Raw genomic sequence first — 62835 nt, 5'->3', positions numbered from 1 at the left:
GTATCTTTCTGGAGTGATTACGCTAATAGCGTAGCTTACGCTAATGGCGTGTTCTTCACAAGTGCTCCAGATTTCACGCTCCAGGTGCGCCATTGGCGTACCCTTCTGACCTTGGGCTTTTCTTCCTCACGCTAATAGCGTAGACTACGCTAATGGCGTGGTTTCCTTGAATTTTGACTTTTCTTGCTCCTTGCTTGTATTTTCCTGCACAACTAGGGTATAATAAGGCTCAAAAGCATAAATGACATATTAACACAATATTTGGAGTTTCCCATAGAGAATCTTGCAAAACAAGTCACTAAAATGCCTAAACTCCTATATGAAATATATCACTTTTAAACACTTATCAAACTCTCCCCAACTTGGCTTTTTGTTTGTCCTCAAACAAATCAATTGAAAAGGAAAATAACAAGGCTTTGGACAAGGTTTTCAACATGGTGTCAATCAATTCAAAACAAAAATAAACAAATGGTGATTCAAATAAGATCGCGTGGACAAGCATGAAGTCCTCCGATACTATAGGTACAAACTAAGAATGCGAAATATGTCCTAAGCACAAACTATACATCATAAACTTCAAAACATAAACATAACTATCTATGAACCACACCTAACACACTTCTTTAAAAGTAAATGCAATGATATGATAACAATAAGTGAGGTAATGAACACACATCCAACAATCATGCTAACATCCTATTTAAGTTAGGTGTCCATCCAAATATCGTCTCAAAAAGCATAAAAACATGGATCAAAAGGTCTTGCAAGGGTTATAACTTGGCCGGGCTACAAAAGAAATGTCATGTGTGGGGCAATTGATCAGAAAGCCTATCAAAGAGGAACATTCTTTGTAATACAACTTGAAATTCAAAATCTTCCCTACCAATAATTGCAACCTTTGATGATTAACAATCAAACCAATAACCTTGACAACTTATTCTATTTTTGATTTTTTCTTTCTTTTTCTTCTTTTTCTTTTCTTTTCTTTTCTTTTTCAAATGTACAACTTTTTCTTTGATTCAATGTTGTCAGGTTATTTTACAACTTCACCAGAACTTAACATATAATGCCTCCTTTTTCTCCCCAACTTGAATACAACAAAACTCTAATTGAATGTTCCCCTATCCTAAGGCAAGGGAAAAAGTACAAAAAGGTTAAGGGTTCAACAAAGTAAAATTATCAAAGTCCTATAAGATTCAACCATGAACTGGATTTTTGAAAAATTTCAGGCAAATTCAACAAGCATTGTGCTTATGAATATTGACAGTTCATGTTTGAGGACTTGATTCATTTGGCTCAGATTGGGGTATCAGATACTCGCTCTTCTCACAGGTAGGCTTTATGTGGTCAAGTAGGTTACTCTCAATTCAAAAAGTGCCTTGATCCTTTCCATGCTTTCAAACAGTTCAAAATAATTATCAGATTTAACATAACTAAAACAAGTTAGACGGTGATTATCGGTCTCCAGCATATATATACAACAGTTTGAAGTTACCTCACATTTAGGTTAAGTACTAAGTGGTTCAAAAATATTTATGTTTATGAAAAGAATTAAATGATAAATGTTTTGTGCAAAGTACAAGTTTCAAATTCTTATTAAAAACCTAGAATAACAGGAAACCAATACCTTGGCCTTACGCTTTCTCACAAGTAATATCATTATCACTCACCTGCTTTTGCTCAAACATGGCTCCATGGAGCACTTTAAAATTTATTGTTCATGAGCAATTTTCTTTTGAGAAACACAAGCAAGATGTACAACAAAAATTTCATCCAAAGCATAAGTTAAAATCCACAAAGCTAAATTATTAAACCACAATAATATAAAGTACTAAAGTATCAGGTCGAGCACTAAAAACCACAATGCTCGAAGAGTACAAAAACAACCAAATTAAATAAGTTCCAACATGAAATAAAGAAACATAAGTTCGAAAGCAAAATGAAAAACATCACTAAAAAGCCATGATCTCATCACTGATCATCATCAGCATCATCATCCATATCCAGATCCACGTCCACATCCAAATCATCATCTTCACCTCCAGCATCAGCATCAGGTGTAGCCTCTTCATCCATAGCATCTGCCACCCCCACATAAGGACCTGGTCTGCCCTCAGGCCAGTGAACAAAGCTCTGGTACTGGTCAGGTGTCATAACCGGGTAATCAGCATTCCCCGGATGCATGTGAGCATTGTAGAGGTCCTGATGAATGCCCATGTTGCTCCTATAGATTGCCTCATTCTGATCTATCAAGAAGCTGTTCTGGTCCCTCACATACTGGTTATGCATTTGTTGCTCCAGCATGAAAGTTTGAAAAGCTGAAAAATCAAAGGAACCAGGGCCCTCAGATGGGCCACCCTCATCATCAGAATATGGCCGCTGCTGTCTCTTCTCCCAGGTGCGGATAGAAGTATCATTAATGGTCCCCTCAATATCTTCATCAAAGGGTCCAGTAATGGGTACTCCATGGGCCTTAAGCAAGGCCATGATAAGTCTGGGATAGAATAGTGCAACCTTCTTAGCACCAGTGGCAACCTTTAATGCCACAGCCTTCAGCTCATTGGCTATTATGCGAGCAATATCAACCTTGACTTTCTTCATAATACACCAGATGAGTGGTAGGACAGCTTTTGAGGCATCGGATGTATGGGCTTGGGGTAAAGCATTGTGGACAAGAAATTGGAACACTAAGCAGGCCTTAGCATTCATCTCTTTTGTGAGGGCATGCCTGATCTCTCCCTTATCATTCTTCACAAAGAACCTACCATTGTTCATAATGTCCCGCTCAATTTGCTCATAGGTCCAATTTCCTTGAGCATTTCTCTTAGCATAAGTACACAAAGGAGGGTCAGTTGGATCTTCTGAAGGTGGAAGGACTAAGGGATTGCCTAAGAATTAATTGATTGAATCCCTATCAAAAGGGATTTGCTTCCCTCTCACATATGAAGTCCAAGAAAAGGCATCAGCCAGGGTAGTGGGTGAGGCATCAGGTGTAGCATTGCAATAGAACTCCTTTACTAAATCAGTGTTAATCTCAGTTGTAGGGTAAAGGAGTTTATGCCACTTACGATCGGTGAAAATGTAGAGGAGGTCACAATGTTCACCATCGGGGTGAATGTCAAAAGTTTTCTCATGCCAGGTTTTGTATTGAGCCATCTTCTTAAACCTGGCAGAGTGGACAGGGGCGGGGAAACGGTTTGGGGTTACAGGTGTGGCTGAGGTCGAGGCAGCTTTGCCTCTTGGACGTTTGGTCCCGGTAATTTTCTCAACATTTTTCGGTGCCATCTGCAACAAAACCAGGAAAAACCAACATATTGCATAGAAAATATTAGCATAAACTAGAATTGGTCATTTAAAAACATCAAAAATTTTGAAAATCTGGGCAAGTATGAAGAACTACGCTATTGGCGCCTGCCACGCTAATAGCGAAATTTTCTGGAAAAATTTCGCTATTAGCGTTGATTTCGCTATTAGCGTATTTCTTCGTACCTGCAATTTTCAAATTTTCAAAATTCTTGTTCCTGCAATTTCTCAGCACAAACCAGCAATTTTCAACCCTAGGTTTCATCCTATGTCTCTAAAACACAATATAATCGTGAAAAGGAATCAGAATCACAACATTGGCACACAAATCATTCAAAACCCTTATTTTTCAATTTTTACAAAATGGGTCAAAATCAAAAGATGAATGTTTGTTGCATGTGGGTTATGATTCTTGTTCCTTTTCAAACTATAATTAATGAATAACAATCTCTAATCACAAAGCAAAATTCTAACCCTAACCCTAACCATTGTTAATCATGTCATACCATGTATTTCTCAATTCAAAAACAAGGAAAGGAAGAAGAATCAAACCTGTTAGTGTGTGATTGGATGCAAGCAAGAATGAATGATGCAAGGATGAATGCTTGGAATCAATTGAACCACAAGAAAAGGGTTTTGATTTTTAGGGTTAGTGTGTGAGTGAGAGAAGTTTTTGTGTGTGAGAGTGAATGAAAAGAGAATGAAACCGTAAAAAGGGAAAAATGAGGAGTTGTTGGAAGTTAAGGGGAGTTAATCCCTTGGGCCCACCAAATATTTTCTCCCACGCCAAACTCATGCTATTAGCGTGGCTCTCTGGAGCTCCCACGCTAATAGCGAAAAATACGCTAATAGCGTGAAGCTTCAAGATCAGTTTTTCAAAGTTTTTCATTTCTGCTTTTAAATGCTTATGTACTACTACTATATGCAATAAAAAATAAAAATACTTACAAAACTGGGTGTGCCTCCCAGCAAGAGCTTGTTTTACGTCCTTAGCTTGACGCATTTTGAAGAAATCATGGCTCGATTAGTGAAATCGTTGTCAAACACCGATCAATTTCACCACCGAAGTAGGGCTTAAGTCTCTGCCCATTCACAGTCCAGTTGGCTTTTGTGACTGGATCCTCAAGCTCAACAGCTCCATATGGTTTGACCTCTTTAACCATGAAAGGTCCGGACCACTTAGACTTTAATTTGCCCGGAAACAGTCTTAGTCTTGAATTGAAAAGTAACACCATTTGCCCCGGCATGAATTGTCTCAGAATGATCTTCTTGTCATGATACTTCTTGGTCCTTTCTTTGTAGAGCTTTGAAGATTCATAAGCTTGATTTCTTAATTCTTCAAGCTCATGCATTTGAACTTTTCTTCTTTCACCGGCCTTCTCTTGATCAAAGTTGAGGAACTTCAATGCCCAAAATGCTTTATGTTCGAGCTCGACCGGTAAGTGACAAGATTTGCCATAGACCATTTGGAAAGGAGTGAGGCCTATAGGAGACTTGTATGCAGTCCTATATGCCCACAAAGCTTCATCAAGTTTAGCCGACCAATCCTTCCGAGATGTAGAGACCGTCTTCTCAAGTATTCGTTTGACCTCCCGGTTGGAAACTTCGGCTTGTCCATTCGTTTGCGGATGATACGGTGATGCTACTTTGTGCTTGACTCCATAATGATCTAGTGCTTTGGCAAGTTGTGCATTGCAAAAGTGTGACCCTCCATCACTAATGAGAACTCTTGGTGTACCAAACCGGGTGAAAATATTCTTTTTTAGGAACTTCACTACCGTCTTGCTATCGGCTTTAGGCGATGCCACGGCTTCCACCCACTTTGAAACATAATCAACAGCTACCAAGATGTACTCATTTGAATATGATGAAGGAAAAGGGCCAACAAAATCTATACCCCAACAATCAAACACTTCCACTTCAAGGATGAGTTGTAGAGGCATCTCATTTCTCTTTGACATTGATCCGGTTCTTTGGCATTCATCACAATGCTTGCAATGTGTATTGGCATCTTTGAATAGAGTTGGCTAATAGAACCCGGATTGAAGTACCTTTGCGGCTGTTCTCTCCCCGTTGAAGTGACCTCCATAGGGCGAGTTATGACATTGCCATAGGATCTTCTTTGCCTCTTCATCATCCACACACCTACGCAAGAGATTGTCCGCTCCAATTTTGAACAAATAAGGCTCATCCCACACAAAGTGGTTAGCATCATGGAGGAACTTCTTGCGTTGTTGCCATTCAAAATCTTCCGGAATGAACCCGGTTGCTTTGTAGTTCACCATGTCGGCAAACCACGGTCTCACATTGATTGCTAGCAACCGTTCATCTGGAAATTCTTCACGAACTTCCGGTTCATTCTTGGTTACCTCGTTGTTTGTCAACCTTGAAAGGTGATCAGCTACAAGATTCTCCGTGACTTTCTTATCTTTGATCTCTAAGTCAAACTCTTGAAGCAACAACATCCAACGGATGAGCCTTGGCTTTGAGTCGGACTTAGTAAGGAGATACTTGATAGCTGCATGGTTAGTATAAACAACAATTTTGGAACCTACAAAGTAAGAACGAAATTTCTCCATTGCATAAACTATTGCAAGTAACTCTTTTTCAGTTGTGGCATAATTGATTTGTGCCTCATTTAAAACCTTACTTGCATAGTGAATAGCATGAAAAATTTTGTCCTTACGTTGACCCAAGACCGCACCAACAGCATAATCACTTGCATCACACATTAATTCAAAATTTAAATCCCAATTAGGAGCAATGATTATTGGTGCGGTGGTCAACTTTTCTTTTAAAGATTCAAATGCATCAAGACATTCATTATCAAAAACAAAAGACTTATCTTTGTTGAGCAAGTTGCTCATAGGCTTTGCGATCTTTGAGAAGTCTTTGATGAACCTCCGGTAGAACCCGGCATGACCAAGAAAACTCCGCACACCTTTGACATTTACCGGTGGTGGAAGCTTTCCAATAACGTCGACCTTTGCTTGGTCTACCTCAATACCCTTAGCAGAAATCTTATGACCAAGGACAATACCCTCGGTAACCATGAAGTGACATTTCTCCCAATTGAGCACCAAGCTAGTTTCAATACACCGCTTCAGCACGGTATCCAAGCTATTCAAACACATATCAAATGACGAACCGAAAACTGAGAAATCATCCATGAACACCTCCATGCATTTACCAATAAGTTTGGAGAAGATTGCTTGAACACACCGTTGAAAAGTTGCGGGTGCATTACACAAGCCAAATGGCATTCTTCGATAAGCAAAAATACCAAATGGGCAAGTGAAAGCCGTCTTCTCGTGATCATCTGGGTTCATGGCGATTTGATTGTAACCGGAGTAACCATCTAGGAAGCAATAAAAGGATTGACCAGAGAGTCTTTCAAGCATTTGATCCATGAAGGGCAAGGGGAAGTGATCCTTCCTTGTTGCTTGATTGAGTCTTCTATAATCTATACACATCCTCCATCCGGTGACGGTTCTAGTTGGGATCAACTCATCTTTATCATTAGCGATCACCGTCATTCCTCCTTTCTTGGGAACTACTTGAACCGGGCTTACCCAAGCACTATCCGAGATAGGATAGATCATGCCGGCTTCAAGTAACTTCACTACTTCCTTTCGCACCACCTCTTTCATGTTTGGATTTAAGCGGCGTTGTGGTTGTGCTACCGGCTTGAAGTTTTCTTCCATCATAATCTTGTGCATACAATAAGATGGACTTATCCCTTTCAAGTCGGATAATTTCCACCCTATCGCTTCCTTGTTGGCCTTGAGAACCTCTACCAACTTTGTTTCTTCATCGATGGACAAGGAGCTACTAATGATCACCGGTTTTGTACCATCTTTCTCAAGAAAAACATATTTCAAATTAGATGGTAAAACATTTAATTCTACCTTGGTGTCATCAACTTTCGCTTCTTCCTTGGATTCTTCTTTCAAATCTTCAAGAATGGCTTGATTAGGAAGAACCTCCTTCAAGGAATCTAGCTCCTTCAAACACTCTTCAATGGCACTTGCTTCATCTTCATCAATAGCATTGAGTGCGTCCACCAAAGCACTCTCAAGGGGTGTTCTATTGTGCAATTGCTTCCGAGTAGTCAAGATGACTTCTTCGGTTGCATCCATTTTGAAACATGCACCCTTGTCTTTCGAGTACTTTAAAGCTTCTCGGATGTTGAAGGTAACCTCTTCATCATTTACCTTGACCTTCATGATATTATCATCAAGATCAATCATCATCCGAGCCGTTTGCATGAAATTCCTTCCCATTAAGATAGGCACATCCTCATCTTCTTTGACATCCATAACCACAAAGTCAGCCGGAAAAATAAATTTGTCCACTTTTACAAGAACATCTTCGGCCATACCTAGTGGTTTTGCAAAGGATTTGTCGGCCAATTGCAACATCATCCTAGTCCGCTTTATACAAAGGTCACCAACTCTTTTGGCAACGGACAAAGGCATGAGATTGATGCTTGATCCAAGATCAAGTAGTGCTTTACCTACATGTGTTGTGCCAATAGCTACCGGTAGAGTGACTCTTCCCGGATCTTGCTCTTTCTTAGGCAACGTTCTTTGAATAATAGCACTACAATTGGCATCAATTTGGATCGTCTCTTCATCGTTGATTCTTCTTTTCTTGGAAAGGATATCTTTCATGAACTTCGCATAGACCGACATTTGCTCCAAGGCTTCTGAGAATGGTATATCAATTTGCAACTTCTTGAAGAGTTCAAGAAACCTTGCGTATTGCCGCTCTTTGTCTTTCTTCGATGGAGCATGTGGGTATGGTAAGCGTTGAGCCACCACTTGCTTCTCAACTTCTTATTTCTTCCCTTTATCTTTCCCCACATCTTTATTCTTCCTCTCCATCTCCTCTTGTTCCACTAGATCTCTTTTTTGATTTTTTTCTTTTTCAACTAATTCTTCTTTATTCTTTATATACACTTCCTTCTCTATCTCTACACTATCCTCCTCGAACTTCTCTTTGTCCTCCTCGTTAACAACTTCATCATCCTTCTTTTCAACAACAACATCATCACCTACCCCTTTACCTACTACTCTACCACTCCTTGTAGCTATAGCTTTTGACTGCTATTCTTTGTGATGCTCCTTAGGATTTGGTTGAGTGTTTGCGGTGAAAGTTCCCACTTACGGAGGACCTTGAGCCATTTGTTGTGCTAACTGACCAACTTGCGTTTCAAAGCCTTTGATGGACGCGTCGGTGTTTTTCTGGTTAGCCATGGACATTTGCATGAATTGCTTCAAGACCTCCTCGGTGCTTTGGGAATTGTTAGGTTGTTGGGGGTTATTTGGTGGTGGGAATTGGTATTGATTATTGAAGGGTTGTTGGAATTGAGGGAAAGGTTGTTGGTAGAAATTTGATTGCGGATATTGGTAGTTATTGTTGTAAGGTGCTCTCCACGGTCTCTGAAAGTTTTGAGTGGCCGGATATCTTCCTTGAGAATTGGAAGTACCCAGATTTTGGGATTGTTGTGAGGTTCCGGCTTGTTGTGGTTGGTTAGGCCTTTGTTGGTTTCCCACATAGTTGACCTCTTCCTCTTCAAAAGAACCGGGTTCGGGACAATAGCCGGTGGGATGATCCCCCGTACAAAGTCCACAAGTATTGACTTGAGCGGTTCCTCCTTCTTGCTTGAGAGATTCAAGAATTTGTTTTGGCATAGCTCTCATCTCCTTTTGCATAGTTCTATTTGTTGAGTGAGAAACTTATTTTGAGCTAAGACCGCATCATTTTCTTCTAGTTCAAGGATACCGGCTTTCCTTTGTTGAGGATTCCGGTTGTGAGAAGATTTTCTTGTGTTGATAGCCATTTGGTTAATGATTTTGACAGCATCAGCTGGATTTTTCATAGCAATAGAACCTCCAACACTTGCATCTAGCATCGTCTTGGACATGCTTGTAGCCCTTGACGAAAAAGATATAGTTGCATTTGGCTATCAAAACCATGCTTTGGACAATTCCTTAGCAATGATTTATAGCGCTCCCAAGCTTCACAAAGAGTCTCACTTTGGCCTTGAGCTAAAGTTGTAATTGAAGTTTTAGCCTCAAGATGCCTATCCTCCGGAAAGAACCTTTCTTGAAATGCTTTCTCCAGCTCACCCCAATTTTCCATCAAAGAAGTTGGTTGATCAAGATACCACTCCTTAGCCTTCCCGATCAAAGAATGAGGAAACAATTGCACAAACACACCCTCTTCCTCATCTTCCTTTGCACCAAGTGTACCGGCGATAACATAGAAGTTGGTTAAATGTTTATATGGATCCTCATGATCCATACCGGTAAACTGGTTATGAGTTACACTAGTAGAAAATATACATTTTACAACAGGAGGTTTTTAATTTTTACATCAGCAGAGAAAATACCTAAGGGGAAAGATACACGCGGTGGCAATTTTGAAATTTTAGTAAACTTTGAAGTAGGTTTTCACATCAGTTGAGAAAATGCCTGAGGGAAAAAATAAATGTTGAAGAGTTTTCCCATCAGAGGAACTAATGCATGAGGGGAAAGATAAACGCGGTGGCAATTTTGTAATAATAGGAAACTTTACATCAAATGTTTTTCCCATCAGTGAATACAGTTACATGAGGGGAAAACAAATAAAGAAAATAAACAAATCCCAATTTCTCTCTCTCGCGTTTTCCATTCTTTTCAGTCCCACCTTCTTTCATTCTAGATCATCTTCACCCACCAAAACCCGAAATTCTTCTTTGTCAGTCCCAAATCTGTTCCATCACCCACCACCCACCACCACCAATATCCTTCAACTAGGTTTCATAAACCCTCAATCGATTTTGAGTTCCCTTCCTTTCGTCGGAGCAAAACCCAAGATCTTTAGAGCTTCTCCGCCGGCTAGTTTAGTTCTTCGAAGAAGAAGCCATCGACGACAACAAAGACAGCGACTTTGGTGATTTCAGTGATTTCGGCGTTTATCATGATTATTCCTCCTCCTGTGGCTCTCTCGTTCGTCTCACGAAAACCCCAAATCTAAGGTCTTCTCTTAATCTCGTTCTAAAGATTCAAAAATCGGCTGACATGTACTTTTCTCAATTTCTCTGTTCAATTTGAGCTTCCTCTCTTGAAATCCTTTTCAGTTTCTTTTATTTTATTTTTTTATTTTATTGGTTCTGATTTAGCCACAATTTTGTGAATTTTGTGTTAAATTGATATCTTTTGTTTTGAATTGATGGTTTGGGTATGTTTGCATCAATTATTATTGTTCTGTGAAAGACAATTTAAGTAGCTATTGTCTCATCATGAGCTTTTTTTTTTAATCCTTGATGGTAGAGTGAATTTGTGAGTTTGGAGATAATAAAAAAATTTGAGCAATTTGGGGCTGGTTTTTGATATATTATGGATGCAAGTTTTGTTCATGTTACATGTTGTTTAGGTATTATTTTTGTAGGTGTATGTGGCTGTTTTAGTGTTCTAATATTTGGTCCTTTGGTGCCATTTTGTTTGTTGGGTTGGGCAGAGTAACATAATTCATGTACTTTGGTGGACAACCGCGATCCAATTCGAGTGTTCCGAATTCGGGTACGTCAGCGAATTTGGTACTCGTGAATTCATGGAGCATTCGCACAAATTGCGGTACCAAGCGTTCAAGTGAAAGGATAACACTAATTTGTTGAAAAAGAGTTTGTGCTATAAAATTGAGAATTAAATAAATAAACGGTGGTCAAATGCACCGTAAGCTTAGGATAAGGACACCTCCATTTATTATTACTACATTGCTGTGTTATCCTCAAATCCACATAATTTGCAATGCATTTGGTTGCTTTTATATATAGCTTTCTTCTCTTCTTCTCTCAGATCTTTTGAGTGGGACTTAAAGAACAACGTTGTGCACCTACGCTACTAGCTTTGATGGGGTTATTATCCTTTTTGTATGATGTGACTCATTCTATAATATAGTGTTGGGCTTATTTCTTTTTAGCATTAATATTGCGAACCGACGCGTACCGAAGCTCTATATCCCCATACGTACCGAATTCTTCATGTGTAGCGTACCGCGTACCAAACACGGATTGCGAATTATGTGATTATGGGGTTGGGTGAGTGCATATTATGTGGTTGGGTGAGTAGATAGTATGGGGCGTGAAAAAGAAATATGGGAATATTGGGAGAAATGAGGTAGCCCATAAAAACCATTGAATCATATGCATACATTAAAATGCATGTGTTTTATTAGCCACTTTGAACATGATGATTTTGTGTGATGTTGATTTTTACAGCCATGTATTCTAAGAATGATGACATGCCTATTCGGTCTTGGTTTTCTTCATTGTCCTATTATTCATTAACTCGTGACTATATCTAATGATAAGAAATATTCATTTGTGCTTGAAATTATGAAAAAATTATGTCAAGTATTATTATCTAACCGCTAATTGTCATATACTCTTGTTGAATGATTTTATTGTATCAAAATTCCTGGTGACATCCCCATTTTGAGCATTGTTCAGGTCTTTGTAATTATTATCTAACCATCTATATTCATTCATTGATTAATGAGTAGTAAATCAATTAACCATTATTGTTTGATGCAGGTTATTATTGTGGCTTTGAAGAACCGAAAGCTATCACTACAAGCATACTTTTATGATCAAAATGACTTTTAGGTATGAATAAAAGGATCCTTTGATTGAGATCCCAGTTGAAGTTGAGGGTCCATCTCATCTATGTTTAGTGAATCATGATTGATATAGAGCTTTTTATTTGGTACTTGGCTACTTAATTGAAAAATGCCATGTACAATGGTTAGTTGGCTCTTGGCTTGGCCATCTGTCACTGGACATCTTCATTGCTTCTAATTTTTGTGTAATTCACTTTCTAGTTGGCTCTTGATCAGCCATCTGCCACTGGACATCTTTATTGCTTCTCATTTTTATGTAATTCACTTTATTTGGATTCTTTGCATATGCAGGACTAGATTTTTTTCTCTCTCTCTAGAAAAGCTTATGTGCATAGTGTTTTTGCAGGATTATTGTATCAATTTTGATGATGATGATCAGCATGTGGAGCTGTTTTGGTGCAAATATGGCAGTAAGTTTAATCTTCCATTTGTATGTAATGTGCATAAGTTTGTAATATTTTTATTAATTGATTGAAGGTTGATCTCCCGAACTCAATAGCTGCATCGATCTCCCTCAATCGGTCACTTGATCTTCCGAACTCTCTCAATCTCACTACTCTCTCAATCTCACTACTCTCAAAATCTCACTACTCTCAAAATCTCACTAACTCACTCAGGTATTAGCCTATATTTTACCTTGTTTGTTTTTACTAAATGTGAATGGTTCGATTTATTTACTGTGATTTAGTGATGTAGTGAATTTGACATATTAAGGAAATGGATCAAGAAAATTAGTTGTTATAGGTTTGACTTAGTTTTCTTCTTTTACTTTGACTTGTTTATACTATATGTATTTTCAAAGATAGTCATATCCTTGTTGTTATTAATTAATTATATTAACCTATTGTACTCATTGTAGGTATTCAATGATCCAACATCATTAACAGAAGAAGCGTTATATGATTTATATGGTATGTTTAAAAGCCAATTTGAGAATTTGACGTTTGTTGAGATATTAGAATTTTGAATGAACTTGTAGTTTGCTACTTAATGCCTAGTGGTTTGGGTGTGTGTGAAGTGTGTTTATGCTTCGAAATTAGGAATTTGGTTCTGTTGATGATTATGACAGCTGCTGTTAATGATTAAGATATTCATGCTTTTTACATGCAGGCAAAAAATGTTTTAGGATGTAGTGTGTGTTGATATCAAAAGCCTAGAAGGTTAGTTTTCTTATCTTTTTTTTGGTGAAAATTCCGGAGTATTATATGCTGATAATCTGAGATCTTTTGTTTGATTTTGGACAAACTCATTATTGAAATTGTCGGTCCTTTTGTTTGATTTAGTTTCTTAATCAAATTTTGCAGTTGAAATAACTTTTTCAATTAAATTTTATTCTTATTTCTAAAAGAAACTACACACTAAACTACTCACTTCAGTTGATTGTGGTCCTCATATACCATTGGCAGACTTCTTTAGTTGATATTATATAAATTTATTCTACTTTTTTTTCCAACTTAGAAGTTGTAGGCTTGATGTATGTTCCCCATTTTTCTCCACTGTGTATTCATGTTTTTCTTTCCTATATTGGGTATTATGATTTACTTATGTTGGACTTTGAAATGATTTTCATGAACTTATGTAGTATTTGCGTTTGTGCACGTCTAAATATCTATAATCCTTTTGGTCATTTTGGAAACTTGGTTGACTATCTCATAAAGCCAAGAGAAGGACAATCGAACATGTTAATTCACACCTTCTCTAGCATAACATCTTCCCTTTACTTTTTAGTATAGTGCTTATATCTTACATTTGCTCGTTTAGAGAGTTTTCTTCACTAAATTGAATCTGGAGTTGGTTTTTACAAGAGAGCTTGCCGAGGATGTATATTCTGGTGTTGAGGTTATGGTTGCCCGAATGCACACTGAAATCATGATCAAGGCTACTCGCACCCAAGTTGCTCTCGGTAAGTGATTTCATCAATCTTTGAATTTTAACTAACGTTGGTTGAATCTAATTTGTGATTATGATTTTATTTATTTTTGCTTCATTTTGGGTTTTTTCTTGTATGATATATGAATTTTTTTTATATGGATATACGATTTTGATTTGTGATATACCAATTTATTTATTTATTTTGAGTTTGATCATATTATATATTATAACTATTTTGTGTTGTATTTTGGGTTTTTGTGATGTATAGGTGTGATGGGAAGAAGGATTAGTGAGCTGATCTCTGTCATACAGAACCACAAATGAATGTAGTGTGTACTTCCCATTGTTTGATAAAAATGTTCATGGCTTATGTATTCATATATGCATATGTACTTTTTTATATATAGAATTTTGATGTGGCTAGTTTTGAGTATTGATGATGTAAAAATATCAAATTAGAATAACTAATATAACTTTCTGGTTGGCATTAATATCCATATTTCTTTTCATATTTTTAATATTAAAGAAAAGAATTCAGTCTGAAGCATAATATTTTTTTCATATTTTTAATACTATTTTGGACAAATTTGGTATGAAATTTATAATTGTCTCGGAGTGGTTTCAGCTAAACCATCTCGAATAAAGGATCATTTTCTTCTTTTTCGATCGTTAGGTGACTTCTCAAAAAACATTTGTTCTGCTTTTTAATTAATTTGGCTTTCTTGTGTTTGGATTATTTGGCATGACAAGAATGCTAGAGTTTTTCAACAAAAGGGATTCAATCATCCAGCTTATAGATAAAATTAAGCTCCAAACATTATGGTGGTTGAAGACAAATCATCCTAAGTTTGCTTATAATTATCACATGTGATGGCTTAATCCGCTTTTATGTTTGGGAGTTGATGTAAGATTTTTCCTACATGTCATATAACTATGTACACGTGAGTATATATAGGATCGTTTCCACAGGGAGTTACGTTTATTATAAGCATTTTCACAATAGTTCACATTAAGGGTTTGGATATAATTTGTTTGTTTGTAACACTATATCCATAGATTACAAAAGTAAAAACGAGAGGGTATCGAACTATTTCGCTTGCGGTATAAGATAACGAGCAAGCATAACAGCAACAATCTCTCAATCGATTAACAGATTCTAGCTTTATAACCAATATTATTACAATCATTTCTACAATATCCTTCGTGTCCAAAGCGACATCGTTATTTCCAAGTTAGCGTTTAAACATTCGTGTCCAAATTCCTTAAACGATAACAAAGTCGATCGGATAACTTAATCGACCGTGTCCAGCCTGATTAAGTATCCGAAAGCATTAAAATCTTGATTAAAAGTAATTATCAAAGGTTTACAAACTTGTCATGAGTGATATAACATAAGATAGATTGTTATTCTAGTTCTAGATTCAAGAGTTTGTGTCCAAATCATCTTGAATCTCTTTGAAAGCATTAAAAGCAAGAATAACAACAATATTGAATCATTAAGCTAGAACCTTATATATTAAAAGATCAAAAGATTACATAATAGCTTGATTGTTACCTCAATACTACAAAGAAGGTGATAGTTACACATAGACATGTAAACTAATGCAAGGAATGAAGGAAAGATGAAGATTCCATGCCAAGATCCTTGATGTCTCAATGAATCTAGGGTTGAATCTACTCCTTAATCACTTGCTTTGTGTTTCTCTCTATGAAATAGCTCTAACCTCTCTCTAGAAATGTATAAAATGTTTCAATGGAATAGTGAATGACCTAAAAGAGAGGTAAGAATGCTATTTAAATGGGCCTGTATTTTTGTACCTACGCTAATAGCGCCTGCCACGCTAATGGCGTGGTAAGTCGGCCTATAATCTGGCCAATGGGCTGCTGCCACGTTGGCCTTGCCCTGCTTCTACGCTCCAGCCACGCTAATGGCGTAGCTTTCTGGATTAGTTACGCTAATAGCGTCTCTCACGCTAATGGCGTGGTTCTTCATGGTCTGCTACGCTCCAGCTACGCTATTAGCGTACCTTTCTGGAGTGATTACGCTAATAGCGTAGCTTACGCTAATGGCGTGTTCTTCACAAGTGCTCCAGATTTCACGCTCCAGGTGCGCCATTGGCGTACCCTTCTGACCTTGGGCTTTTCTTCCTCACGCTAATAGCGTAGACTACGCTAATGGCGTGGTTTCCTTGAATTTTGACTTTTCTTGCTCCTTGCTTGTATTTTCCTGCACAACAAGGGTATAATAAGGCTCAAAAGCATAAATGACATATTAACACAATATTTGGAGTTTCCCATAGAGAATCTTGCAAAACAAGTCACTAAAATGCCTAAACTCCTATATGAAATATATCACTTTTAAACACTTATCAGGAGTTATCACTTAATTTATCTTAGCTTATGTATTTCAAGCATGCATGCATTATGGCTATATCGCTTTTTTACCTTTGATAACATGATGTAACACATACTTCTTTTATCTTAGTTCTAATCTGACACTCCTTGATCTTGAGATATTAAGCTTTGGTTAATTTATTTCATTTTAACTTCTTAAAAAAAACCTAAGGGGTTGTATTTATAAAAAATTAGACCATTTCTCGATTTGTGCGTGTTGTCATCTTTGCACAGGGGTCATGCTAATCTTCTCTATATTTAGGTTTTGAGTGAGCTAGTTGTTAAAAGGGAGGGTGCACCCCTCTTGTTTATCCTCCTTCTGGGTATCCCGCCCCAGACTTTGTTCTTATTTGCATACCAGGTAAGTGGATTTTTTTAAGGGATAAGGATTCGTGGAAGCAGATATTGATTTCTTCATCGAACATATTTAGACTAGAGACTGGGGACACCCACGTACTGCTCGCATGGCACCTTTGTCTAAGTGTCTAGTTCGAGGATTATCCAAATATAACAGTACACAACCCCCTAACCACAAGTCTTGTGAAGAGAGAACTAACTTGGAGTGCATATACCGGTTCAAAGCCTTCTTACCCCCCCCCCCCCCCCCAAGCATGAGTCATGTGGGGCGTGATATTTTGGATTTGATCTGACGGTCTACATAAATGACCCTTTATTTTTCATATTTGATTGCCATGTGTCCAACATTTTTAAGGTTCTTCGGACCTTTTCACATATGTCCCTCATCGTGGTTGTTGGCGTTTGGAGACCTTGTGGTTTCTTATTTTTCCCTTATTCCTTCTCTTTTTAAAGGTTGTCTTACCTTTTCATTTTTGTCTTTCTTTTCATTTAAGCATCTTGAGAGCTTTTGGTATTGTCTATCTTGTTTGTGTGGGTTCTTCAAAGACTTGTTTTTGAAACTAATTATTTTGGTAGTTCGTTGCTTGTTGTGCTTTTTAATACTTAATTTTACTTGGGCTAGATTTCTCTAGGTGGGGCTTTACAGTACACCTTTTAGCTTAGTCAGAGATGTTTTATTTAATTGAAGTGTTCCCTTCGTATGTAGTTTTATATGGACGGGATGCTCCCGTCGTGGGGAGTCTTATATCGGCTTATATGCTCCTGTCGTGGGGAGTCTTATACAATCGAGTTGCTCCCGTTATGGGGAGTCTTTATTTGGTTGATTGCTTGGAATAAAAGGTAGGAAACACCTTCATATAATATATTTGCAACCCTAACAATTGCTAATTGGAACAAAATGATCTGTTAGCTTCCTCTAACATTTCATTCTTATAGACATCCTTCATATGTAAAAAAATTAGGAAAAAATTGGTGTGGCTGTAGCCACATAGAGCCATGAGGTAGATCTGCCCATGTCACCAACTGAGTTATTTAAGAACGACTAGATACTATAATAGACAACATGTGTCTGCAAGTCTTTAATGGATACATTTGTTCTCTCTTAGAATTGAAGATTATTGATATCCATTTGTTTGATAAGATCTTCCAATGAAGGATTAAAATTTACTATTGCAGACTGTTCTGTTGCAGGGATGGTGGTTGTCTTAGCTGTTGTTGTTGGTGGTGGCCAAAGGGGTATTCCCCCATCTCATATTTAGATGATGTCTTCAATCTGGGTTATACTTGTTGGAAGACAAGTCATAGTTTAGGAGAGAGATGTCATTATAAATATTTCTTGCATAAGCTTGAGGAGTATCAATAATATTGTCACCCTCTTAAAAACATACATTAATAAGGTGCTATGAAGATGTTCAAATACCATATGATCTTACTGTTTGAGTCTGAACAACAACCATCTCTGAGAGTCCTACGAGCCATGATGTTATCAATAAACTCAAAATCCAAGTCAGAATTACTCCCCCACTTTTAAAATGTGTGTCATTTTAGCCAAAAAATAAAATGAATGTCACTTGCACTTTTCAATGTAAAATTATTATTTTATTTTCAGTTGTACCCTCTAATTAATTAATTGTACACTACTTCCAAAGCATTACAACAATAATAAATAAGGTTAGTTTAGTAAAATTGTCATGTCTTTTGACATCGTCATTACATTTCTTAATTTGTGTGTAAAAACCTTAAACGACACTTATTTTAAAATGAAGCGAGTGCAAATTATAAGACTAGAGATGCTATTACTATCACTATCAAACTCTTGTGAATGATCACCTAAGCTATTATTGTTGCTTGACTTACTAGTCTACCGAGTGAATGCAAGGTTCTTTGTATCTCAAGATCTAAAGAATGCAAAACTTTAGACTTTTATTTGCAAGTTTGTAGGGGAAGAGAAATGAGGGTTTGGAAAAAATGAAGGATTAAGTGGAAGAAATAGAGGACATAAAAAGTGGAAAATGAAAAATCCGATCAAATCAAACAAAAATATAAATATAAAATTACCCAAAAAAAATTGAACAAATTTTTCATTCAATTATTGATTACATTTTCTCATATTTAAATATAAAACCACTCATATTTTTAGGGAAGGAAATCAAGTTGCTGATTCCCTTGTAAACTTTGGTTTAACTTTGTATACTTTTGTTTTTTGGCCGAGGATCCCTTTGTTTGCTAAGGAATCTTTTGTTTCCAACAATCATGGTTTACCAAACTTTAGATTTTCTTCTCATTAAGGGAGTTTTGGTTTGGTCCCCTCCATCTTTTGTATATTTCTCTTCTATTTATATACTTTTTGGGGGATGTTAGCATCTTAGCTACAACCTTTTTTTGCTTAAAAAAAAAGATGACAATTTCTGGGGTACACACGATATATTGGATCTAAATTAATAGTTAAATGAGCTTTTTCTTAAAAGATATTATTTTTTATATCATTTACAATATTAATAACTAAATCTTATTTAAGAAAAGTGTGGGCATAATATTTTTTTAAAATTTTTCCACATATAATAATGAATATTGATTATTTTTTTAGATAAATTGAAAATATTTTAATATCATTCTTATAAAAAATAAAATGGTGTTTTTTTATGAAATGATAATTTCTAAAAATATAAAAGTCGACTAAAACTCTTTATTTCATAAAAATGATGGTTAATTTATTCATTTATAAAACAAGTGTATATTCTTTTTTGATAAGATAAAGCAAATGTATATATACACTTTAATTTGCGGGCGTATCTAGAATCTCCCTTGAAACATTTTGCCATACAAAAAAAATTGAATCTTACATGTCTCTAGATTAATTAATAATACATTATCAACAACTAACTTTTTCTCCTTTTCTTATTCTTCTTTCCTATTCTTCCTCCTCCACCCTGCTACAAACTTCCCACTAACGTGAACACTAATGCCACCGACAATAATATAGTAACATCAACCGCACACAGTGACATGCATCCAATCAAATTTAAGCTTAAGGATAGGAACTAGAGACCAATAGTGAACGACAATCACTTGTCAATTAATTTCAAATTATCCAGAGTACCTCTTATCATATGGTAGTTTATTAGTCACAATGATCATTATACAAGTCATTACAGGACCCTTTTCATAGTCATGTTTCTTTGAACTTTTAACAAAAAGGGACCTAGCTGAGGAGAAATAACCAAGAGTGGCAGAGAAAAGATGTGGATAAAATAACCAAGCAATTAAATACAAGTGGTTAGTGAGCATCGAGGAGGAATTGTTTAAGAGAAACTGAGTTTGACTTCTGGTAGAATAATTCTTCACCACACTTTACTTATCTTTCGATCGAACTCCAGATTATTAGAGTCTTTTTCTAGTGAGAAACGGATGGTTAACACTAGCTACAAATTATATAATATACCAAGCAGAATCTTTATTTACATACTTTTCCAATAACATGTCCTAATTTAGTTGTGAAAAAGACAATGTAACCATCTAAGTCTCCATTTAAAGAATATTAAGCATATCTCACCTAAGTGGTATTCAAAACCTACGAAGCACCGATATAATCGAACGCAGTGACGGATCTTGACTTAATTTGTTGGGGGTGCCAAACTTCTATGTAATATATATTAAATGGTTTCAAGAAACAGCATAATTAATAGCTTGCTTAGTGATATGACTTGTTTGAAAGTAAGTAGCAAGAGAACGTGGGTTCAAACCCCATCATAAACGTTTTTTTTATAATACAATTTGTAAAAGTGTAAGATAAATATATAAAAAAGAAGCCATGAGGGTGTTGAACCAGCGACGCGACATTTAGCATATTAATATGGCACCCACTTTCCACTGCAGTAGCCACAATTTGATAGATAAAGTACATCTGATATGGTATATAAGGAAAATCTGGGGGATGTTGTGGCCCCCGCGGGTCTCTGAAGAGATCCGCCACTGATCAAACGTAATTATATGCGCAAGTATCATGTCGGTGTGTCGGACATGTCCTCTATCATAAGTGTCTGTGTTACAGAGCTCACAACAATAACAGAATACTTATTATTATGTCACAGCTAATCACAAAAATCAATTACACCAAAACCAATAGTTTGCCCAAACAAACCTAATTAAGAAACAATGTTTATTTGACAATGCATTTGTTAGACTGTCCACGATCATCATTACTCCTTACATGCATTTGTCAATGACTATTGAATGATCAATTCAAATTATTCAAAGGAATATTAAAAACATATATATTTCCACTATTCCACTCTCTATATATAATAGAACCAATTTGATCACAATACAACAACAACAAAAACATGAAGATGATTCTAACTATCTTCTTCATTTTTTCTCTTCTATCCCTTGCTCATGCATCCGTAGTAGATTTCTGCGTAGCAGATTACAATGCACCAAATGGCCCAGCTGGATATTCTTGCAAACCACCATCAAAGGTAACCGCGAATGACTTCGTCTACCACGGCCTAGCTGCAGCTGGAAACACCACAAACATTATCAAAGCCGCTGTTAGCACCGCATTTGACGCACAATTTCCCGGTGTAAACGGTCTTGGGATCTCCATTGCGCGTTTAGATTTAGCCGTCGGTGGTGTTGTTCCACTTCACACACACCCCGGTGCTTCGGAAGTGTTCGTTGTTATTAAAGGAACAATCAGTGCTGGTTTTGTTTCCTCTGACAATGTTGTTTACCTTAAAACACTTCACAAAGGTGATGTTATGATTTTTCCACAAGGATTGTTGCATTTCCAAATTAATGTTGGTCGTTCTAATGCACTTACTTTTAATAGCTTTAGTAGTGCTAATCCTCGTTTCCAGATATTGGATTACGCTTTGTTTGAAAGCGATTTTCCAACGGAGTTCATTACTGCAACAACTTTTCTTGATGCTGCTGTAGTGAAGAAGCTTAAGCGTATTCTTGGAGGCAGTGGTTAAACTATGATGTTATTCATATGAAAGAGTGAGGAGTCTTCAGGATTTCTGGGTTTTCTTTTAATTATTATTTATCTTTCATTTCGTTGTGTTTGTTTCTGGTTGTGTCAAGTGTGTTGAAGGAATGTGTTGAGAAATTTGTGACATGAGATGAATAAATGTACGTGTTGTATTTTCCTAAATATTTGGTTTGTTTTTTTTTGTTTGAGCACTTCACATTTTATATTAAGTAAACATGTAGTAACATCATATAATTGAGTATCTATGTTTCAATGGTTAAAATTAAAAAAAAAAATGAGGTCAGCTGCAAACTATCTATATTATTGCTCCAATTCTTGAAAATCCTTTATTATAAAAGCTAGACTTGCTTGGCTAGCATGTTTGCCCTAATCCTCCCTATTTTGCCCTAATTCCCTAGCTTTTTTCCCTCCTAAACATGTAGTAATTGCTCGAGTAATCTCATCCGTTCAAGCATTTGATCACATTCGTTTATTCGACCTTGAAAAAAGTTCTCTCACTTCGTTAATGCAATTGAATACCTATTAAAGCCTAATCAAGTCGAAACATGTACTAATCACTCTACCAATTACTGCCAATTGAATACCTATTAATGCTCACTTATAATGGCAATTAAGAACGTAGTTAATGGCTTGAAAACGTCGTTAATGGCCATTAAAAATGTTTCACGCATACACATAAACATCCCTAAGTTTATGGCAATTGAAGATGTTTCGCGCATACATTTTTTTGGCCTTGCTGTTTCACGCATACACGCCTTGCTGTTTCACGCATACACTAATTCCTGTCGCATTAGGCTACTGACATTTCAATGTTTCACACATGGATTATTTACACCATACTGTGCTATCTGATACAGAGTGGTAGAATGATATGTGTTTCAAGGTGAAATTTCCCTCGAATTTTACCACTAAAATATGCACTAATCACTCTACCAATTACTACCTATTAAAATTAATTATGACGTACTTATTTCAAAAAATAACACATGTCATGGTTGATCCGATTTTGAATAGTAATTATTGCGTACTGTTAATGGCAATTATGAACGTAATTAATGGCTTGAAAACGCCGTTAATGGCCAATAAAAAACGTCGTTAACGTCCTTTTAATCCACGGTACTCCACGCTTTTAGTTGATTTTACGCATTATGCACTAACCACTCTACCAATTACTACCTATTAAATACAATTATGACATACTTATTTCAAAAAATTATTGCTGTTTAAAGGTTGATTCGATTTTTTTTTTGAGGGAAGGTTGATTCGATTTTGAATAGTAATTATGACGTAGTATTAATGGCAATTAGAAACGTAGTTAATGGCTTTAAAACGTCGTTAATGGCAATTAAAAACTTTTGAATAGTAATTATTACCTTTAGAACACTACGATTATTCACAATTGAAACTGACGAAGAGAATTGCCAATTACCTATTTAAATACCACTTAGTTATGCTATTACAACCATTCTCTACTTTAAGCAAATATATATCAAATATAACTCTTTCTTGCACTTGCTAATATGGCAAACACTTTCACCCCCATCTCAGCTGTGACAGGTGGAAGGAGATATTTGAAGTTGATTGTCCGTGTGGCCCATATATGGCTGATCCGTGATAAGGAAAATCCAGACGATGTTATCTTCATGAACATGATATTGGTTGATGAGAAGGTATATTATATGTTTCAATTGTATAAATAAATGATCCTTTTTTCAAGTTGCCACTATGATAACATATAATATGGTTTATTTTTGATGACATGTTATTTTTTGTTTAGCGAGGAAGGATCCATGCCACTGTTCGTAAGTTCTTGGTGTCAACGATTCAAGGAATGGTTGAAGAAGAAGGAACATATAAGTTAGAGAATGTCATGGTAGGATTTAATGAGGGACCTTACAAACTCTTGCCACATAAGCACAAACTTAACATGGCGGCAAGTGCGAGATTTACTAAGGTGAATGCAGGCAATTTACCTCGGAACGTGTTTGAATTCATGTCTTTCAAAGACATTTTGATCTCTCCATCAGAGGACGTGGTTGCTGGTATGAAATCCTACCTTTTTTTTTGCGAATTTGTTACTAGCTGTAATGTTAATGCATATTTTTTTGTTGTAGATGTCATTGGTCATGTAGTTGAGAAAGATGGTGTACGCGAAACCGAAAAGAATGGAAGAAAAAGCAAAGTCATTGATCTTACACTCGAGGATTTAGAGTAAGATGTGCAATATATAACTTATCGGTTTATTTCAATTGATGACTTTATTCTCATGATCGAGTTGATTGTGTTATTTGGTGTTTCAGGAATACCAGGATCCGTTGCTCTCTTTGGGGTGAATTTGCAACTGATAGATTCGATTAACTTCTATGTAGTAGGACCCGTGCGGTAGCACGGGTCAATGGTCTAGTTATTAATATGATGATCCTTGATAGATCCAAACCCAGAGTTAGGAGGTGCAAATTTTTCAACTTCATTAATAATATATTAGTTGTCTACTTCAAAAAAAAAATATTAATTGTATTTAGGCGAGCAATATCGTGACCGTGTGCCCGCTCTTTTTATTGAGTTAATAGGTAAATTCTGATTTTTTTTTATAATTTTTTTATTTCGATTAAAAAAATTAATTTAAATTAAAGTATAAATATAGATGTCCATATTATAATTTGTACAAATAGAAAAAACATATTAAAATGATTAACTTTAATATGTATATGTGTGTGTATATTTAAAAGTATTTTTTAATTCAAGGTTCAGTCCAAAACGGACCTCTAAATTTTCAATCGCTCTCACTTCTCTCTTGATCTTTTCCCGTCTTCTTCCTCTGCCATTTCAATCCCTTTTTGCAGCCATGTAACTCCCATGACTGGTGGTGCGATGAGTGGCTTTGCCCTCCACACCACCTTTAAACGCCATCCCCGTCGGCGGCGGTTCTGTGTTGCTGGTGTTTTTCGGTGGGGTTTGAGCGTTTTTCCAAAACGTGTTGGTGCATTTTCATCCACCATTCACGTCAGCCGAGTTATATTCTTCGCAGATGTTATCGCCTCCATCTCGGCAGGAGATGAGACTGTTTCCATTTTCGGATCTGGTTTCAAAACCCTCTTTAAGGGTCTGTTCGTTTGCTGATTTGGTTTCTCAAAAAATCTGGCAATTGGTTGATCCAGATTCGCTGGTTTGGTTCGCTGTTCAAAAATAAAAGATGGTGCTGCTGATTCTAGTGGCCGCACCGTGCTTCTGATGTTTTATAAGACTTGGCGCTGCCTTGATGATTCGTTGTAGCTGTCAAAGTTTGTTGTGCTCGAAAGGGCCGTGCTTGTCGTGTTTTGTTACAAGGTTGTTGGTTCATGAATCTTAGTCCGTGTTGGCGGTCGGTTCAGAAACCATCCTTGAAAAATTGGCCTGCAAACCCGCAAGGGATTATTGGTTTTCGACGTGGTAGACTCGTCGATATGGGTTCACGCGTACTGTTCATAGGAAATCGGTTGAGGTTAGCGATTCTGATCGATGATTCTCTGATGTTTCAGGTCTGTTGAGATCTGCAGGTTCAAAGATTCGGGTCTGCTTCCCCTCCGGTACCGGTATGAGGGCCAGAAATGGCTGTTAATTTGCTGCTGCTCTTTGTTCTTCGCAGTAAACAGTTGATGGTTCGTGAATCGACTTCGTGTTGACGATCGATTCATTCGTCAATATTTAGACCCGCTTGGTAATAATCGTTTGATAGAATTTTTCAGGGTTGGATCCACTTGATGGCTTTTTTTTATATATTTTGCCCGTTAGGGTTGTTGACTGGGTCAGGTTTTATGTCCCCCCAGTTTTTATGTAATTTTTCCCTTTATTTAATAATATATATGAGCAAATGGCAACAGATCAAAGTAGGGTTCCAATTTAGTTGGACACTATTTTTCTTTGATGTCATTTTGCTCTTGGCTTATCAAAAAAAAAAACGGACCTCTAAAAACTGGCCGAATCTTTACTATTTTTAGTCAAAAATAAATTTCATAATAATAAAAAATGGTAAATAAAAACAATTATTTATTAAAATTTACTAAAAATAAGAGAATCCATTATTGAACCGAGTCCATATTGAAGACCTCACTGTTTAGTTTTATGTTTTTGATGATGTTCCTTAGCATAGTTTAGATAGTTTTATGTTTTTGATATAGTAGCATGTTAAAGCACCCTAGAGTCTATATAGTTTGATCTTGATGCTTTGTGTCGTTTGAAAAAGTGTCAAAATTCATTTTCAATCAGTTTGAATCGACTCATCACAATCTGAATCGATTCAATAAAGTCTCTGACTTCATGTGAATCGATTCACATATGTCTGAATCGATTCATCTATGCATCGTCTCTTTTTTGCTTGAATCGTCTCACAAAACTCTCTGACTTGCATTGAATCGATTCACACAAAGTTTGAATCGAATCAATCTTCATATGGGCACACTTGAATCGACTCAAATATATCCTGAATCGTATCATCCTTCATACTTCTCTGGTATGTCTTCTTGCTATCTGAATCGATTCAAACATTTAGTGAATCGATTCAACCTATTGATTTTGTGCGAAAATTTAGTCTTATCACCTCTCTCTATAAATAGTATTCTCCTCGTAACTCCAAAATTATTGAATCATTTGCATCTATTCTCTCTAGGTCTCAAAAACTCATTGCTCATACATTCTTCAAGATTAAACACTTTTTCTTAGAATCACTTTGTCTTTGAGTGTGTAGATTCTATAGGGTGCTAGTAGGGATTGTAAGTTGGTTCTCTCAAGAAGATTGATTGGGCTTAATCAAGGCTTCAAAGGAAGTGAATAATCTCATTCCACCTCCAAAGGACTTGGGGGTCTTTCTAACCGTTCTTGAACTCGAAGGGGGTTCGTTTGCCGGACGTAGCATTGAAGACTCGAGTGAATAGTTAGAAGGAGTGAACGGGAAATTCAAGGATCCGAAGATTCAAGGAGCACCAAATTCAAGGGGTACTTGAAGTTTGGGGAGTAGTTTACATAGGAGTTGAAGAATTAGGGGCTTTAATTTGAAGGAACTCTTGTAAACATTGTAATCAACAATTGTTACATAGTGGATGACCTTGGTGAAGGCGTACTTCATCAAGTAGAGTAGACGTAGCCCTAATCGAGGACGAAATAGGGTGAACTACTATAAACACCGGTGTTCTCTCTCTTTCCCTATCCTTTTTACTTTTATATTGCTTGTGATTAATTGAATAATTTATAGGTTAATTGCTAGTATTGATCTAAGTAGTTTTCATTGAAAATTACCTAATTCATTGAGTTAGGTTTCATACAATTTGATTAGATCAATTGATTGCAAAGTCTATTCAATTCTTCAATTACTCTTGCATTGTGTTTTTGAATTGATAGCATATTATTTTTGTTCATAGGTTTGGTTTGAAATTGGGTATTGTTTTGTACCTTGAATCTCTCAATTCTAAGATAAAATCTTATTCCACATATATTTGGTATTGAATAATATTAAATCTATCTATTTTATTGTATATGCACTTTTAGATTTTACATTGTTATTATTTTAATTCAATATTTGAGTACTATTGTTCATTAGATTGCATACAATGAATTTTTTTTTATGAGAATTATAACTGAATTAATAAAATAAAAATAGATACAATTATAATAATTTTTTTTTAAATTATAAAATACAAATCTTGTGATACACTAAAGTGATACGCTAGTATTTTTTTGAAGTAGTTTGCATATATTAACATGGACCACTAAAGTCATGTAAGTTTAACTTAGTTGTTAGCTAGCTATCAGGGGGTCAAAGTATAAATCCTGGATTCTCCACTTCTCCACACATAATGTGTATGAATCTAGCCACTAGGTTACAAGTACGAGGTAAAGAGTAATTCTTGCATACATGGGCACAAACCAAAATCAAATTATTTGAGCGCACACACACAAATGTAAAAAATTAAAAGACAAATTATTAAGTCACATCATTTAAATCTTTTCTATTTTTTTTCATTTGTGAGTGTGTGCCCAAATAAAATTGATTTGGGGTTGTGTCCATGTTAGAATTTCCCCGAGGTGAAAGCGAGTTCGAATTGCGTGTAAAATAGTTGTGATGAACGGAAAAACCGTATTTCCCAAAATTTATTCGGGACTCGCTGAGATGGTTGTAGCCCTTTGAGAGAATAATTAATTAACGTGCAAATATAGAAGTGCGAGGTTACAAGAGGAAATAAAAACATTATTTAGGTCTTGAATGATTTAAATTATGTTGAATGTGTGGTAATTGATGTGATGGATAAATTTTATGTTGTGCCCATGTTTGATTCGCTGCAATTATTTGGATTGATGGTTTATTCGATGATTGATATAAATGTGATGTTGAAATGATTTTTTTTTTTGTATGCAACATTTTGAAATGATTTTTTTTTTTTGCATGCAACATATATATGATGATTATTGATATTGAGATATTAGTTGGACTAAGAATATGTGTAGTTGAAAATTTGATATGTAAATATAGTTTGATGAATGAGATGTTGCTTTGAGATGAATGAATGTTCGTGATTACCATTATTGGATTCGAAATGTTGTGATTAATTTGAGATGAATGGATATTCTTGATTACCCTTAAGCCACGAGGATGATTTATATGTGTGTTTGCTCCTAAGGAGTGTTCTAGGTCAACAAGGAGAGAAATAGATGTTAGGGTCTTAAAGTGGAGTGTTTTGTAATCATCTAGGTTGGGTCTGACAAGCCCAGTGATTAGGGAAGTACTATTGAAGGCTGAGGAGGGGGTCTATGAAGGCTGGGCCAAATTTGAATAGTTCGTAAGGACTTGGCCAACTTTGAATAGTCTGACTCAGCCAATTTAAATAGTCCGTAAGGACTTGGCCAACTTTGAATAGTCTGACTTGGTCAACCTTGAATAGTTCGTAAGGACTCAGCCAACCTTGAATAGGTCGACTCGGCCAGCCTTGTATAGTCCATGAGGACTCGACCATTTTTTAATTGTTTGTCCACCTGAATGGTGACATAGTACTATCATCCTCTTAACCAAGTACTTCAGAGTATAATGATATCAAAGAAAGAGATGTCTAAAGTCTAAGAGCATATGCATATCATTATCTGAACTATGACCGTGTTATTGTGAATGATGTGGAATGACTTGTAATATTATCTTCTTAATTGTCTTGAATGTCATTATGTGATTGTTTTGTGGTGGCTATTTTTGATTGATTTGTGACATTATATTCGTGAAGATTTTGGGATGTTATGTTTTGGTGATTTTGTGACTAATGTGGATTGAGCATGAGTTTTAAAGGTTTTGAATATTTTGTTTGTGATCTGATACAGTTCCAATTTAATTTCCTGCGTATTCTACTCTTTTTTTTATATACTATAACATGTTTTTGAAACTCATCCCTTCGTTGGTAAGAAATTTATAATTGCCTTGGAGTGGTTTTAGCCAAACATTCTCGAATAAAGGATCACTTTCTTCTTTTTTAATCGTTGGATGGCTTCCAAAAAAAAATATTTGTTATGCTTTTTATTTAATTAGGCTTTCTTGCATTTGAATTATTTGGCATGACATCAATGCTAGAGTTTTTCAACAAAAGGGGAATTCAATCCTCCAGCTTATAGATAAAACTAAGCTCCAAACTTTCTGGTGGTTGAAGGTAAATCATCCTAATTTTGCTTTTAATTATCACATGTGGTGGCTTAATCCCCTTTTATGTTTGAGAGTTATCACTTAATTTATCTTAGGTTCTGTAATTTTAGCATGCATGCATGCATTATGGCTATATCACTCTTTTACCTTTGATAACTTGATGTAACACATACACTTCCTTTATCTTAGTTCTTCTTTGCCACTCCTTGTGCTTGAGAGACTAAGCTTTGGTTAATTTATTTCATTTTAACTTCAAAAAAAAAAAAACCCGAGGGGTTGTATTTATAAAAAAATTGGACCATTTCTCGATTTGTGTGTTGCCATCCTTGCGCAGGGCCATGCTAATCTTGTCTGTATTTAGGTTTTGAGTGAGCTAGTTGTTAAAAGGGAGGGTGCACCCCTCATGTTTATATGGTCTGGATGCTCCCATCATGGGGAGTATCTTAAATAGGCGGGACGCTCTTGTCATAGGGAGTGTTATACCAACTCAGATGCCCTCGTTGTGGGGGGGTCTTATGCAGGCAGGATGCTCCCATTGTGGGGAGTCTTATACCGACTAGATGCTCGTGTTGTGGGGAATATCTTATATAGGCGGGGCATTCCCATCGTGGGGAGTCTTATATCGGCTCAGATGTTTCTGTCGTGGGGAGTCTTATACAATCGAGGTGCTTCCGTTATGGGGAATCTTTATTTGGTTGATTGCTTGGAATAAAAGGTAGGAAACACTTCATATAATATATTTGTAACCCTAACAATTGTTAATTGGAACAAAATGATCTGTTAGCTTCCTCTAACATTTCATTCTTATAGACATCCTTCATATGTATAAAAAAATTGAGAAAAAATTGGTGTGGTTGTAGCCACATAAAGCCATCAGGTAGATCCACACCCATGTCACCAACTGAGTTATTTAAGAACGACTAGAGACTATAATGGAAAACATGTGTCTGCAAGTCTTTAATGTATACATTTGTTCTCCGTTAGAATTGAAGATGCATTAATAAGGTGCTCCGAAGATGTGCAAATACCATATGCTCTTACTGTTTGAGTCTGAACAACAATCATCTTTTTCACCAAGGAAGTGTATTCATCAAGCCTACTCTCCAAGTTTTTGTTGCTGGTGGTTTGTATCCCATTGACTTCTTTTATTAACACTACTTAGTTACTTCTTCTTGTGAATTGGTTAGAGTTTTATTAGACTTTTGGAATTTGTTGGAGTTTTATCAACAAGTGTGGTCTCCACTAGCAGCATCGACGATGTTTTGATCCATAGGAAACAAATCCTCATAAAAGAATTGGATGAGAAGTTGTTAAGAGAATTGATGACGAGGACAATTTGCAAACAATTTCTTGAATCTCTCCTAGTATTCATTCATGCAATAATTCTTTGTCAATCTGCCTGATGCCACATATTCCTTTCCTAATTTAGGAAGCTTTGGATGTCGGAAAGAGCTTCTCCAAGAACAACATTTTCAAATCATTCCAATTTTTACAGAACCTAGTTGAAGGTAGAACAACCAGTCTCTGGTTGCATCTTGAAGTGAGAATGTACAATCCATTCGTTTGATGTGCTCCTTTGGAACTCCTTGAGGCTTCATGGTTGAGCATACAATGTGGAACTCCTTGATATGTTTGTGAGGATCTTCACATATAAAACTTGGGCAACATGTGTATTAAACCAGATTTTAATTAAACAGATCTTCAACATAATTATAGTTAATACACAAAGCATTACATTTTTTTTTTTTTGACAAAACACAAAGCATTACATGTAAGTGTAACATCAAGAGTAGCAAGCTCTCTGAGAGTCATATGAGCCATGTTGTTATGAATAAAATCAAAATCTACTTCGGAATTACTCCCTCAATTTCAATATGAATGGCATTTTAGCCAAAAAAACAAGATAAGGTTAGTTTAGTACAAGTGTCGTGTCTTTCGACATCATCATTGCATTTCTTAATTTGTGTGTAAAAACTTTAAACGACATTCATTTTAAAATGAAGGTAGTGCAAATTATATGACTAGAGATGCTATTACTATCACTATCAAACACTTATGAATGATCACCTAAGCTATTATTGTTGCTTGCCTTACTAAGTCTACTGAGTGAATGCAAGGTTCTTTGTATCTCAGGATCTAAAGAATGCAAAACTTTAGGCTTTGTTTGCGAGTTTGTAGGGGAAGGGAAATGAGAGTTTGGAAGGAAAAAAAAGGAAGGAGTAAGTGGAAGAAATAGAAGACATTAGGAGGAGAGAGTTTTTGTGGGGCTTATTTTTCTTCAAAATATAACACCCCCCCCCCCCCCCCCCCCCCCCCCCCCCCCCAATATTGTACTGGATGAGGGTTTTGGGAGGTTTGAGAGTGTCTATATGAATTCTTCAAATATAATCTATGTTGTTATAATATTCTTAAAATTTAAAATATATTAATCATAAACATTAGTTTATCACTCTCTAGAAAAATACTCTTTCAAAAAATATGAAAGATTTCTCAATTTTTCCCTATATTTCTCACCCCCAAAAACTCTTAATTCCCTTCCCCTTCAAACTCGCAAACAAGCTTTAGAGTTGGGCCTAGTCATGCATGATGGTCAAACACTAGAAACCCTAACAAACAAAGCCAATGAAAGAAATATCAACAATGTCCCTAATGCCAAAAACAAAGTGGAAAATGAAAAATCCTATCAAACAAAACATAAAAATATAAATATAAAATTACCCAAAAAAATTGAACAGATTTTTAATTCAATTATTGATTAATACGGGCCAAACATTTAGAATTTTAATAACTAAATCTTATTTAAAAAAAGTGTGGGCATAATATTTTTTTAAAATGTTTTCCACGCATAATAATAAATATTGATTATTTTTAAAGATAAATTGAAATCTTTTTAATATCATTTTTATAAACAATGAAGTGGTGGTTTTTTTTACGAAATGATAATTTCTAAAAATATAAAAGCCGGCTAAAGCTATTTTATTTCATAAAAATGATACTTGATTTATTCATTTATAAAACAAGTGAATATTCTTTTTTGACAAGATAAAGTAAATGTATACCTCAAAAAAAAAAAAAAAAAGATAAAGCAAATGTATATACACTTTAATTTGCAAGTGTATCTTAAAATCTCCCTTGAAACATTTTGTCATACAGGAAAAGAAAATTGAATCTTACATGTCTATTAGATTTAATAATACATTTATCAACAACTAACTTTTTCTCTTTTTCTTATTCTTTCTTTCCTCTTCTTCCTCTTCCCACTAACGTGAACACTAATGCGACCGACAATAATGATAGTAACAGACATCAACCGCACACAGTGACATGCATCCAATCAAATTTAAACTTAAGAATAAGGACTAGGGACCAATATGAACGACAATCACTTATCCATTAATTTCAAATTATTCAGAATATATAGTACGGAAACCGATCCTATTATCATCTGGTAGTTTATTAGTCACAATGATCATTATATATAAGTCATTACAGGACCCTTTTCATGGTCATATTTCTTTGAACTTTTAACAAAAAGGGACCTAGCTGAGGAGAAATAACCAATAGTGGTAGAGAAAAGATGTGGATAAAATAACCAAGCAATTAGATACAAGTGGTTAATGAGCATCGAGGAGGTATTGTGTAAGAGAAACTGAGTTTGACTTCTGGTGGAACAATTTTTTGCCAGACTTTACTTACCTTCTGACCGAATTTTCAGATTATCAGAGTCCTTTTCTAGTGAGAAGCGGACGATTAACACCAGCTACAAACTATATAATATACAAAGCATAATCTTTCTTTAGATACTTTTCCAATAACATGTCTCAATTTAGTATTTTGTTGTGAAAAAGACAATGTAACCATCTAAGTCTCCATTTAAAGAATATTAAGCATATCTCACCTAAGTGGTATACAAAACCTTTCTTTTTTTTTGAACGCAATCATATGTGTATATATCATGTCAGCCACGTCCTCTATCATAAATAATGTTCGTGTTACAGAGCTCACAACAATAACAAAGTAATTACTATTATATTATGTCACAACTAATCACACAAATCAATTACACCAAAATCAATAGTTTGCCCAAACACACCTAATTAAGAAACAATGTTTATTTGACAATGCATTTGTTAGAATGACCACGATCATCATTACTCCTTACATGCATTTGTCAATGACTATTGAATGATCAATTCAAATTATTCAAAAGGAATATTAAAAACATATATTTCCACTATTCCACTCTTTCTATATAATAGAACCAATTTAACCACAAATATACACACAATATAACCTTATCAACAATAACAACAACAAAAACATGAAGATGATTCTAACTATCTTCTTCATTTTTTCTCTTCTTTCACTTGCTCATGCATCCGTAGTAGATTTCTGCGTAGCACATTACAATGCACCAAATGGCCCGGCTGGATATTCTTGCAAACCAACATCAAAAGTAACCGCGAATGACTTCGTCTACCACGGCCTAGCCGCACCTGGAAACACCACAAACATTATCAAAGCCGCTGTTACCACCGCATTAGACTCACAATTTCCCGGTGTAAACGGTCTTGGAATCTCCATGGCGCGTTTAGATATAGCCGTTGGTGGTGTTATTCCACTTCACACACACCCCGGTGCTTCGGAAGTATTGGTTGTTATTAAAGGAACAATCAGTGCTGGTTTTGTTTCCTCTGACAATGTTGTTTACGTTAAAACACTTCACAAAGGTGATGTTATGATTTTTCCACAAGGGTTGTTGCATTTCCAAATTAATGTTGGTGGTTCTAATGCACTTACTTTTAATAGCTTTAGTAGTGCTAATCCTCGTTTACAGATATTGGATTACGCTTTGTTTAAAAGCGATTTTCCAACTGAGTTGATTACTAAAACTACTTTTATTGATGCTGCTGTAGTGAAGAAGCTTAAGGGTGTTCTTGGAGGTAGTGGTTAAACTATGATGTTATTCATATGAAAGAGTGAGGAATCTTCAGGATTTCTGGGTTTTCTTTTAATTATTATTTATCTTTCATTTCGTTGTGTTTGTTTCTGGTTGTGTCAAGTGTTTTGAAGGAATGTAACTTATCAATAAATGTACGTGTTGTATTTTCCTGAATATTTGGTTTGTTTTTTTGTTTGTGCACTTCTCATTTTATATTAAGTAAACATGTAGTAACATCATATAATAATGATTGAGTATCTATGTTTCAATGATTAATATTAAAAAATAATAATGAGGTCAGCTGTAAACTATCTATATTATTGCTCCAACTTAGATATTTGAGATTGAAAATTATTAATATGTACGATCCTTGGGGGATCCAAACCCTGAGTTAGAAGGTGCAAATTTTTCAACTTCATTAATAATATATTACTTGCATTTAGACGAGCAATCCCGTGACCATGTGTGTGCCCGCTCTTTTTATTGAGTTAACACGTAAATTCTGAACATTAACTCTTTTTTTATGAATTTTTTATTTTGATTAAAAAAAATTAAATTAAATTATAAATATAGATGTTTGCATTTTCAAATTGTTACATACTATGTTTATCTATTTCAATGATATAAACCATATAAAAAATATAATACAAACTCTTACATTCTTTCAATAACACCAACAATATAGTATTGTTGTTGGCAAACTATTTTAAGGGTGCAATTGGAAGAATGAAAAAGCTTGTCCAACATACCTTATTCTCTTTATATACCGATATTATAAATAGAAAATTACACATGAGTGGAAGACATGCAGACAACAAGCTGCGTCGCTAAGTCTTTTTGGATATTAAAACCAATTCTCGTAAAAACGACATTCATGGACATGTAAGACATAATAGAAGGTCAACAACATTTGATGCCAGGAAGTTTTTTATATATCTATACCTATTAGTGTAGCCTATTTTTGTAAATCCCAAAATGCCCTTACTTGATGGATGTTTTTTTTTTAAAAAAAAAATCAGCCTTACCCACTAATAATCACATACACAGTGGCAGTTATTAAAGAAAAAATCTGCCTTACCCACTAATAAAACATAACTGCAAGCTTTCTCTTAAAAAAAATCTGGCTTACCCACTAATAACACTCACAAAAACATAACTGCTGCCTTTCTTTCTCACAATTGCAAAAACAATCATAAAAAAATAACTGGCTTCCACAAAAATCTGTCAATATTTATTGATTATTCATGTTGAGTCTTCTACTTATAGTTTTTACACTTCTTTATTGATCATTATTTTGCATTTCCAATTTATAAGTACACCAAAATATGCAAAAATGAAAGGGTTTTCTAAAAGGAATGATGAAGATCAATGTGAGTAGATAAACAGTATCTACAGTTCTCCCATTGATGGAATCATGAGTAGTTGTATAATGGGATATTTCCATAAAACAAGTAATTGTGTAAAGAGACCCATGAAACATAAAACAAAAAATAATGAAGAACATTGGATACAGACTATTTTGTCCCCCTTTTTTAATTTGATGCAAGAAATGGTGATGCTTAGTACTATTGTACCGGTTAACGGCGGGGTCTTCTAATATTTTCTCTGATCAATCTTCTCTCTTTTTCTCATACATGTTTTATTTTAACTAATTTCTCTCTTTTTTTTATTCATTTATTTATGATCCAACAACAGGGCTACCAGAGATCTACTTGGTTTTATAAAGTTTCTTCATGACAATCTATGCTTTGCTTTGTTATTGATTAGGACTTGAAAATCAATGTCTGAAATGTAATACCAAATGAAAGGGTTCCTCTCTCAAGTTCAAATCAAGAAAAAGTGCTTCCCAGAATCTCATTTATCAACTGCTAATTGGTAACTTAATTTCTCAAATGTCTTTTTTTTTTTTAAAAAAAAAATTCATTTCCTAGGTTCTTTTCATCCGCATGATACTTATAGCAACCACCCTTATTGTAGTGCCTAACTCTGTTTTCACGAACTTTTTTTATTACACTTGATTATTGATTTCAAGTAGTGGAAGAGATAATCAGAGTGAAAAAGAAAAAAAACCATTCAAGTGAAGAAGCAACATAAAATTATTGATTTATTGATATTGTTTACCATTTCCAATTTTGGATGACATTTTTCCACTTCTTTGTCTCTATAAATATTTGATAAGAATACAATTTATATTCCTTTAAGAATGAGTACAATTTATAATTAGTAGAAGAAAAATTGGGTTAAATAATTTGTAAGTATAGGTTTTTAAACTACAATCTATGATTCTTTCGCAAATACTTTTCAAACAATTGAAAATATTAAAATTATGTTAAAGAAAGGAAAAATTTACAAACACTGTTTAACAAAAAAAAAAAGTTTACAGATATCAAAAGTACTATTTCCTAACCTTTTATTATTTTATTTTATTTTATTTTTGTCAAAGCTTTTGAGTTTAAAGATTTTAATGGTTAATGATGACACTCTGTCATTACTAGTTTATTAGACATTTTTCATGATATTTTGAGGACTTTCATTGTGATTCATGGAGCTGCAAGCCACAAAAGAACAGGAAATTGAAGTTTTGAAGACTGGAAATCGGCCACCGAATGCTTGAATTCGGCCACAGATTTTGCTGCCAGTTTGAGCAATATTGTTACTGGAAAAATCGGCCCCCGAATGGTATAAATCGGCCGCCGATTTTACTTTCTTTGGCAGCACGAAATTTCAAGTTCGGCCACCGATTTTGGAGCACGGTGGCCGATTTTTACCAGCTTATAAATAGAAAAGTGTGTTTTCAGATCAAGGGTTCACGAATTTTGAGACCTAAAGCATATTTTGGAGCAGAGACTTTGGAGATCTGGTGGGAAACCATCAAAACTAATAGTCAATCATCCATTACATGTATGAATCTTTCTTCTTATGTTAGTTAGCTTATACTTTAGCTATGAGTAACTAATTCTTTTGTGGTTAATCCTGAGATGAATCTGATGTAATCCTATGGGAACCTTAGTTTGTTGAATGCCTTTGAATTTCAATGAAAGTTTAGTCTTTATTCATATTACCTTGTGTTTAATGCTTTTTGTATTGTTTATCATCGACTACTAACCCTAGCTTTTATGAATATGCAAATTGATCATAGAGATTGAATGACCACTAACCCTAGCTTTTAACTCTGAACTAGGTACTAGGTTTAACCTAAGTAATCAAGCTAGAGATAGATCATTATTAGGTTATGACATAGGGATTAACGTTCTTTCACTACAAAAAATCTGGGAAATAGCGGCGGGTTTATTACGGCGGTCAACTAAAACTGCCACTTTAAACCGTATATAACGGCAGTTTTTGAAGCCGCCACTATTTACGGTATATTCCGGCGGTTTGACCCGCCGTTATAGACAAAATTTTGTTTGACAATTCACATCGCGCATTATGGCAGTTTCACCTACCAGTATTCGCCAGATTATGTTTTTTTAGATTCACGATCTAAATTTAGTTTCCCTCTTCCCCTTTTGGTGAACTTATCCCTCTCTTTTCTTCCCTCACTTTTTCTTAAATTCATTCAATATTTTTTTCCCCCTAAATTTTTCACCAACCCTCTAAATTTGCAATTTCCTCTCTCTCTCTCTCTCTCTCTCTCTCTCTCTCACACAAAAACCCTCGATCTGAACAAACCCTCAACCTCTCCACTCACATGCCCACAAACCCTCAACGATCACCCCTCAAACAAACGACCCTCTTTGTGATTTCTCAAACCTTTTCCTGTTCTCGGATCCAAGCACCTCCGCTCGCCGCCATCTCTGCATGTCAGCCAACCTCTGTCGCAGATCTAATCAGGGGTGTGCAGTTTCTAAAATATATAATTCTATCTCTTATCTATATCTATTTCGGAAATTTATTCTATTCTTTATCTCTTCCTTAGATTTGAACTTTGTTCTTGTTAATTGTTTTGTTTAATTTCTGAACCAGGTTGGGGCTTTTGTTTACTCTGCAATCTACCATTGAATATGTTTACTTCAATTAACTTCATGGCCATCTCCACCAGATACGGTACTTCATTTTCTTTTTATGATTTTTTTCTGTTTGCTCATTCAGTTAAACCTGAAAGATTTATCAGTTTTGAGATTCTGGGCTGTGCAATATTTTGGGTTTTCATGTTGCTTTTTGTTGTTTTGAATTTTAACATTTATATTCTAAATGTGTGGTGTTCTTTTCATTCTGGAAATAAGGCCTTCTCAATTAAAACTAGGGTTATATGTTTATTTTGTACTAACTTTGAATTGTATGTTATTTTTATATTTTTGGGTTTTGCATAGCTGAAAGCTCCAGTATTTATTTTATGTATTGGGGTTTTGTAATTGTGAATGGACTGTTTTATGTTTGACATGTATTATACTTTCTGTTCGGTTATGAATCTTAATTATGGTTTATTGGTTTCAGGTTTCAATAGCACTAGAGTTAGGCTTCTGTACTAACCTTTTGTCCACTTTATTTGCAATTCTTCCTAGCTGAAATTGTGAAATGGACTTCAACAATGAACAAAGAGTTAGGCTTCTGTACTAAAGTTTTTTATGTTCTTAACCGAAGATACAAATCTATAATGAATGTCGCGGAAATAGTAATCTTCAGGTTGATTTCTCATGTTAAGTATCAATACTTTTTTGAACTTGTATTGATGAATCCTAAACACTTATATTAGTTCTGTTATTTCTTATTTTCAAAGCTTGTACTTAATTGAGTAATTTCTTTTACCTTAATTCCATAGTTTAATTAACAGACTCATAATTCATATGCAGTACTATTTGAAAATTGTTTTTGGCTTTAACAAAAATCGGTTCTCAGAACTTCTGATGATGGTCGAAATTGGTTCAATCTTTTCTGAGGTATAACAATTCTCAGAAGAAATTTCTTTCCTTTGATCCTTCCATACTAATGATTGTAATGATTATAGTTAAAGAAAGCTAGCTAGTTTGTTCTGCGATTCTTCTTTATAAGGATAAGTGTATAACAAAATTTTCTCATAATAAATCTAGGTTGAATTGAATGTACCTTTCTTTCCATAATCATATTGGTCTCTTTTTCTTTGCTCTATATCAGTTTTTTCATTTTAGAGTTTAATCTGGCTTCTTTTAATGTTTGATAAGCTGGTTATGGTTAGGTTGAGTTTCTAGTTTGAAGTACCTACTATAATAAGCTGGCTTTCTAGATTGTGTTGCCTCCAATACTTAATACTTTGGTTGGAGAGAAAGTGATTCTATGCTCAGCCTCACTTGCATCAACAACATATGTAAGTTATCTTTCTTTTACTTCTTATTACATGCTTCCTAATGTCTATAAGCTCTCTTCATAATATATTTTGGTGCAGGCTTGGCTTTCTGGATTAGCATGGGCACCTTGGGTAAGTAAAATTGATAACTTTCTATATCAAGTTTTACTTTTACTATGCATCATGTACTTTTACAGTGCCCTTATACAAATTTATATGCTTATATGGCTTGCTTAAAATTTCATTACCTGCATTTCCATGATAAAAGTTCACTATTGTAGGTACCATACTTAGGTGGCTCATTTGGCATTATCTATTTCCTTGAGAAACCTGATGTGCGTGTTAGATTAGCTTTCCTCATATTGTTATAGTTAGAATCAATGGTCTTGACTCCTGATATTGCCATTAAATATTTTATTGTCATGTAGGCATATGCTATTATTTCAAAAGCATCAAGCTCAACTAATCAGGTTTGTTTTCCTTTTTTTCATCTCATTCTATTATCCTTTTTTTTTTTAGAAGATCTCATTCTATTATCTAAACATCTAATCAGAAAGACTCACCAAACATTATTTCATATAATTTGATTTCTCTGATGGCAGCTCTTGTTCTGGTTTAGTAATTGGTGTTTTTCTATTCTTCACTTAGTCTTGCTTTTCAGTTATGTGTTATGTATTACCATCCTGTTATATAATCTATATAGTTTTGCATCTCTTTCCTTTTGGGGAGTTATTGATAGAAAGACAACTGATCAATGAGAGGCTGATTTTGAAACTCTAGTTCCTCTTTTAATACATTATTTTTTATCAAGTTGCTATTGTTGTTTTGTGAAATAGCATTATGTGAACCTTATTTGATCTATATGTATGTGTGTGCATGTACAAGAGAACTTGAAGGAGAGCATAAAATTAGGGAAATAAGGAGGACCACACATACATGGAAGAGATCAGAGATAAACTCTACAACATAATTAAAGAGCTTAAGTTTATTTTATAAACGTTCATGAGGTTGCTGGACTGTGTTACACATTGTAATATTACAATTTATGTATAAAAATAATTTATACTAGTTCTAATAATTGTTATTTAGGTGATTTGTTCAGGTCTTTATTTATTTTTATTTTTTTTTATAAAAAAGGCAATTGTGGCGGCTCAAACTGCCACTATTTGTAATTTTTTTTATTTTTAAAATGGCTATTATGGCAGTTCAAACTGCCACTATGCGCACTTTCTTTTGTTGTGAAAAGTGTATATTCTGGCGGTTTAAACCGCCGTATTAACCAACCAATTAGCCGCCATTATATTCAATGCGTATTGCGGCAGTCTGCATGGCGGTCCGTATTAAACTGCCGTTTTAAACTTTGTGGCAGGAAAAATTTCGGCAGTTTAGAAACTGCCAGTGTGGTATATAGTGGCGGCTAAAACCGCCGCAATAAGCGATTTTTAGCCGCCGCAATTCACGCAATTTTTTGTAGTGTTTTAATACCTCCAACGGTTTCAAATTCACTTAAGAGATTAAGGGGTTGTCACTTGCGGGGAGAATTCTAGGTCAAGAGATTGGGTAGAATTACTATGTTAATCTATCGTGAAACTAAATGATCATTGAATGAATTAGGAGTGCAAACTACCATAGGGGAGCTTCGGAGGATTCGAAGGACTTAACCATACTTCTCTCAATTTTCTAAAACCAATCTTTATTTTGCTTTTAATCAGTTTATGTTACAAAACAACTCAACTGCCTCGGGCATCAATATAATTTATTACATCATTTTTAATAATCAAATTGCTAAGTAGAAGTTAAATACAGTCCTCGTGGATACAAATTTATTTACTACTTCGATTGAATTTGGTACACTTGCCAAATATCTATCAGTTAAAATGTATTTTCATTTTTATGTATTGTGACAAACTCTGATAAATAAGCAAGATCATAAACTTTACACTAATTGCTCTCAAAAATACAAAAAAACTTTACACTAATTGAACCTACATATCTTAACTTTAAATTACTTTTTTTCTTTACTTCCAAGTTGGAATGTGCTTATTTCCTAAAAAAAAAAAATATGGAATATGCTTATCCTTCATTCCAAATAAAATATGGTTATAATTAAGACTCACTCACTTGACCTGTACAACTATAATACCTGTATGAAGATCATTTTTATTTGTTCTTGATGTATCATTCATCTTATATTTATATTAGCCCAACTGGGTTTGTATTTTAGGTATGATTATTGTTGTTTGTATTTTATTATGTGAGGAAAATGTGACGGAGAATGAGAAATAGAGGACGACAAACAATGAAAAGATATGTTGCAAAGAAGAATCATAATTGCGGCTTTGTGATTCACCGAACCAACAGTGAGAGGACACGAATGTCATGGGCCAAGGTCACATGTGTGGCTTTCTTGGGGGGGAAGTTCTACAATAAAAAGTGGGTTTTGTGGAAGACTAAAAATGAGAATGAACTTACAAGACTCCAAAGTTTGTATTATTTTCCTCGGTAATTTTGTTATTTTTTTCAAAGATGGTAAAATTAGTTTTAGTAACCTTTTCGGTCGCAATTTACTGATTATCAATTCTCAATGTCATCTTACTCTATTTTGGGCTCTATGTTGTGACCAAAAGTTTAAGTGACCATTGAGTATTTTAAGATGTGTAGTGAAGCATTTCATATTGTCAGACTTAATGCTTTTTTTGTTTGTAAAGGCAGATAGCGTCATAAAAAAAAGGAAAATGCTAAACTTCCCGAGAGAAATCGTCCCAATAACATCAGAAACCTACATGATTGGCTATTCAACAATATACACCATGTTTTCCGCTGAAGTCGACTATTGAAGTGTTTTTTTTAACACATAGTAATGCATTCAGGATGTTTTTGTGAACAATTAATTCGATGTGTATATCAGTCTTCTAAAAACGCTCTCAGACAGGCGCAATAGTGTATATTCACTAACATATATTTTTTTTTTTTGACAAAATTCACTAACATATATTATGCACTAATCTTATATATTAAACATATATTATGCACTAACATATATTGAAATTAAATTATGTAAAAAACGTAGTAAAGTATATAAATACGTTAGCGCAGTAGAAAAAGCGGACAGACGGGCACGGGAGTGCCCGTCTGGACGCTAGTAAATATAATTATAAAATAGATAATTTGTACAAATAGAAACAACAATATTGAAATGATTAACTTTAATATGTATATGTGTGTGTGTATATTTAAAAGTTTTTTTTAAGAAAAAAAATATTTTTTTCTTAATTTACCTTTAATTCAAGGTTCAGTCCAAAACAAACCTCTAAAAACTGGTCTAAAGGTTAACAAATTATAATATTTATTAGTATTATTGACAAATTGTTTTTTTTTTTCCCCAATACGCCTTTTTAATTTTAGAAAAACAGTTATTTATTTATTTTTTAAAAAAATTACCACATAATAGTTTGAAGCTTAAATTATTTTTGACAAATTATAACATTGTCTACTAAACTAAATAAAACAATCGTTGTCCGTTTTTTTGACTATTTTGCCCCTAAGAGGGTATTTTGGTAAATTGGTAAATAATCATCTCCCCCATATATATATGTTGTGGTACGATTTCAATTTCTCCCTTCCCACTCACTACTTCAATTCATTCCTTCCCACTACTTTATCCATGTCTCTCATCACTTGAGTCCGGTTCCCCCTTCTTGCTTCTGGTCCGGTTCTCTGTTTTTCCAAGGTTGATGTTGTTTGATCCTGTTGCATGTTTGTGTTTTGTTTTTTTTTTTTTTTTGTGTTTTGGTTATGTTCTAAGTTTGTAGTTCATCTTCTTCCTCCGGTTTCTTTGCTATCAAGTTTCAAGGTTAGTTTTTTTTTTTTATTGCTTTTGCATGTCTCTGTTTTATGTCTTTTTTTCTAATTGGTGAGGTTTAGATGTGGTTTTTTTATTGAATTTTAGATGTGGTTTTTTTTTAATAAGGTTGTTTGAATTTGTTTTTTAATTGATTTTGGTTTCCTTCTTATTGATTTCGGTTGCATGTTCCAGAAAACCCTTTTTTGCTTTGAATTGAAATATGCTGAGAACCCAGAATTGGAATGGCTTTGTGATAGAGAACGTGAGTAATGATGTTTTTCTTCTATTACATGTTGATTTTTTGTTTCTGGGTTGTTTTTTTCATTTGGTTGTTTGAGTTAGTTTGTGTTGGTGGGTTTTGTTGTTTGGATGTTTTGTTTTACGTTACTGGGTTTTGTTTTGTGGTTGTTTTCATGCATGCATGTGTGTTTTGATTGTGAAATACTTATGATAAAGAAATTGGGTTGAATATAGAAAATTGGTTACTTTTCTCATTGTTACACTTCAATTGGACTTATGTGACTGATGGAATGTAGGCATAAGCACAATCTTTTGGGAATTTGATTTCTGTTAATTTATTGATCACTCCAGTCCCTACATTTAGTCAAATCTCAAGAGTTTTTCTCTCTTTGTATTTGGGAGGAACGAATTTGCATGTATGCAGAAGAATGAATATTACAAAATCAGGATTCATATATTATAGTAGCTTCTAGTAACAAAATCATATTCAAGATAATTGAGTCTTATGTTGATGAGTATTGAATTTTTGTGGTATAGATGATTGTTGCCTTGATACACAAATTATGAGTTTTTGGGTGGAAAAGGTTTTATTAGAGAATTGTGTTTGAAAGAATTTGAGAATCTCAAATTTTCTTAACTTTCTTTGAATTTGATTCACAAATCTGTGATATTATGTTAGATTTTTTTTTCATTCATTCATATAGTAAAAATTAGATGATTAAGTGTTCCAACATAAATGTCAGAAGGTTAGTGTTTACAATTTTGTGTCTGCAGTAAAAGTGAAATTAGCTCTTAAAGTAAGTAAATATGATTTTGAGTTATAATAGTATTACATTGTGGTAAATCCTATATGCAAAAAGTTGCAGTGAAAAATATTCAAAACATTAGAATAGAAATAATTATGATCTTGTGCCTCAACTATTGTTTTTAGAGAACACCACTAAAAATAATGATTCTTTTGAGCCATAATTGGGAATAAAAATTAGAGTAACTTATTTTTACGTTATTCTACATTGTGTTTATAGAATCTGTTTGCCATTTAGAGTAATAGAAATCCCTTTATTCCATATCTATATGACAATGATATGATATGAACTTCATAAATGTTTTCTTAATTTCTCTTGGTTGCATGTGTGGATTATTCCATATCTGTATGTTATCATCATTGTGAGTCTCAATTTTACCTTTAATATGTCTTTGACATAACTTTGATCACTATTTTAATTTGACCCCATTTTGAAGCCAGGATGATTTTGCTCTTTGACTCCACCATCTTCGTGATCCAAAATATTATTCAAATGAGTTTCTAACTCTCTGGCTGTATCAATTACCTTTTAAGTTTGGATTTTAGTGTGAAGATTACTAAGTTGTTTTGAGTCGTTCTGATGTTACTTGGGATGTACTAAGCTTGAGAGTACTGAGTATTAATGAAAATCATTTTTGGGAATGCCAAATTTTTGAGCGTTTATAAAATTTGTTACTTTGAACTATATCTTTTAGTTGGTTATAATCAAAGTTATAGGCTTATCTGATTATAATGTCCTCTTCCCATATCTCTTTGGATGTTAGAAATCTTCTATAGAAAATTAAATTAAGTTATTCATGTCTGATACTATTATTTTATATTAATTTATTTGTCGTTTTGGACATTAGAAATCAAAGATAATACTTTCTTTCTATTTTGTAATAAGAACGGCGAAGAAATATTCAGTTGGCAGTGTAATGACAAATTTTATTGAAGTATTAGAAGGTTGTTTTATGATGTATTGGTATATTTTTATACAGGGTTCTCAATGTCTAGGGACTTTGATTATATCAAGGACTTGAAAAAGGATTTACATATCTGTAAAATTGGTTTTAGGGTCCTTGATTCATGGAGTGTTACTGCTAGCAATGGCAATCAACACATGGAACTCATTATCAGCGATGCAAAGGTTAGGGAAATTATCTCAGATTTGGTTCTTAATGGTTTCTTTTTGTTGTTTAATGTTATACATTTGGATTTAACTTCGTATTTTCTTTTTGTTTATGAACTTAGGGTGATCGAGTTCATGAAGAAATCAGCCTTGCTAGAATTTGCTCATTATTACTGTTATATTTCAATTAGTGTTCTCATGAAACAAACACCACTCAATCAATGCTCTTATGAAACAGGTTTCAAAGGATATTTAGTGAAGAGAATGATAGTTTGGAGAATGCAATTTTCTTATTGCACCAAGAAAAATAAGCAAGGTTAACTAATATTCTTAATTAGTATGTATTTAGTTAGTTTTACTTATATTTGAGTCCGGAGGGTGTTTTTCACAGAACTTCTTTCATTTTTTCCCCACTTTTTCTTCATGAATCCCTGAATTTGCAGGTCTGAACTATAAAATTTGCATGATAGAGCGATGTGCATAACTAAGTGATTGGTTGACGATGCCTATTATTTATCATCCATTTCCCTGCTATAATTTAAGAACTTCGCAGGGTTGTCGAAAATACCAGGCTTCACAATTGCAAGTCATTCAGAGTCGCCAATTGTTTATTTGAGATTAAAGAATTCAATGGGTTCTTTGAAAGAAGATCTACATCTGCTTGAAAATATTGTCGAGCGTGTAAGAAATGCAGTCTGAAGACGTTTATTTATTTTTTGAATGAACAATGTATATTTCTTATTTCGGTTTTGTTGGTACTTAATGTCCAGTATTCACAGGTTTTGAAAGAAAGATTCTGTATTTGTGGTGGCTTCCAGAAGATCGACATTGGACATTGGCTTCACAAGGCATCTGAGTCATTGAAAAGGGCAACTTTAGTCTTTGATGGTCATAAATGAACCCTGCGCACCTCTCTTTTGCTTCTTTTCAGGTACCAAAATGTTAGTTCTATTCATTCCACTTTTAGGTGAGGAATTTTGAAATCTAGGCTGATACGGGAAGTCCTGTAGTTAAATAAATGCATATGAGAGTATGATTGGAGATAACAGTGACAGTCTTGAGCTTGCTCGACTCAAGTGAGTAAATGTGAAAACGTAATGTTAACTATTTATCATGTCATAGGAGGGAGAAAATATTTTGGATTGCATCTTTTCTATACTGGCTGCTTTCAAAGATTTATCTTTGTTTTCTTGCATATTTGGTTTTAGAAATTGTGGTTAGAATCTTTTCAAGTTTAACTATTTTGATTACACCCACTGCTTTGACTTTATGTATACCTGTCTATTTGTGTACAGAAATAAGCAATGAATCATTCTTCTACAAATTATATGTGCTTCTTCCTAATATTTATGTGTTTGACACTAGGATCATCCCTTTCTCCCCTGCTATCCAGTTTAACCAAATAAAGCATTTTACAACCCAAGTTATGAAGTTGGTGAACAAGGTACCAAATGCACAAAACAAACTTATTTTATTTGTTTCCCTGTCATTGTTATAGTAATTGACTGATTTTATTTTGATTGTTCAGAGAACAAATAGACATCACATGATATATTTGGAAAATCTCTTTATATATTATACACTGGCCAGTCAGATTTCACTTCCAACGTAGCAGCCATTGGCATAGGTAGAGTGCATGAGTATCTGCTTCCAATTATTTCACAGATTGCTGCCACCATTAAGGTAAGGATACCTTATAACTATTTATTGGATTTTGCTCACTGAAATTTCCATGAGCTATATGACGCTTTATGATCAAGGCTCCCTCTTTTCAGTTTATATGCAACTTTTATAGGGTTAATATAGACACATTAAATTTACAAATCACTTTTCAAACACATTAAATTTTTGCAATTTGTATATTCCATGTTTGTTTGTTTTTGCGTAGTTTTTGGTTTATGATGTTGACTTGGGACATGACATTGGATTAATACTTAAAAGAGTTGTTAATAATAGTAAACTGAACATTAAATCTTGGCATGTTTCATTTCAGCACTTCGCCGTTTTGAGCTACTCTCTCTGTCTCTAATCGCTGCACTCTTTCAATCTACAAATGTAAATTAAGTTCTGTTTGTTTGAGTTGTAACTTGAAATAATAATCTATTCTTGCTTATTTATGAAGTCATTATTCTTTTGTTTCTGCATTATTAGCATTAACATTAGCATTATCCACTCTTGAAACTATTCTTGCCTTGAAAGTGAAGCTAATTGAAGTTGAGATAAACATGTTTCTGTCATACTCTTTTACTGTTAATGCTGTGTCCTGGATCTAGAAAATTAACTTCTAATAAGTCACTCCTAAGCTCTATGAGCACCATTTCTAGCAGGTCTAGAGTGAAAATGATTGCATGGCTGATGGGAGTTCTTGGCATATTTGCAATCATATTGATTGGTAGTTTGCAAATCGATGACATTGTAATGTGTTGGCTCTTTGTTGGGGTTTTGAGTTGCGCATCTCTCATTTCAATGTTTTCTTCTCCATTGTTTATAATTGTAAGAATGTAATTTCCTACATTTATGTTTTATGTTGAGTTGTACTATCTATTAGCTAGAGCCTAGATGAAATTACTGACATTATCTACACGAATTTTGCAGAAATTGGTCATTCAGACAGAGTGTCGAATTCGTGCCATTATATCTCTCACTTTCCACCTTTCTAATGAGCACCACGTTCTTAGTTTACGGATTACTCAGCGATGATGTCTTCATTTATGTAAGTTCCTTTCAGTTCATTTTTTTTTTCTTTTTATTTATTCTTGAAATACCCTTTTGTCTGAATTGTGCATCTTTGCTTGATTTTGTAGGTGCCAAATGGGATAGGAACCCTTTTGGGAATGACCCAGTTGATATTATACTTCTATTACGAGAGTAAATCTAGAAGACTAGAAGCCGAAGAACCGCTGATAGTGTCATATGCATGATCACTTCTGCTGAAAAGATGAAGGTACAAGCTAATATTCAATATTTTGCATTAAGATTTTTGGTCTTTCACAGTCTGTGGCGCATAAAGAAAGTTGTCTGATATTGGCTATTTGTTGCTCAATGTAAGAGATAGGTTTCTTGAATTGACTGATTCAGTGTACGCTCAAACGCATTTACACTATAATTTATAGATTTGCAACATAGTAGATTTACACTATAATTTAACTACATATGCTTGGTTAATCAAGGTCAAAATATCATTGGCTATCAATGATTCAAAACCAAGTAAAAAATGTAGAATCTATCAGCAACCTTTAAACACTTGATCAGAGACTAAACTGGAACAGAAATTTAATATTTAAACATATGTGGTCAATCCCAGATTGAGGGGTGGAACAGACCAGAGCTAGGTGGGCGGTCCCAAAACTAAGATTGCAGAGTGCAGGATGGGGCTAAACTTATGATTGTGATTAGATTATCTATTCTTCAGAGGTGACAACCAAAAATTTGAATGCCTATAAAAAAAAGTTAAAGAGTTTTGATGGGTACTGTGATCATGGTTTCTGCTTTTATTAATCAAGGTAAAGTTAATACCTTTCTGATGAAAATCATATGTTCTTATCAGCAATTAAGTTATAAAGATCACAAATTCTAAGGAAACAAAAATGAAGTCAGTTTTACGTAACCTTTGTTTTGATTATTAGTTCAAGCCTGAGGAGATAAATGCTATCAACAAAGACTTCGATGAGCCTGGAACGCTTGCTCCAACTGGATTACATATTGGTTTTACTAAATATATGGTGATTCAAGGTGAAGCTGGAGCTGTCATTCGAGGGAAGAAGGTATAGACTGTTGCTTCTGTTTTCATTTGATTTAATTTGCATAAATTCATAATGTAGTGTAATGAATCATATATGCTATGCTATGCTTTAGTAAAGATAATCGTATATCGTTCCATTGAATCTCAAAATTTGTCAATTTAATTGTAGGGTGTTGGCATGTTAGTCTTTGAAATTAAGGAATTGACAAAAACATAATTGTAATTGTAAATTTCACTTCATCATCATTTACATGTTATATTTGGTTAACAGATATTTCAAATTATTCTATAAAGTTGAATATTTCTAATCAAGTTGCTACTGATAAGCTAAAACTCGAAGTGTTTACCATAAAATGTGTGACTAAAATGAACGTCATTTTACTATTTTAGGGATGTTGTTGTCAATTTAGGAATTTCAGGAACTATTCTTAGAGAAACTTACAATTTCAGAAATCACAATGGGTTTTAACTCTTTACCATTTTCTCTATCAAATTAAAATTGTAAATCTATTTGCAAAGTGTTTGACGCCCCAAACCTGCCAGAGGCTGAAGCAATATCCTTTATCAGACTTTTCCATGCGGTGACTTAATTATTGGCTGATGCAAATTTTTCTTATAATGTTTAGTTATAAACCAGGATGAGACTGAAGGAGGCTGCTTAAACGGCAACGATGACACTTCTCAGACATCTGAAACTCAGACTAGCAAGAACTTGGGAAAGAGGCCAGTCCAGGGTTTGAAAGGGTTGTGGAGGCATCAACCACTAACAAGCGAACATTGTGTTGCCTGAAGATTGAAGACTGAAGATGAATGCATGGTTGTTCTTTGGATTTAGTTGTCATGTATTATGTCATTTTGTTTTGTAACTTATTTTGGTGTGTTTTTTGTTTTACCATGGGATATAGTAACTCCCATTGATTGTCGTATTTAGCGTCTTCGCCACTTATGTTTTCATGTTCTCGGTCTTATGTATGCCTTTGTTTCCTATCCTTTTGCTTTTCTGTGCTCTCCCTTATGGTTTGCAATGACTGTTAATGAAATTTGGATGGGGTTTTTGTTTGTTAGTCTACATTGATTACTCATACTAACATTTCATCATGCCTATATTTTTTCCATTACTGTTGTGCCACTCTTTCCTCCATTATATGTTGTGAATGAGATGTAACTTATAACTTATATCATTATATACTCTCGGGCTGCTGTAAGATACGTCATTATAAATGATGCATTGAAAAAAAACTAGAGATTTTAGTTTAAATGAGTCTAAAATATACCACATGGATTAGCCTGGCCACTTCTCTGTGTAGATGAAGTATAGAAGTTCAGATCATAAGACTGGATATGAAATACTTAGGTTGCCATCGTTACATTATCTCAGGTATAGTTTTTTATGTCAAGAAACCATCATGAAGTGATTACTTGGGCAAGTAGTTTACTTTGTTCTAATTTACATCCAAATCACCTTACTGATATGCTCCAACACACATCAACAGTACATTTGGCTCCCATTATCAAAGGAAGCTGTAGATGAGCGACACTTTGAAAAGAATGTGGTTGAATGTGATTTTAAAGATGGAAGCTGTAGATGAGCGATACTTTGAAAAGAATGTGGTTGAATGGATGATTAAGGAAGACAAGTTGCAAGTCATGGTATATTATCTTCACCTTAAAATAAGTTATACTGCCATCATTTTATACATGATATCAAATTAATATTACAATTCGTTTCCGACTTAGCATTTCCCTAATGAGATATCAAGGACGGTTCTAAAGGAAAAGGTGAAAACGATGACACTAATTGATGACCAAACTCAAAGGAGGTATAAGTATCACTTGATTACCACGGAGAGAGCAAGTCATGAAAAGTACTTGGATGGCCAATGGTTCAACTTTTGCCGAGAACGTGTGTTAGAGGTAGGCGGTAAACTAATCTTTGATCTTGGTAACTTTTTACGAACTAAAAACCACGAATATCTAAGACTATGCGGTACCGCTAACACAATTACGATATGTAAATTATTTTTCATAAATGACCCTGAAACAAATATTAACACATCTATAATCGGAAATGGATGGAAAAGATTTTGCTTATGTAATCGCATCACTCCTGGAACCAGATTGGAATTCAAGTGTAACTCAATCATGGCAAAAAACATCATTATTGTATTTAGATTAACTGGACAACAATAAAAAATTATTAATGACAACAAAAAAAAATATTTAGATTAACTAAATGGTTTACTCTAATAGAATCTATGTTATATAACTTCTGTTTTGAAATCTTTTATGGTAGACCTATATAAGATTTGGTATGTTATGGATCATGGATTTTTATATTTATAAGCATGTAATATCTATGTTCACAATCAGTTCACTTTTAAGCGTTAACAAATGTGATTGCCAACAAAATTATCCGAAAAAAAGCAATCCACCCCGTGCGAAGCACGGGTTGACAACTAGTTTTTTTATAAAAGTAATGCAAAGTGCATTACCTAGATATATTAAACAAAAGCAAGTCCTTCTGAGCTTAGCTCAGTTGGTTGGACAATCCTTTATTATAAAAGCTAGACTTGGTTAGCAAACATGTTTCCCTAATTTGCCCTAATCCCTAGCATTTTTCCCTCCTAAACATGCTAATCTAATCTCACCCTTTGATTCGATCTCTATTCTCAAACTCATCATTTTCTCTCATATAACTTAGTTAATGCTAATTGAAAACGAATAACACACTTTTAATGCAACTGAAAACGAATAACACACTTTTAATGGCAATTGAAAACGTAGTTAATGCCAATTTGATTAACAACCCACTTTCTCTCTCACGCGTAACAACACAAACCCTTCTCTTCTCCTTCTTCAAAAACACACACCAATCCTTCATCTTCTACCATCATTTTGATCATTTTTCGTCCTTCTCCCACTAAAGTAAAAGCATCAATGTCTTCATCTCTTCATCATCTACAAAACCTACTCGCTTTCCACCACGCCGGAGTTGAACCACTGTCGTTGTACACCACGTCGGAATTCGCTCTTCATTGCATCGGGATCGCTCTCGGAAGCTTCTTTTACTTTGCAAGGTTAATTGTTAATTTTAGCTTTTGTATTCCTCATTTCTAATATTGAATAATTCATTGTTATTCATTTTGTTCTTTGTTTGGTTTTTTGCATTCAATGAATTTGTCGTAAACGTGATCAAGAGGTTATTGGCATGTATGATGCAGATGTGATATTCATCAACGACTCATTTTTAATTGCTTTCTTTTCTGCGTTTTTCTATTTAGTTTGAGTATTTATCTTCTGTGTTGATGGTTTTGTAATCCAAACAACATCTATGGATAAAATTTATAATTCTGCACTTCTGTTTCAAGTTCTATTTCATAATTTTTTCGAGTAATATGTGTGATCTGTTCTGAAGTCAACGATGGCTAATCACATGTGTATTTACAATTAGGCTAAAACTCTGAAAAACAATATTATTCAAAACTTATTTCAGTGGTTATTTCGACTCGACAGCTAAGGCTTTGTATATACTTTCACTTCTTAGATGTGCCTGAAGTCTAGCATTTTTAATTTAAATATACTGTCAAAGTATTAGCATGTCAAAAAGTTTATGTCAACATAAAACAGTTTGAAATAGCATATAACAATTAAGTATGGTTAGGAAAGGATAATTAGTTTATTTCCAGACATATGTTGTTCATCAAGTCTAACATTTTTCAAATATCATTTGCAAGTACTAAACCTTCTTCAATCACGTCATTCATGTATAACTTAACGGAACTTAATAATATTAGTTATAGCTTATAGGCGACACCAGTCGAATTTGAAAACACATTTAAAGACCTACAATTCGAATTTCAAATATTTATGGAACTTAATGATATGCAATTGTGAATAAAAGATAAATTAATACTTATTATTACAGAGGTCAAATTATTTCAATCAATAGATAGTTCATTAATGTTATCCAATGGCCACGCCAAATGTCAACTATTGGTATTTATGATTCACACTAACAACTTTTGGAATTGGAAACGTCATAATGCATTACAAAGCATTTGATAGTAATTGCTTCTATGGCTGTAATGAATAGGAATTATTATTGCAAGAAGTGAATGGTCATTCACATATAATACTTTCTATATATTGGTGTCGTCTCCTTATAATTTAGTTGCAGATTTTCAAATATCATTTGCAAGTATCATATGGAACTTAATGGAACTTAATGATATTAGTTATAGCTTATAGGCGACACCAGTCGAATTTGAAAACACATTTAAAGACCTACAATTCAAATTTCAAATATTTATGGAACTTAATGATATGCAATTGTGAATAAAAGATAAATTAATTACTTATTATTGCAGAGGTCAAATTATTTCAATCAATAGATAGTTCATTAATGTTATCCAATGGCAACGCCAAATGTCAACTATTGGTATTTATGATTGACACTAACAACTTTTGGAATTGGAAACGTCATAATGCATTACAAAGCATTTGACAGTAATTGCTTTTATGGCTACAATGAATAGGAATTATTACTGCAAGAAGTGAATGGTCATTCACATGTAATACTTTCTATATATTGGTGTCGTCTCCTTATACTAAACATCCAGAAGATCCTGTAAATCAATCATGTTAGATCTTAAGTCAACTATTATAGTTTAGGCTATTGTGACTAAACTTCTATCTTATTAATGCAAGCCATTATTCTTCCTTTTTTTTTTAACACAAACAACATCCTACAAAATGTTTTTTTTTTAAGCTTCATAGAATGGCGTCCTTAATATAGTGACAATACATTCGCAATAAAAAAAGTCATAATATTGCTACCTTATTGATGCAACTTATTATTATACCTTTTTTTTTTAACACAAAGTTTATGCCTACATTTTTTTTAAAAAAAATTCTAAGAATGGTTTCCTTAATATAGTGAGAATGCAACCGCAATATCAAAAGTTGTAATATATTTCAAGGTGTTACCTTTTTTTTTCTCGATATTCACCTGAATTTCAAAAAGTGATGTTGCGTTGCCAATTATAATGTACGGCTCTATTTGAGCACGAGTCTTTTAAATGTTTATAAAACTTCTATTAAATATATATGATTACATTGTTGCGACTTATTTGATTAACTTCTCAGCGGTAGGACCCGTTCGGTAGCACTGGTCAAAAGTCTAGTGTATAAAAATATGCAAGGTCCAGGGTTCAAACCCTAGCCACTACCAAAAAAACAAAAGCAAGAAAAATTATAACATTTATTAATGGGAACTAGTTGAATAGTTGAAGGTAGTACAACTAGTCTTTGGTTGCGTCTTGAAATGAGAATGTAAAATCCATTCGTTTGATGTGCTCCTTTGGAACTCCTTGAGGCTTCAGGGTTGAGCATAAATGTGGAACTCCTTGATATGTTTGTGAGGATCTTCACATATAAAACTTGGGCTACATGTGTATTAAACCAGATTTTAATTAAACAGAACTTCAACATAATTATAGTTAATACACAAAGCATTACGTGTAACATCAAGAGTAGCAAGCTCTCTAAGAATCCTACGAGCCATGTTGTTTTCGATGAAATCAAAATCTAATTTAGAATTACTCCCTCAGTTTTAAAATAAGTTTCATTTTAGCCACACACAAAAAAATGAATGTCACTTGCACTTTTAAATGTAAAATTATTATTTTATTTTCAGTTGTACCCTCTAATTAATTAAGTGTAAACTACTTCCAAAGAATCACAACAATAATAAATAAGGTTAGTTTAGTAAAATTGTCATGTCTTTTGGCATCATCATTACATTAGACTTTGTTTGTGAGTTTGTAGGGGAAGAGAAATGAGGATTTGGAAGGAATAAAAAAAAGGAAGGAGTAAGTGGAAGAAATAGAGGACATTATGAGGAGAGGACTTTGGGGGCTTATTTTTCTTCAAAATATAAAACCCTTCCCATTTGGGTGGAACTTAAAAATTGTATTGGAGGATGGTTTTGGAGGGTTTGAGAGGGTATATATGAATTCTTCAAATATAATTTATATTAAAATATTCTTAAAATTAAAAATGTATTAATCATAAACATTAATTTATCACTCTCTAAAAAAATATATTCTTTAAAAAAATATGAAAGATTTCTCGATTTACGCCTATATTTTCCACCCCGGCCCCAAAACCCTTCCTTTTTTTCCTTCAAACTCACAAACAAATTCTTAGAGTTGAACCTAGTCATGCATGATGGTCAAACACTAAAAACACCAACAATTAAAGAAATATCGACAATGTCCCTAATGCCAAAAACAAAGTGGAAAATGAAAAATCCTATCAAATAAAACATAAAAATATAAATATAAAATTACCCAAAAAAAATTGATCAGATTTTTCATTCAATTATTAATTAAGACGGGCCAAATATTTTCTCCTATTCAAATATATACTAGATGACAATTTTTGGGATCACCACCAAAAAAAGATGACAATTTCTGGGATACACACGATATACTCGGTCTTTAAATTAATAATCAATTGTTTTTTTTCTTCTTAAAAATGTTATTTTATATCATTTATAATTATAATAACTAATCTTATATAAGAAAAGTGTGGTCACACTTTTCTTAAATATTATGCCCACACTTTTTTTCCCTCAAAAAAAGAAAAGTGTGGGCATAATGTGTTTTTCCTAATTTTTTTTATCACGCATGATAGTAAATATTGATTATTTTTTAAGATAAACTATTTTTTTAATATTATTCTTATAAACAATTAAATGATGTTTTTTTATAAAAGTATAATTTATAAAAATATAAAAGTCAACTAAAACTCTTTATTTCATAAAAATGATCGTTAATTTATTCATTTATAAAACAAGTGTATATTCTTTTTTACAAGATAAAGCAAATGTGTAAATACATTTTAATTTGCAAGTGTATCCTAGAATCCTCCTTGAAAAATTTTGTCATACAGAAAATAGAAAACAATTGAATCTTACATGTCCATAAGATTTGATAATGCATTATCAACAACTAACTTTTTCTCCTCTTCTTATTTTTCTTTCCTCATGTTCGAGTCTGCTCCATTTACCATATGTCAATTTAATTCATTTAAGGTCTTGGAAGAATGACATGTGGCAAAAAAGGATTCAATGATTCAGATTTAAAAATAAACAAAACATTTATTTTTTAATAAAAAATAATTAAAAAAGGCTTCTCTTTCTCTTCGACGGCATCGCAATCGATCGATGTTGGCGGTGAGGAGAGGGGTGAGGAAGAGTTTGTGGCAGAAGCTGTAAAGAGAGAAACGTCCACTGATACAAGAGAAAGAGAAGAAGAGAAAGAGAAGCGTTTATGAGTTTTAATTATTATTTATTAAAAAAATAAATGTTTGTTTACTATTAAATCTAAACCATTGAATCCTTTTTTTACCACATGTCATTCATCTAAAACTCTAAATAGACTAAACTGAGCATATGAACATTTAGTAAATGTGGCATGCCATTGAATCCTTTCTTCCTCCTCCACCTTGCTACAGCGACCACCGGCATGCCGGAACCTCAAACGGGTGTTGTGGACTCTTCCCGCTGACGTGAGTACTAATGCCACCGACAATAATGATAGTAACATTAACATCAACCGCACACAGTGACATGCATCCAATCAAATTTAAACTTAAGAATAAGGACTAGGGACCAATATGAACGACAATCACTTATCAATTAATTTCAAATTATTCAAAATACCTCTTATCATATGGTAGTTTATTAGTCACAGTGATCATTATATAAGTCATTACAGGACCCTTTTCCTAGTCATGTTTCTTTGAACTTTTAACAAAAATGGACCTAGCTGAGAAGAAATAGCCAGAGTGGTAGAGAAAAGATGTGGATAACATAACAACTAATTAGACCTGAGTGGTTAATGAGCATTAAGGAGGAATTAGTCAAGACAAACTGAGTTTATTTTTGGTGGAACAATATTTTACCGGACTTTTCTTACATTCCGACTGAACTCCGGATCACCAAAGTCCTTTCCTAGTGAGAAGCCGAGGGTTAACATTAACTACAAACTATATACTCCCTCCGTCCCTTAATGTAACCACCCATTTGATTTTATTTTTGTCCCTAAATGTAACCCCCTTTTCAAATTACTAGATGCATTTATTACTTTTTTCCTAAACATACCCCTAATTAATACTTCTAACTTGTCTTGAAATATGAATAGTCAAATTTAATACACATACAAACAAAGGACAATTTGGTAATATTAATACACATAACAGACACATTAATTACACTGACAACTTTTCTTAAGAAATGTGAAAAATGCAAAGGGGGTTACATTAAGGGACGGAGGGAGTAATATACAAAGCAGAATCTTTATTTAGATACTTTTCCAATAACAAAACTCAATTTAGTATTTTGTCGTGAAAAGGACAATGTACCATCTAAGTCTCCGTTTAAAGAATATTAAGCATATCTCACCTAAGTGGTATTCAAAACCTATGAAGCACTGATATAATTGAACGTAATCATATGTGCAAGTATCATGTCGGTGTGTCGGCCGACACGTCCTCTATCATAAGTGTAAAGCGTTACAGAGCTCACAACAATTTCAAAGTTATTATTATTATGTCACAGCTAATTAATCACACAAATCAAGTACACCAAAATCAATAGTTTGCCCAAACAAACCTAATTAAGAAACAATGTTTATTTGACAATGCATTTGTTAGAATGTCCACGATCATCATTACTCCTTACATGCATTTGTCAATGACTATTGAATGATCAATTCAAATTATTCAAAGGAATATTAAAAACATATATTTCCACTATTTCACTCTCTATATATAATAGAACCAATTTGATATCAAATACAACAACAACAAAAACATGAAGATGATTCTAACTATCTTCTTCATTTTTTCTCTTCTTTCCCTTTCTCATGCATCCGTAGTAGATTTCTGCGTAGCAGATTACAATGCACCAAATGGCCCTGCTGGATATTCTTGCAAACCACCATCAAAAGTAACCGCGAATGACTTCGTCTACCACGGCCTAGCCGCACCTGGAAACACCACAAACATTATCAAAGCCGCTGTTACCACCGCATTAGACTCACAATTTCCCGGTGTAAACGGTCTTGGAATCTCCATGGCGCGTTTAGATATAGCCGTCGGTGGTGTTATTCCACTTCACACACACCCCGGTGCTTCGGAAGTGTTGGTTGTTATTAAAGGAACAATCAGTGCTGGTTTTGTTTCCTCTGACAATGTTGTTTACGTTAAAACACTTCACAAAGGTGATGTTATGATTTTTCCACAAGGATTGTTGCATTTCCAAATTAATGTTGGTCGTTCTAACGCACTTACTTTTAATAGCTTTAGTAGTGCTAATCCTCGTCTACAGATATTGGATTACGCTTTGTTTGAAAGCGATTTTCCAACGGAGTTCATTACTGCAACAACTTTTATTGATGCTGTTGTAGTGAAGAAGCTTAAGGGTGTTCTTGGAGGTAGTGGTTAAACTATGATGTTATTCATATGAAAAGAGTGAGGAATCTTCAGGATTACTGGGTTTTCTTTTAATTATTATTTATCTTTCATTTCGTTGAGAAATTTGTGATATGAGATGAATAAAAGTACGTGTTGTATTTTCCTGAATATTTAGTTTGTTTTTTTGTTTGTGCACTTCTCATTTTATATTAAGTAAACATGTAGTAACATCATATAATAATGATTGAGTATCTATGTTTCAATGATTAATATTAAAAAATAATAATGAGGTCAGCTGTAAACTATCTATATTATTGCTCCAACTTAGATATTTAAGGTTAAAAATCTCTATTATATATATTTGCCTTATTTTTTTTGAAAAGTACACTTGGCACTCTTTCTTGCTTCATCTCATTAATTGCTTGATCAAAGATTCAAATCACCATATATTTACTCACATTCAATTTATGTCATTTGCATCATTCACACAAATTTAATTTATTTCAATTAATTTATTAAAAAGCAAAATGAAAATTATAAACATTTTAATAGCCTTATCATGAATATGTTTTGTATTATCAACCAATAAAAATTGACCATGATTCATGATTTAAATTATCAGCCAATCATGATTCATGATTAAAATTACCAACCAATCAAATTTAAGCATACATGTCATCCTTTTAACTTTTACTTAGGTTTTTTCCCCCTCTATATAGTCAATATGTCTGTCATCATTTTCATCTTCATCGTAGCACACATCCTTTCTCTCTATCTTCATTGTGACACACACCTCTCTCTCTCTCTCTCTCTCTCTCTCTCTCTCTCTCTCTCTCTCTCTCTCTCTCTCTCTCTCTCTCTCTCTCTCTCTCTCTCTCTCTCTCTCTCTCATATGTTTATAATTTTATTTGTTTTCGTTTCCTTTATTTTTCGTTTTTTTATTACAACAATTCTTTTTAAATACGAAGAGACAACTCTCTAAATTTTTGTAACGCCTTCCATAGTTTATGCAACATGAAAGGAATGATATGGTACATAATATGTTTATACACATTTTTAGTTTTTTTTTGTTACACATTAAAATTAAACAAAAATATATTTGGTCAAAAAATAGTGTGCGTACGTAGATGTCAAATATATGGTTACCAATAAAATAAAATTGTCAAAAAAAAAGTTATCAATAAAATAAAATCATTTGGTTTGAATTACTACGATTTTGTTTCTAAGATCAAATGCACAAATTGATGAATATTAATGTACAATTTTTTTTCCGTTACGGTATGCATGAATCAAGCACTTGATTATTTTGGTTACTTTATGTCTTTAGCTATAAATATCCGTTTTGACTCTCACATTTTTCACACCACTCTCTATTCACAATTCATATTATTGAAAGTCTTCTATGAACCTCTATTTTCTCTCTTTGTTACAATGTCAATTTTTTACATATTTCTCTTATTAATGTACATGACCCATGTATTGTAACAACTTATTTGATTTCTTTGATATATGTAAGAGAAACACGAGTTTCGGTAATTCATATTATTGAAAGTCTTTTCTGATTATGTTTTTCTTTTTTTAATAAATACAATGTAGTTTTTCTTCTTCGGTATAAAGTTGTGTTGTTGAATATTTTATAACTTTTTGTTTGTTTTGACTTTTTAACTTGCAGAAATTATTCATGAATAGACAATATTCATGAAGATTGAATTATGGAAAGAAAAAAAAAAGTATAGTTGAGATCCAAAGAGAACAAAAGACAAACGTGCTTCTTTATTCTTTTAATTGGAACTTTTTATTTGGCATTGAAAAAGATAATTATGATAGTAGCTATACTACCATTTCAGTTGTAAGATAGATGTCAATTATAATTATAATAGGTGATGACGTTATAAATTGAATCAATATTCTATATTTTTAGGAAATTGTCTTAAGGATGTATCTAGCAAGGGCAGGAACAAGACGATAGACAATACTACTATTGTAATTGATCACACATTAATATGACAATTGATTCTTGCACTTAAATTCATGATCAGAATAAAACTTATTTACTACGTTGACTACCCTGCCTTAACTATATTAGAGTAAATAATTGTAATTACTGTTTATTAGGGTATTAAATTATTTTGATATTGATTGATTTACATTTATTGATGTATATCTTTTCATTATTGTGCACTATTTTTTTTAGAGAAGGAAATTTGTATTAATGATGTAATTGTATTATTATCTTTTTTTTAAGCAAAGAAAATATATTAAATAAAAGCAAGTATAAAAGCTGAAAGTATATAAACCTGACCCAGCAACCATGAAATCAACCTTAAAAGTATATTAAAACATATGATAAACAACAAATTGTATTGCTATCAATATTGATTAAACTCATAAAAATAAGTAATGTAGAATAAATTGATTTTGATATATCAGGAACTAAATTAAAAACTAATTATTAACATGATCGTAAAATAAATCAAAATTAATCAATTTAAGAGTAGTACTCATCACTTTAAAAAAATGTAGCACAATTGTCAAAAACAAATGTAACACTCATCTGACATTTTGGAGTATCCTCTTTGATAGATAATTTTCAAGTATTTGTATAAACGCTCTTTGAATCATGAGACATGTTATGATCCCGGTGAGCAATTGAGAATCAAACTCATCTACATTTTTTATCTTAAAAGAAAATGTATTGTTTAAATTTAAAAATTTAAATTTCAATATTGGTCATTGAAAAGCCTCAATTTTTTTTATCCAAAATGAAAGCCTTAATTTTGATATTCTAAAAGAAAAAAGATTACTCAAGAACATAGAAAAGTCATATGATTATAGAAATGTAATAACAACAAGAGTATAAGGAAGAGTTGAATGATACCCAAAATTAAATTTAAGCAATAAAACCATTAATTTTTCAAATTCCAATTTTAGTTTTTTTTTCCTAAAAAATTGTCTTAAAAAAAATCAAAGTACATCGTGTCTTTTAGTAGGATTTGAATTCTCTACATTGAAAATTCTCTCAAATTTTCTCCAGTGTAATCTCAACAATTAAACACGAGAGAGAAGTTGAGAATTAAATTATAAAAAAAAATGGTTTTTGTATTTTAATCGTGTAGATTGGAAATGGATAAAAATGAGAAAATTTTCAATGGAGATAATCCAATTCCCTTTTAGTAGCATAGTGCACATAAAAGTCTTTTATAATACAAAAAAATAATAATAAATTTATGGTTAATTTTATAAAAAAAATATAAATGGAATAACACTTTAATGATCTTTGCGCCGTAATGATTTTTGAGGTTTAACATTTAATGTCGTTATTTACGTAAAATTAAAAACCACAATGAATTTATTTCTACCAAAACCATACAAGACATTAGTTATATTGGTCTCCTCACTTATATGTTGCTCAAAATATACTTTTGAATTTAATGTTGAACTTTAACTCATACTTGATGACACGTCAACATCTTTCCCTTCAGTGTGAGACTCTTTATGTTTGTGCTATAAAGATATAAACAAATAAGATCAGACAGAGACACAACATGCTAAAAAAGATGGGTTAGTTGTGTTTTCATGCAAGAAGATTTTCGTTCCTTTCTTTCATGAGAAGAGGGAAATAAACTTAGAAAATATAACAAAATGACAAATGAATTTACACCTAAGCAAAATGATAAATGAAAAAAAAGAAGTGTGTGATATGTTCTTAAGGGTATAGAAAATAGCGTGAGTTACTGGTAATTTTATGAGTTTGTCAAATAAGCTGGAGATTTACGAGTAATTATTTTAACAAAAAAATTAGACTCATTTAGAAAATGCGACATCATTTTGAAATATCTAATGAGCATGTATTTCGTCAAATCAACATCATATATATGCCTCTTTCCATCTTCACATTCACCAAAGACAAAATGTGAAAGAATTTGAACTAATGGAGGTTAAATAGAAAAAATAGCATAAAAATGAATGACATTGAAAGACTTGATTTTTTTTTTGGTTGCATTGAAAGACTTGATTTTAAGATAAATGAATTAAACAAATGATATACAATCTCACTAAGAAGTCATAATGTTGGGGCTTCATGGGGAGCCTCGATCATCATATTAGGCTAAGAGCAATCACACAAGTGAGATTAATACCACATTTCACCTAAAATGTCTTATAAACATGT

At 33.6% G+C, this 62835-nt stretch overlaps 5 protein-coding genes, 3 long non-coding RNA genes and 2 other non-coding genes across 25 annotated transcripts; 8 read left to right on the top strand and 2 right to left on the bottom strand.

The window, feature by feature from the left end:
- The first annotated feature begins 9922 nt into the window (after nt 1–9922).
- On the top strand, nt 9923–14333 carry LOC146946019 (uncharacterized). Of its 6 annotated transcripts, XR_015026576.1 has the most exons (8): nt 9923–10327; nt 11885–11956; nt 12317–12380; nt 12448–12587; nt 12830–12881; nt 13081–13130; nt 13776–13873; nt 14111–14333. It is a non-coding gene; the product is annotated as an uncharacterized LOC146946019 (long non-coding RNA). The 6 variants fall into 6 exon arrangements; XR_015026580.1 differs by having other exon boundaries at nt 9929–10327; nt 12317–12587; nt 13704–13873; XR_015026579.1 differs by having other exon boundaries at nt 9929–10327; nt 12317–12587; nt 13699–13873.
- Nucleotides 14334–16421: 2088 nt separating this feature from the next.
- On the bottom strand, nt 16422–16524 carry LOC146946018 (U6 spliceosomal RNA). The gene has a single exon (XR_015029453.1). It is a non-coding gene; the product is annotated as a U6 spliceosomal RNA (small nuclear RNA).
- Nucleotides 16525–20895: 4371 nt separating this feature from the next.
- LOC146946017 (auxin-binding protein ABP19a-like) lies at nt 20896–21748 on the top strand. The gene has a single exon (XM_085744261.1). The coding sequence runs from the start codon at nt 20937–20939 to the stop codon at nt 21567–21569; it is 633 nt and encodes a 210-aa protein (XP_085600387.1). The 5' UTR covers nt 20896–20936; the 3' UTR covers nt 21570–21748.
- Nucleotides 21749–23106: 1358 nt separating this feature from the next.
- LOC146946016 (uncharacterized) lies at nt 23107–23944 on the top strand. The gene is made up of 4 exons (XM_085748134.1): nt 23107–23256; nt 23364–23628; nt 23701–23797; nt 23887–23944. The coding sequence occupies exons 1-4, from the start codon at nt 23107–23109 to the stop codon at nt 23942–23944; spliced, it is 570 nt and encodes a 189-aa protein (XP_085604260.1).
- Nucleotides 23945–29524: 5580 nt separating this feature from the next.
- On the bottom strand, nt 29525–29624 carry LOC146946015 (U6 spliceosomal RNA). Its single transcript, XR_015029590.1, has one exon. It is a non-coding gene; the product is annotated as a U6 spliceosomal RNA (small nuclear RNA).
- A 3879-nt stretch (nt 29625–33503) lies between these two features.
- LOC146946014 (auxin-binding protein ABP19a-like) lies at nt 33504–34353 on the top strand. The gene has a single exon (XM_085744260.1). It carries the CDS (start codon nt 33559–33561, stop codon nt 34189–34191), a length of 633 nt encoding a protein of 210 aa, XP_085600386.1. The 5' UTR covers nt 33504–33558; the 3' UTR covers nt 34192–34353.
- A 3102-nt stretch (nt 34354–37455) lies between these two features.
- LOC146946013 (uncharacterized) lies at nt 37456–40561 on the top strand. 6 transcript variants are annotated; one of them, XR_015026573.1, is made up of 7 exons: nt 37456–38015; nt 38146–38226; nt 38617–39059; nt 39335–39463; nt 39542–39574; nt 39871–39912; nt 40328–40561. It is a non-coding gene; the product is annotated as an uncharacterized LOC146946013 (long non-coding RNA). The 6 variants fall into 6 exon arrangements; XR_015026570.1 differs by having other exon boundaries at nt 39321–39463; XR_015026574.1 differs by adding an exon at nt 39724–39777 and having other exon boundaries at nt 38617–39463.
- Nucleotides 40562–43059: 2498 nt separating this feature from the next.
- Nucleotides 43060–47069, top strand: LOC146946012 (uncharacterized). 6 transcript variants are annotated; one of them, XR_015026567.1, is made up of 7 exons: nt 43060–43548; nt 45312–45460; nt 45681–45758; nt 45996–46123; nt 46222–46373; nt 46808–46886; nt 46971–47069. XR_015026567.1 is itself a non-coding variant. In XM_085744258.1 (7 exons), exons 2-5 carry the CDS (start codon nt 45420–45422, stop codon nt 46339–46341), a joined length of 483 nt encoding a protein of 160 aa, XP_085600384.1. In that variant the 5' UTR covers nt 43060–43548; nt 45312–45419; the 3' UTR covers nt 46342–46373; nt 46808–46886; nt 46971–47040. The 6 variants fall into 6 exon arrangements, 4 of the variants coding, with proteins under 4 accessions (XP_085600384.1, XP_085600382.1, XP_085600383.1 ...); XM_085744258.1 differs by having other exon boundaries at nt 45565–45758; nt 46971–47040; XM_085744256.1 differs by having other exon boundaries at nt 45565–45758; nt 46213–46373; nt 46971–47040.
- A 719-nt stretch (nt 47070–47788) lies between these two features.
- Nucleotides 47789–48386, top strand: LOC146946011 (uncharacterized). The gene is made up of 3 exons (XR_015026568.1): nt 47789–47935; nt 48038–48155; nt 48247–48386. It is a non-coding gene; the product is annotated as an uncharacterized LOC146946011 (long non-coding RNA).
- A 9635-nt stretch (nt 48387–58021) lies between these two features.
- LOC146946010 (auxin-binding protein ABP19a-like) lies at nt 58022–58973 on the top strand. The gene has a single exon (XM_085744253.1). The coding sequence runs from the start codon at nt 58063–58065 to the stop codon at nt 58693–58695; it is 633 nt and encodes a 210-aa protein (XP_085600379.1). The 5' UTR covers nt 58022–58062; the 3' UTR covers nt 58696–58973.
- Nucleotides 58974–62835: the final 3862 nt, after the last annotated feature.

Source organism: Medicago sativa, chromosome 2 (genome assembly GCF_051527215.1).
Source record: "Medicago sativa cultivar Bolivia chromosome 2, Bolivia_mono, whole genome shotgun sequence".
Taxonomy (NCBI): Eukaryota; Viridiplantae; Streptophyta; class Magnoliopsida; order Fabales; family Fabaceae; genus Medicago; species Medicago sativa.
This window is presented reverse-complemented; position numbering and strand designations above follow the sequence as displayed.

Coding starts and splice junctions, on each gene's coding strand:
- LOC146946016 (XM_085748134.1), top strand. CDS start 23,107: ATGGCAAACACTTTCACCCCCATCTCAGCTGTGACAGGTGGAAGGAGA. Junction 23,257..23,363: donor TGATATTGGTTGATGAGAAG/GTATATTATATG, acceptor TTTTTTGTTTAG/CGAGGAAGGATCCATGCCAC. Junction 23,798..23,886: donor CTTACACTCGAGGATTTAGA/GTAAGATGTGCA, acceptor TTGGTGTTTCAG/GAATACCAGGATCCGTTGCT.
- LOC146946014 (XM_085744260.1), top strand. CDS start 33,559: ATGAAGATGATTCTAACTATCTTCTTCATTTTTTCTCTTCTTTCACTT.
- LOC146946017 (XM_085744261.1), top strand. CDS start 20,937: ATGAAGATGATTCTAACTATCTTCTTCATTTTTTCTCTTCTATCCCTT.
- LOC146946010 (XM_085744253.1), top strand. CDS start 58,063: ATGAAGATGATTCTAACTATCTTCTTCATTTTTTCTCTTCTTTCCCTT.
- LOC146946012 (XM_085744256.1), top strand. CDS start 45,420: ATGGCAATCAACACATGGAACTCATTATCAGCGATGCAAAG. Junction 45,759..45,995: donor CACCAAGAAAAATAAGCAAG/GTTAACTAATAT, acceptor AGAACTTCGCAG/GGTTGTCGAAAATACCAGGC. Junction 46,124..46,212: donor TTGAAAATATTGTCGAGCGT/GTAAGAAATGCA, acceptor CTTAATGTCCAG/TATTCACAGGTTTTGAAAGA.